Consider the following 72,089-nt stretch of genomic DNA (forward strand, 5'->3'; position numbering starts at 1 on the left):
ACTCCAGTCTCAGTTGTATTAAGACAAAAGGTTACAAAATGTTTGAAAATGAACTAGTTGGAATTTTATAACATCATAGCATCTACAATTTGAATCATTGAAATGCATTTATTGTTCTGTAGATATATTTCTCTCCGCCAGAGGGCACAAATATAAATGAGATCATCACCAAACAGCACAGAAGACCGCACAGGACACGTGAGGCTATTTTCTGATAAAATTGAATCAGTTTCGTAGGGGGGACTCCGTGTGTGTTGGATTCCAAACTTCAAACCGACAAAATGATCATCTACAAGGACATCATCACTGGTATGAACGAATATATCGAATGCCAATGAATGTCTTTCCTTGAAATGATGCTGTATCATGGTATCTGTATTCAGAATTAACTGACGGGGTCTTTCATGGTTCCCAGTGCTGTGAAACCAAAGGCAAAGGCCTTGCACAGTCCCACACGTAACCTCAGTTGTGTATGATTTTACCATAACCTATTTTACACTAATACACAAGCTGACTACAGGAAAAGGAGTGCCGAGGGGCTGTAGTGGAGCAGGTTGAGAGCTTCAAGTTCCATCAGCGAAATGTCGTGGTCCAAACACACTAGAGAGAGCACGACAACGCCTATTCTCCCTCAGGAGACTGAAAAGATTTGCCATTGGTCCTCAGATCCTCAAAAAGTTATACAGCTGCACCAGAGAGCATCCTGACTGGTTGCATCACCGCCTGGTATGGCAACTGCTCGGCCTCCGACCGCAAGGCACTACTTAGTGCGTACGGCCCAGTACATCCCTGGGGCCAAGCTTCCTACCATCCAGGACCTCTATACTAGGCGGTGTCAGAGGAAGGCCCTAAAAATTGTCAAAGACTCCAGCCACCCTAGTCATAGACTGTTCTCTCTGCTACTGCACGGCAAGCGGTACCGGAGCGCCAAGTCTAAGTCCAAAAGGCTTCTTAACAGCTTTACCCCCAAGCCATAAGGCTCCTGAACAACTAACCAAATGGCTACCCGTACTATTTGCATTGTCCCCACCCCACCCCCCATTTTTACACTGCTGCTACTCTCTGTTTATTATCTATGCATAGTCACTTTACCTCTACCTACATGTACATATTCAGTGGTGTAAAGTACTACTTTAGTTTTTTGGGGTGTCTGTACTTTACTATTTATATTTGACAACTTATACTTCACTACATTCCTAAAGAAAATATTGTACCTTTACTCCATATATTTTTCTTGACACCAAAAGTACTCGTTACATTTTGAATGTTTAGCAGAACAGGAAAATTGTCCAATTGACGCACTAATCAAGATAACACTCAGTCATCCCCACTGCTTCTGGGCTAGCTGACTCACTATACACAAATGCATCTTTTGTAAATATTGTCAGTGTTGGAGTGTGCCCCTGGCTAGCCGTACATTTCTTAAACAAGAAAATGGGCCCGTCCGCTTTGCTTAATATAAGGAATTTTAAACGATTAATACTTTTACTTTTGATACTTAAGTATATTTTAGCAATCACATTTAGTTTTGATACTTAAGTATATTTAAAACGAAATACTTTTCCTCAAGTAGAATTTTAATGGGTGACTCACTTTTGTGAGTAACTTTCTATTAAGGTATCTATACTTTTACTCAAGTATGACAATTGGGTACTTTTTCCACCACTGTACATATTACCTCAATTACCTCGACCAACCTTTGCCCCCGCACATTGACTCTGTACCGGTACACCATGTATATAGCCTCGTTACTGTTATTTTATTGTTGCTCTTTAGTTATTTTACATTTTTCTATTTTATTTTTTTCATTTTTATTTATTTATTCATTCATCAAAAAGATGACTAATTCACACTTTTATCAAAGAGCACCTTCTGTCTCCCAAAATCTACTATTGTGTACCTTAGCAGCGCTTCCCTTCCTCCTTTTTCTACAAGTTGATTTATTTGTTTACATCAGTTTATTTAGTAAATACATTAACACTTATTTTTTCTTAACTGCATTGTTGGTTAAGGGTTTGTAAGTAAGCATTTCACTGTAAGGTCTACACTTTTAATAAAGGGGACCCATTTGGTTTGGTAATGTAACAACAGGTGAATATTTACTTATTGTGAAGGCTATGAGCTAGGTTGTGCACGTCCTATAATAAACTAAACAGGTGCAGCTAACGGTACAAGGCATACCGGTATGTGGATATTAGCTTGTTCAGTAGCCAGTCTGCAGCTGCTTTCCATGTGCACGCTGTCAAAAGGCACTGTCAACTAACACCAAAACACTCAATCACTGTACAGTCGACTTTCCACCCACAGGTCATTTGCACACATACTATTAGTTTAATGGTATGCTTCTAATCCAGTTATGTTAGCTTTGTAAATCTAGCAGCTCTTGCTAGTACCACAGCAGCATCTGTAGCCTGTCTGTCAGCAATCTAACAAATAGTGAGCAAGCTCAGCTATGTTAGCCAGCGGCAGCAGGGCTTGGCCCTAGCCTGGGGAAAGTTTGTACAGGGTCTGAGGCAAACCAAATGTAACTTTGAACTATTAATGTGGTTTCAATTATTTCTGTTTTTATTGCAGGGGATGAAATGTTCAGACATTTACAAGATCAAAGAATCACCAAATGGGACCTTATTCGAAGTTCAGGGAAAGGATGTGTCTAAATGCAGGTATCTGCTCTATGAGTTTTGGGGCTGACAGATGAGGTGTATCAGGATTTGGAGCCAGTAATTAAGTTGGGTATCGTCTCATAGCTTTGCACTAAAACAGAGTTTATGAAGACTAGTCCTATCAGATGGTCTTGAAGTATAATAAGGTGTTTTATTATTATACTTTTTCTCCCCAATTTCGTGGTATCCAATTGGTAGTTACAGTCTTGTCTCATCGCTGCAACTCCCGTACGGACTCGGGAGAGGTGACGGTCGAGAGCCATGCGCCCTCCGAAACACGACCCTACCAAGCCGCACTGCTTCTTGACACAATGCCCGCTTAACCCAAAAGTCAGCCACACCAATGTGTTGGAGGAAACACTGTACACCTGGCGACCATGTCAGGGTGCATGCGCCCGGCCCGCCACAGGAGTCGCTAGAGTGAGATGGAACAAGGACATCCTTGTCGGCCAAACCCTCCTCTAGCCTGGACGACGCTGGGCCAATTGTACGCCGCCCCATGGGTCGCGGCCGGCTGCGAGAGACCCTGGACTCAAACCAGGATCTCTAGTGGCACAGCTAGCAACTAGACCTTAGACCACTGTGCCACTCGGGAGGCCACAATAAGGTGTTTGACAGTATTGAGACCCAACCACTGAGTGACTCAGCACTCACTCTCCTCCCTTCCCTCACCCCCTATCTTCCTCCGGTCCTCCCTGTCCTCCCTTCAGATGGTCAGTAGAACATTGATGACTCTTTGCTGGGGGCGAATGCGTCGGCAGAAGTGCAGGCTGACGTCTGTGAGTCCAGCACGGTCAGTGGAGTGGACATCGTCCTCAACCACAAACTGCAAGAGACATCCTTCCCCAAGGACTCATACAAGGGATATATCAAGGACTACATGAAGGTGTGAGTGTGTTAGTAAGGGGTGTATGTGTGATGTTAGGTTAGCCCTATCAGTCCCCCTTTGCACCCTGCAAAGCTGTAATTGTACATTTTTAGAAGTCACTATTTGAAATGAAATAAAGTTTAAGGTGTGTGTGTGTGCACATGATCAAGGCTAAGCTGGAGGAGAACAACCCAGATGGAGTGAAGCCCTTCATGACTGGAGCTCAGGAGGAGATCAAGATGATCATGGGCAAGATGAAGAACTACCAGGTAACCAACTACATCTACTACTGCCTAATAGCCCAGTCAATTACACATGTTCTAACCGAGCTTGCTGGGTATTCCTAGACTTGAGGAGAACCTGGGGTGTATTCATTACGCCGATTCTCTTTCACACATGTGTTTATCTTCTTGTTTCTGTTTCCCCAATCTCTCCACCCCTCACTCTACCCTCCTGCTCCCACCTCACTCTCCACCCCTCACTCTAGCCTCCTGCTCCCACCTCACTCTCCACCCCTCACTCTACCCTCCTGCTCCCACCTCACTCTCCACCCCTCACTCTACCCTCCTGCTCCCACCTCACTCTCCCCTCCTGCTCCCACCTCACTCTCCACCCCTCACTCTACCCTCCTGCTCCCACCTCACTCTTCACCCCTCACTCTACCCTCCTGCTCCCACCTCACTCTACCCTCCTGCTCCCACCTCACTCTCCATCCTCCCTCCCACTGTAGTTTTTTATTTTACAGGTGAGTCTATGAACCCAGATTGTATGGTTGGTCTGCTGGACATCCGTAAGGACGGCATCACTCCCTTCAAAGATGGCCTGGAGATGGAGAAATGCGCGAGACCCTTTAGGTCAGTCTACTAGTGTAATAATAACACTTGTTATAACCAGTCTACTTGTGTTATAACCACTGTCCTTCTTCCTCTCTTTCATAGTAATACTCAGGTCTCAGAACTTTGTTTCTATTAGCTGCTGCATCTCACCTGACCCACGACCAGGGACCAACCAGACGACAACCCTGCATTACGTTTGGAATGGAAGTATTGTATGATGCCCAAACCAAGTCATGTCTATGGGGTTGACAGAAGGGGTACTGTGACAGTGTTACGGTATTGAACTTATTGATTATGGTGTTCAACTTTGAGTATTGCAGTGTTCTGTTAACAGGTACTTCCTGAATATACCAATCAGAACATTCAGATAGAAATGTATAGAGTAGAGCAGATATGCCTCTGTCATGCAGAATACACAATATGTTACATTTCTATCTGGGACATTCTATATGTCACACAGTTTGCTGCGGGATGATTTTTTAAACTTTGCGAAGACAATGTTTCAGTCCACTTATTGGTTATTCATTAATTAGTTATTATTGTTGATTAACTCTCAGGCCTCCATTTGCTTGGTTTACAGTTACATTAGATGTGACACCCTTACTAAAAGTAGTGGGATAGCTTAGGACTTCCTGATTTGAGTTGTAAAAAATAAAACACTGGATAAAACCTACACAAATGTAGTGTTATTTTGTCAGAAAATGTAGATGCAACAGTCATTAGATTCATCAAATATCTTTTGATGTTACACCATTGGCCTTTTTCTTGAATAAATACACTACATGACCAAAAAATGTGGACACCTGCTCGTTGAACATCTCATTCCAAAATCATGGGCATTAATAAAGAGTTGGTCCCCCTTTGCTGCTATAACAGACCCCACTCTTCTGGGAAGGCTTTCCACTAGATGTTGGAACATTGCTGTAGGGACTTGCTTCCATTCAGCCACAAGCATTATTGCAGCCAGGCACTGATGTTGGGCAAATAGGCCTGACTCGCAGTCAGCGTTCCAATTCATCCTAAAGGTGTTCAATGGGGTTGAGGTCAGAGCTCTGTGCAGGCCAGTCAAGTTCTTCCACACCAATCTCGACAAACCATTTCTGTATGGACCTCGCTTTGTGCACATAAGGCATTGTCATGCTGAAACAGGAAAGGGCCTTCCCCAAACTGTTGCCACAAAGTTGGAAGCAGAGAATCGTATAGAATGTCATTGTATACTATAGCGTTAAGATTTCCCTTCACTGGAACTAAGGGACCTAGTCCAAACCATGAAAAACAGCCCCAGACCATTATTCCTCCTCCACCAAACTTTACAGTTGGCACTATGCACTGGGGCAGGTAGCGTTCTAGCATCCACCAAACCCAGATTCGTCCGTCGGACTGCCAGATGGTGAAGCGTGATTCATCACTCCAGAGAACGCATTTCCACTGCTCCAGAGTCCAATGGCGGCTAGCTTTACACCAGTCCAGCCGACGCTTGGTATTCCGCATGGTGATCTTAGGCTTGTGTGCAGCTGCTTGGCCATGGAAGCCCATTTCATGAAGCTCTCGATGAACAGTTCTTGAGCTGAAGTTGCTTCCAGAGGCAGTATGGAACTCTGTAGTGAGCGTTGCAACCGAGGACAGACGATTTTTACGCGTTGCACACTTCAGCACTCAGCAGTCCTGTTCTGTGAGCTTATGTGACCTATCACTTCGCGGCTAAGCCGTTGCTGCTCCTAGATGTATCCACTTCGCAATAACAGTACTTAACAATTGACTGGGTCCGCTCTAGCAGGGCAGAAATTGGACAAACTGACTTGTTGGAAAGGTGGCATCCTATGACGGTGCCACGTTAAAAAAAAGTCAGAGCTCTTCAATAAGGCCATTCTACTGTCAATGTTTGTCAGTGGAGATTGTATGGAGATTGTGTGTTCCACTTCATACACCTGTCAGCAACGGGTGTGGCTGAAATGTCCAAATCCACTCATTTGTATGCATGTATCTGTGTGTAGTTTCCCTCAAAAGCTTGTTCTGTCACATTCATTGAAAGAAAATGTCAAATATTCCGAAACCGGTAGTTACATTATTTTATAAATGATTTACAAATGATAGTGCAAAGTTTCAGCGTCTGTAAGTAGTGAAGAAAAAAAATATTACAATTTCTATAAGCTGCACCAAACGACATAGAAAAGAACCCATCCAAAAGAGTGTTGCTTTAAGGCAAGTGTTTCACACAGTCTGGTTCATAGTGCAAGATCCCCACACACCATCCTACCAACAGCTGATAAAGGCTAGACCCTTTGTGATCATGTAGTTTTGGGTAGCAGTTTTATATGAAGTGAAAGACAAAAGAACAAAGACTTCCGTGATGGTAGGCCCCCAGGTCAATGTCTGTATCCCAGACAGGGTGCTCTGTTCTGGGCTAGTCACTCTTTATCTCCTCCTCTCCTCCCTGGTAGTGGCGGTACTCTGGCTTCAGTTCCCATGTACTCTTGTGCGTCCCTTTAGCGTTGTACACTCCTATCTCCCTCAGAATCTCCTTCAAGTAGGTCTACAGGAAACACACAGACAAACATCTCTCAGAATCTCCTTTATATATGTCTATAGGAGAGAGGCTCTTTCTACAGTACCCATTTTCACACAGCTACAGCCTGCACCCTTACTCTGAAAACTAGAAGCATCTACCAGTGAGGCAAGTCTACCTGTTATTCTTAGTGTCAAAAGCCATTTGTTGTAGTTGATAATGTCCACCAGATGTCAATAGTGGGTAATGGTTGACATTCCTCCAGATACAGGTCTACAGTATGTGTTCTGATTCTGTTCAACTTATTACGGTATGACTAATCAGGCCTCAGGTTACTATAGTTCACTCTGACATGCTGTTCTCCCTGGAGAAGGTTACAGTGGTGGAGCGTAATCGATCCTGGAGAGAGAGGGTTACAGTGGTGGAGCGTAATCGATCCTGGAGAGAGAGGGTTACAGTGGTGGAGCGTAATCGATCCTGGAGAGAGAGGGTTACAGTGGTGGAGCGTAATCGATCTTGGAGAGAGAGGGTTACAGTGGTGGAGCGTAATCGATCCTGGAGAGAGAGGGTTACAGTGGTGGAGCGTAATCGATCCTGGAGAGAGAGGGTTACAGTGGTGGAGCGTAATCGATCCTGGAGAGAGAGGGTTACAGTGGTGGAGCGTAATCGATCCTGGAGAGAGAGGGTTACAGTGGTGGAGCGTAATCGATCCTGGAGAGAGAGGGTTACAGTGGTGGAGCGTAATCGATCCTGGAGAGAGAGGGTTACAGTGGTGGAGCGTAATCGATCCTGGAGAGAGAGGGTTACAGTGGTGGAGCGTAATCGATCTTGGAGGGAGAGGGTTACAGTGGTGGAGCGTAATCGATCTTGGAGGGAGAGGGTTACAGTGGTGGAGCGTAATCGATCCTGGAGGGAGAGGGTTACAGTGGTGGAGCGTAATCTATCCTGGAGAGAGAGGGTTACAGTGGTGGAGCGTAATCGATCTTGGAGAGAGAGGGTTACAGTGGTGGAGCGTAATCGATCCTGGAGAGAGAGGGTTACAGTGGTGGAGCGTAATCGATCCTGGAGAGAGAGGGTTACAGTGGTGGAGCGTAATCGATCCTGGAGAGAGAGGGTTACAGTGGTGGAGCGTAATCGATCCTGGAGAGAGAGGGTTACAGTGGTGGAGCGTAATCGATCCTGGAGAGAGAGGGTTACAGTGGTGGAGCGTAATCGATCCTGGAGAGAGAGGGTTACAGTGGTGGAGCGTAATCGATCCTGGAGAGAGAGGGTTACAGTGGTGGAGCGTAATCGATCCTGGAGAGAGAGGGTTACAGTGGTGGAGCGTAATCGATCCTGGAGAGAGAGGGTTACAGTGGTGGAGCGTAATCGATCCTGGAGAGAGAGGGTTACAGTGGTGGAGCGTAATCGATCCTGGAGAGAGAGGGTTACAGTGGTGGAGCGTAATCGATCCTGGAGAGAGAGGGTTACAGTGGTGGAGCGTAATCGATCCTGGAGAGAGAGGGTTACAGTGGTGGAGCGTAATCGATCCTGGAGAGAGATGGTTACAGTGGTGGAGCGTAATCGATCCTGGAGAGAGAGGGTTACAGTGGTGGAGCGTAATCGATCCTGGAGAGAGAGGGTTACAGTGGTGGAGCGTAATCGATCCTGGAGAGAGAGGGTTACAGTGGTGGAGCGTAATCGATCCTGGAGAGAGAGGGTTACAGTGGTGGAGCGTAATCGATCCTGGAGAGAGAGGGTTACAGTGGTGGAGCGTAATCGATCCTGGAGAGAGAGGGTTACAGTGGTGGAGCGTAATCGATCCTGGAGAGAGAGGGTTACAGTGGTGGAGCTTAATCGATCCTGGAGAGAGAGGGTTACAGTGGTGGAGCGTAATCGATCCTGGAGAGAGAGGGTTACAGTGGTGGAGCGTAATCGATCCTGGAGAGAGAGGGTTACAGTGGTGGAGCGTAATCGATCTTGGAGAGAGAGGGTTAAAGTGGTGGAGCGTAATCGATCCTGGAGAGAGAGGGTTACAGTGGTGGAGCGTAATCGATCCTGGAGAGAGAGGGTTACAGTGGTGGAGCGTAATCTATCCTGGAGAGAGAGGGTTACAGTGGTGGAGCGTAATCGATCTTGGAGAGAGAGGGTTACAGTGGTGGAGCGTAATCGATCTTGGAGAGAGAGGGTTACAGTGGTGGAGCGTAATCGATCCTGGAGAGAGAGGGTTACAGTGGTGGAGCGTAATCGATCCTGGAGAGAGAGGGTTACAGTGGTGGAGCGTAATCGATCCTGGAGAGAGAGGGTTACAGTGGTGGAGCGTAATCGATCCTGGAGAGAGAGGGTTACAGTGGTGGAGCGTAATCGATCCTGGAGAGAGAGGGTTACAGTAGTGGAGTCTAATCTATCTTGGAAGGCTGAGCAGAACCGCTCGCAGCGCATACTCACTTATGGTAATGAAATCAGGCAGGACAGTGAACAGGTTGCTGTTTGTGTGTGACTAACCACAGGTTGCTTGGTGACCTCCACCAGGTCTTTGATGTTGTAGTACTGGTGTTTCTCAAAGGCGGAGAAGAGCATGTCCATCACCTGCTGTCTGTCTGCCCTCACCATCCTACCTTCAGCCTTCTTCTTCTTCTCATACTCCACCTACACAAAACAACCCACGGAAAACCCACACAGGGACAAGGAGGGAGCATGGTAGAAGTGCACGTTACAGTTCCAAATGTGTATTGATTAAACACTACAAAGATATGGAACCTTCAGGAGCATGCAAGCAGACACACACTGATTTTAACATGTGATATGGTAGTGTTCTTACGTTAGCAACATGGTTGGCTACAGGCTTGAAGTTGTTGGTGACAGCCCTGTCCATCTGCTCGGTCAGACGCTGGGGCTTGGTAGACACCTCAATCTGTAATCTGAGGAGAGGAGAATACATTCTAGAACACTGTCACAGAACTGTTTGAGAGAACCTGAGAAATGATTAAAATGAATGAAGATATAGGGTCTCATTGAGAGAAGCAACCCAGTGGGCAGAGCAGTGAATAGAACAAAAGGCAGAACAATAGCATCCACTATGCTGTACAATGGTTGAAGAACGCATATAGCCATTTAGTATAATGTACAGTACTGGCACTGCTGTGCACATACAGACACCAAGGCAGACATGCATGTGCTCAAACACACAGGGAGAGGCTCTACCCAAAATTACAATCAACTAATTGCACCATTACCGCAAAAATGGAAGAAGCAAGTTAAAGGGGGAAAAGTAAAGAACTTGTCGGTATATCAGTTTAATATAAAGGAACTATTTTTTTTTTTTTTTTTTTTTACAGCTGTGCCATATAGATGGCAAAATAGTTAGGACGAGATTTTTGATGTACCAATTCCATGCCACATGGTTTATGAACTGATACGCAAAATGACACTGATCTCAAAAAGTAGAATATTTCAATTTAAATGATTATAAAAAATTCTTGCAACCAATAGAATGTATATACAGTTGATGTCGGAAGTTTACATACACCTTAGCAAAATACATTTAAACTCAATTTCACAATTCCTGACCTTTAATCCTAGTAAAAATTCCCTGTCTTAGGTCAGTTAGGGTCACCACTTTATTTTAAGAATGTGAAATGTCAGAATAATAGTAGAGAGAATGATTTATTTCAGATTTTATTTCTTTCATCACATTCCCAGTGGGTCAGAAGTTTACATACACTCAATTAGTATTTGGTAGCGTTGCCTTTAAATTCTTTAACTTAGGCCAAAGTTTCGGGTAGCCTTCCACAAGCTTCCCACAATAAGTTGGGTGAATTTTGGCCCATTCCTCCTGACAGAGCTAGTGTAACTGAGTCAGGTTTGTAGGCCTCCTTGCTCGCACACGCTTTTTCAGTTCTGCCCACAAATTTTCTATAGAATTGAGGTCAGGGCTTTGTGATGGCCACTCCAATACCTTGACTTTGTTGTCCTTAAGCCATTTTGCCACAACTTTGGAAGTATGCTTGGGGTCATTGTCCATTTGGAAGACCCATTTGCGTCCAAGCTTTAACTTCCTGACTGATGTCTTGAGATGTTGCTTCAATATATCCACATAATTTTCCTTTCCTCATGATGCCATCTATTTTGTGAAGTGCACCAGTCCCTCCTGTAGCAAAGCACCCCCACAACATGATGCTGAAACCACCATGCTTCACAGTTGGGATGGTGTTCTTCGGCTTGCAAGCCTCCCCCTTTTCCCTCCAAACATAATGGTCATTATGGCCAAACAGTTCTATTTTTGTTTCATCAGACCAGAGGACATTTCTCCAAAAAGTACAATCTTCGTCCCCATGTGCAGTTGCAAACCGTAGTCTGGCTTTTTTATGGCGGTTTTGGAGCAGTGGCTTCTTCCTTGCGGAGCAGCCTTTCAGGTTATGTCGATATAGGACTCGTTTTACTGTGGATATAGATACTTTTGTACCTGTTTCCTCCGGCATCTTCACAAGGTCCTTTGCTGTTGTTCTGGGATTAATTTGCACTTTTCTTCTCTAGGAGACAGACCTTCCTGAGCGGTATGACGGCTGCGTGGTCCCATGGTGTTTATACTTGTGTACTATTGTTTGTACAGATGAACGTGGTACCTTCAGGCGTTTGGAAATTGCTCCCAATGATGAACCAATGTTGTGGATGACTAGAATTTTTTTCTGAGTTCTTGGCTGATTTCTTTTGATTTTCCCATGATGTCAAGCAAAGAGGCACTGAGTTTGAAGTTAGGCCTTGAAATACATCCACAGGTACACCTCCAACTGACTCAAATGATGCCAATTAGCCTACCAGAAGCTTCTAAAGCCATTACATTTTCTGGAATTTTCCAAGCTGTTTAAAGGCACAGTCAACTTAGTGTTTGTCAACTTCTGACCCACTGGAATTGTGATACAGTGCATTATAAATGAAATAATCTGTCTGTAAACAATTGTTGGAAAAATTACTTATGTCATGCACAAAGTAGATGTCCTAACCGACTTGCCAAAACTATAGTTTGTTAACAAGAAATTTGTGGAGTTGAAAAACGAGTTTTAAGGACTCCAACCTAAGTGTATCTAAACTTCCGACTTGAACTGTATATGGGGGATACAACCATCCCAGCTCTGCAGATTTTGCTGCGAAGAGACAATCCTTAAAATAATTTGTTTTGGTGCTGTCCATATGTAGCTTTTTTTTGGTCACAGGTCCAGGAATGGCTGAAGAATTGCAACATTTACCTGGAGCGAACTGCAAATTGCACTGCTGGGTGATTTGAAAAGTCATAGTCAATCGATCAATAATAATAATAATACTCTTAGCAAAAATGTTATCTTTAATTTACAATCTGTAGAAACTATAAGAATAGAAAGGTTCAGAACATTTGTGAAACATCACAGCACAGTTGAAAAATATATGGCAAATAGAAATACAAACTGGATGGTGTTAAGAGATAGATGGGAGGGGTTGAGCTGAAGGGTGGGAATAAAAACAACAAGATAACTATTGTAAAATATACTGTGTCCATAAAATGTATATAGGTTCAGAACTTTTGTGAGACAGCACAGTTAAAAATATATGGCAAATAGAAATCAAACTGGATGGTCTTCGGAGATAGATGGAAGGGGTTGAGGGTAGCTGAAGGATGGTATTAAAAACAAACAAAACATAACTGTAAAATACATTGTGTCTGTAAAATGTATATGGTATGTATAAGCTTAAGAGTTGTTGTCCATTAGTTTACTCCAATTAGGGTAGGGTTAGGGGAAAATAATAAAGGAAAATATATATTTTTATAATAATTTATATATACAGTGCCTTCGGAAAGTAATCAGACCACTTGACTTTTCCCACATTTTGTTACATTAGACTTATTCTAAAATTGATTAAATGTTTCCCCCCCCCTCATCAATCTACACACAATAATCCATAAAACATTTTTTTTTTTTTTTTTTGCTAATTTATAAAAAGTAAAAACCTGAAATAATGCATTTGAGTCCATCAGTTGAGTTGTGACAAGGTAGGCCTGCTATACAGAAGATGGCCCTATTTGGTAAAAAAACAAGTCCATATTATGACAAAAACAGCTCAAATAAGCAAAAATAAACAGTCCATCATTACTTTAAGACATTAAGGTTAGTCAATCCGTAACATTTCAAGAACTTTGAAAGTGTCTTCAAGTGCAGTCGCAAAATCCATCAAGCGCTATGATGAAACTGGCTCTCATGAAGACCGTCACAGGAAAGGAAGACCCAGAGTTACATTAGAGTTACCAGCCTCAGAAATTGCAGCCCAAAATAAATGCTTCACAGAGATCAAGTAACAGACAGATCTCAACATCAACTGTTCAGAGGAGACTGCGTGAATCAGGCCTTCATGGTTGAATTGCTGCAAAGAAACCACTACTAAAGGACACCAATAACAATTAGAGACTTGCTTGGGCCAAGAAACTCTCAGCCATGTACATTAGACCAGTGGAAATCTGTCCTTTGGTCTGATGAGTCCAAATTTGAGATTTTTGGTTCCAATCGTGTGTCTTTGTGAGACGCAGAGTAGGTGAACGGATGATCTCCGCATGTGTGGTTCCTACCGTGAAGCATGGCGGAGGTGGTGTGATGTGTGGGGGTGCTTTAATGGTAATGTAACAGTATAACTTTAAACCGTCCCCTCGCCCCGACACGGGCGCGAACCAGGGACCCTCTGCACACATCAACAACAGTCACCCACGAAGCGTCGTTACCCATCGCTCCACAAAAGCCACGGCCCTTGCAGAGCAAGGTGCAACACTACTTCTAGGTTTCAGAGCAAGTGACGTAACTGATTGAAACGCTAGTAGCGCGTACCCGCTAACTAGCTAGCCATTTCACATCCGTTACAGTAACACCGTCTGTGATTTGTTTAGAATTCAAGGCACACTTAACCAGCATAGTTACCACAGCATTCTGCAGTGATACGCCATCCCATCTGGTTTGCGCTTAGTGGGACTATCATTTGTTTTTCAATAGGACAATGACCCAAAATACCTCCAGGCTGTGTAAGGGCCATTTGACCAAGAAGGAGAGTGATGGATTGCTGCATCAGATGTCCTGGCCTCCACAATCACTCGACCTTAACCCATTTGAGATGGTTTAGGATGAGTTGGACCGTGGAGTGAAGGAAAAGCAGCCAACAAGTGCTCAGCATATGTGGGAAAGACTGTTGGAAAAGCATTCCTCATGAAGCTGGTTGAGAGAATGCCAAGACTGTGCACAGCTGTCATCAAGGCAAAGGGTGGCTACTTTGAAGAATCTCATTTGTTAAACACTTTTTTGGTTACTACATGATTCCATATGTGTTATTTTATAGTTGATGTCTTAACTATTATTCTACAATGTAGAACATCGTGAAAATAAAGAAAAACAATTGAATGAGTAGGTGTCCAAACTTTTGCCTGGTACTGCAAAAATATATATATAAATAAATAACTATTATATATATAAATAAATATGGAGGATTGGAAATGATGCAGACAATTACATTGATGGAAGCTACACTCTATCTGCAATATTAAAGCTGATCTACCCCCTAATACATAAAAAAAAAAAAAAAAAAAAAAAAATTGCACACAGGAGAGAGAATAGTTGCCATAGCACACAAGGAACAGTTGCTATAGCAATCCCTGCCAACCTCTGCTACCATAAAACTGAATTGAGAACGGTTATACACCATTATTAGATATTCTCTTGGAGTTCGCTATGGCTACTGTTTCTCCCACATTTAATCTCACTCAGAAATGAAGCCAGGAGAAATAGCCTATTGGTGATGCTTTATTTTACTGTCACCTAATTACAGTACCAGTCAAAAGTTTGGACACACATTCTCATTCAAGGGTTTTTCTTTATTTTTTTTACTATTTTCTACATTGTAAAACAATAGTGAAGACATAACTATGAAATAACATATATGAAATCATGTAGTAAGCAAAAGTGTTAAACAAATCAAAATGTATTTTATATATTTGAGATTCTTCAAAGTAGCCACCGTTTACCTTGATGACAGCTTTGCACACTCTTGGCATTCTCTCAACCAGCTTCACGTGGAATGCTTTAACAACAGTCTTGAAGGAGTTCCCACATATGCTGAGCACTTGTTCACGGCTTTTCCTTCACTCTGCGGTGCAACTCATCCCAAACCATCTCAAATTGGGTTGACATTGGGTGATTGTGGAGGCCAGGTCAGCTGACGCAGCACTCCATCACTCTCCGGCTTGGTCAAAAAGTCCTTACACAACCTGTAGGTGTGCCTTGAATTCTAAATCAATCACAGACAGTGTCATTAGCAAAGCACCCCTACACCTCCTCCTCCATGCTTCATGGTGGGAACCACACTTGCAGAGATCATCTGTTCACCTACTCTGCATCTCACAAAGACACGGCGGTTGGAACCAAAAATCTCAAATTTGGACTCATCATACCAAAGGACAGATTTCCACCAGTCTAATATCCATTGCTCATGTTTCTTGGCCCAAGCAAGCCTCTTCTTATTGGTGTCCTTTAGTAGTGGTTTCTTTGCAGCAATTCGATCATGAAGGCCTGATTCACGCAGTCTCCTCTGAACAGTTGATGTTGAGATGTGTCTGTTACTTGAACTCTGTGAAGCAATTTCTGAGGCTGGTAACTCTGAGGCTTCTTTTCCTGTGGCGGTCCTCATGAGAGCCAGTTTCATCATAGCGCTTGATGGATTTTGCGACTGCACTTGAAGAAACTTTCAAAGGTCTTGAAATTTTACGGATTGACTGACCTTCATGTCTTAAAGTAATAATGGACTATTGTTTCTCTTTGCTTATTTGAGCTGTTCTTGCCATAATATGTACTTGGTCTTTTACCAAATAGGGCCATCTTCTGTATACCACCCTTACCTTGTCACAACACAACTGATTGGCTCAAATGCATTAAGGAAAGAAATTCCACAAATGAACTTTTAACAAGGCACACCTGTTAATTGAAATGCATTCCAGGTGACTACCTCATGAAGCTGGTTGAGAGAATGCCAAGAGTGTGCAAAGCTGTCATCAAGGCAAAGGGTGCCTACTTTGAAGAATCTCAAAGTAAAAATATTTTTCATTTGTTTTAACACCTTTTTGGTTACTACATGATTCCATGTGTGTTATTTTATAGTTGTTATGTCTTCACTATTATTCTACAATGTAGAAAATAGTACAAATATATAAAAACCCTGAAATGAGTAGATGTGTCCAAACTTTTGACTGGTACTGTATATTGAAATTGTATTGAATTTTGTTTCACTCACTTCTTCAGTTTCATATAGTTTTCATTGACGGCTGGTCTGCACTCCGCTCTCTGTACCACCATGCCCTCCAGACTGATCTTATCTGAAACAAAGACCATACGTTTCCTTTAAGGACCCACACACATCAATAGCAGAATGCTGTTTTAAATCACAGTGTATTCTTTCTTTCAATACAACAGGCCTAAAAGTGTTATTTAATATCCTTCAGCACCGTACTAAACATGCAGCCCAAATTATATTTGACTGAACTGAATCACTTGACTGAATCAGTAGAGAAACAGGTGAAATAGGTGGCACCACCCAAGCTGAGTACTCCACAGCCAACACTACACATCTCCACCAACTGCCACTGGACTGCTCATCAACAGCTTGCCATTTCAAAATGTAGTGATTCATCTATTTGGCGTTTTCTTTGTCATTGTGTGTGTGTGTGTGTGTGTGTGTGTGTGTGTGTGTGTGTAACTATCCTTGTGGGTACCAGAAGTCCTCACAAGGATAGTAAAACAAGGAAAATTCATACAAATAGGGAGGCATAGTTTTAGGGTATGGGGTTAAGGTTAGGCTTAAGGTTACGGTTAGGTTAAGAAAAATTGGATTTAGGATGGGAATCAATTCTTTGGTCCCCACAAGGATAGCAAAACAAAATTGTGTGTCTGTGTGTGTGTGTCTAACAAGGGGGCCGGGATAGGTTCACACAATTGTATGGGACACTGTCATACAGAGATAAATAGTAGACTCTGTCCAGACTGTCCACAAACGCCAAAGAACAACCAACAACCACTGAAGTCCAGTTGGTGTCCGTTTGTGTTTGTTGGCTAATCAGGTTTTGTTCTACTGAGAAAATGTCCAGTTAGCGTTTGTTGGTGCGATTAAAAATCTGTGCACTTTTACCAGGTGGCTCCAGAGAAATCACGTCACAGTCAGTCCAATGTCACAGATCTCACGCGCTCACTAATATCCATTCCTCACCTTTTTCATGCATTATGTGCAATTATTGCACGATAAGGGCTGAAACACTTGTCGGCGCATCTCCATAAACACACTTACACACAAATGCATTTCTCAACTTCAGAGCAGCCTGCCTCCATCTCCCCCTCTAGTCACTCACAGGCCACTGGCTGGGATCATCTGAGTCAGGGCCGTATGAGAGAGAATAGTATACTGTAGATCTCCTCTCGATCTCATTTTCTCCATTCAAGGCTCCCTCTCTCTTCCAGTTCACTTTTTCAACCTATCCCCTACTCTATACCTCTCTCACCAGTCTGCTCATGCCTCTTCTCCTGTAGGGTTGTATAAGACTGGGACTGTTGAGGGTTTATGTCTGTTTAGTGTGGAATGAATTAGGATAAAACTTGCAGGTCCCAAGGGACACTGGTATGTAGGAGAGCAAAGCTGCACATGCAGAGATGGAGAGAGATGGAAGGAAGCAGAAAGAGAAGAGAACAGAATGAGAGGAGGAGGAAGAGGGCACAGTGAGAGGTGGAATGGCCACAGCATTTGTTGCTCAAGGCTGTCGTGCTAAGAGGGAGTGGAACAGGAGGAAAGAGAACGGGAAGAGAGAGAAGAGGAGAAAGAAGGGTGAGAAGGTCAAGCTACCGCCCACTCATCTTCTCCCACCATCTCTAACCTCTTATCTGCTCTAAGGACCCTCCATCTAAAAAGCACACACACTCACCCCCCACTCCCACTGATATTCCCTAGACACCTCCCTCTGTATCTGAATATTCCAGGAGCCTTCAGATTTCTCAAGCCTCTGGTGAATTTCAGATAGACGCTAGACTACCAAAAACCCTCAGATAGAAAATTGGCTATGGGAGGAGGAATGTGTTAGTAAATTGCAGTATTCATCCTTGAGGGGACAGAACAGCGACAAAGTCTGTAAAAAAGAAGAGAGACAGAGAGGAGAGAGAAAGAAAGAAAGGAGAGCGAGAACCTGCGAGGAAACCTGTTGACTAGATCGACTACTACTATCAGCCTGCGTACAGGAATCTTTCAGACCACCACGGTAGTCTCTAACCTTAACCTTACGTCAAAAACAAACACCTTATGAACCTGCTCATTAATGTTGGCCCCATTGCGGTTTTTGTCCTATTGACAATCCACACCACACTTTTACTACACAACACAGCCTTGGAAAAGCAGTCAAACATGTCTCAATAGTGGAGGAGATGTAAGCTGACTGGATGCCCAAAGCCATCTCCCTGTGACTACCAGATCTATAAATGACTTCCCATGTGGAGGGGGGGGGGGGGTGTTAGGGACACTTAGATATGATGAGGATACGTAATATTATAGAACCACTAAACTCTCCACAGCCTGGTAGGGCTTTCAGAAGGGAGAGAGAAGACATCTTTATCAAGAATCTGTTGTGAGGGGTTATTCATTTACTTCATTACCTGTATCAAACCCACCGGAGGACATTTTCAGCACCGTTAGTGGAGATATTTGCTCAAATATAGCCAACATCAAAGTGTTTTGACATAGAGAACGCATGTGACTAATTGGGTTTGAACCCGGGTTGTCTGTACAGCCCTAAACCGTGTTAGCCTGCTGAGCTAAAGGCCAGGCATTAGCTTAGGGAGCCTAATGCAAGGTTACCTAACCACCTCTGCCACACACACAACATCTATGTTCCTCAAGGCTACTGTTGCTATGCCAGCTTCACTGCAGTTTGTGATATAACGTTACAGCTCTGACTTGGCCAGCAGCATTATGAATAACTCAACATCTTTAATGAATAGAGACAGTGATTTTACTGATGGGAATCCCCATTACTGCGCTCATTACTGCTCTCATTAAAAAGAAAAAGAAATCAAACAGATTCCGACATGATGTTGAACAATTATCTCAGGTAATGATGGTGCGATAGGGCTGGGAAGGAGCGCAGGCCACCCACCCACCCACCATCCCCTCTCCGCTGTTCCACTGCCTCATTTGCAATTCTAATGCGGGGATGATTCTATTAATCACATTATGATTAAAAAGCACCACGATACGGTCGAGCCGCCTCGTTGATCGCCGATGTGTCACAGACGTCACCGTGGTGAGCCATCACTCTGGGATCATAGGCTCATTTGCTACGTTCAAGACAACTCGGAACCTCCCAATTAAAATTAAAAAGTTTTTTGCATAACGCTTCCTATTGGTTGATTCTGATACTCTGAGCTAAATCTTTCTTCAACGAGTTTAAGTCGAAAATGTCACCGTTACCGATTTACACACACACACAAACACACACACACACAATTAACTGAATGGAAAGGTTTGTCAGACTGCCACACTGACTGTCCACAGGTACATATATTTAAGGGAGTGAGTGAATGGAAGTTGTGCCTCCACAGCAGAGAGTGGTATTCTATTGGATAGGTTGTCTTTCTGTCGAGAGTGTGTGGGGAATGTTCTACACCTGGATTCTGCGGTGATTGCTTGGTTTAATTTAATTTTGAACACCAGCATACACACACCAGAGCCTTCTGTATAACTACAGCTCCATCAAACAGACTTCACACTGAGAGAAAAGACATCCCCCTTTTTAGATACACACACAACCTGACATCGATGTCACTGTTTACTTCAATTAGACTTCTGCCCCCAAGGGAGAGTGTATGTGTGTGATAGATGAAGAAAGAGAGAAGAGGGGGTCCAGTAACATCACTGTCCGACTGACAGCCCATCACCTGCAAGACACACGCACTCCCTCTGTTTATCTCTCTCACTCTCCTCAGGGACCAAACTGTCAATAAACACCCCCCCCCCCCCCCCCCACTTAGATACCATGAGTGACATGAGTATACATTGTCCAGGCAGTTTGTCACAGTCAGCCCATGTAGAAAGAGACACTGTACTTACTTTTGGTCATGTAGTGTGTAATACAGTATGTGGACACCTGCTCGTTGAAAATCCAAAATCATGGGAATTAATATGGCGTTGGTCCCCCCTTTGCTGCAATAACAGCCTCCACTCTTCTGGGAAGGCTTTCCACTAGATGTTGGAACATTGCTGCGGGGACTTGCTTCCATTCAGCCACAAGAGCATTAGTGAGGTCAGGCACTGATGTTGGGCGATTAGGCCTGGCTCTCAGTCGGCATTCAAACTCATCCCAAAAGGTGTTTGATTGGGTTGAGGTCAGAGCTCTGTGCAGGCCAGTCAAGCTCTTCCACACAGATCTCGACAAACCATTTCTGTATAGACCTTGGTTTGTGCATAGGGCATTGTCATGCTGAAACAGGAAGGTCCTTCCCCAAACTGTTGCTACAAAGTTGGAAGCACAGAAACATCTAGAATGTCATTGCATGCTGTAGCGTTAAGATTTCCCTTCACTGGATCTAAGGGGCCTAGCCCTAACCACGAAAAACAACCCCAGACCTATATTTCTCCACCAAACTTTACAGTTGGCACTATGCATTGGGGCAGGTAGCGTTCTCCTGGCATCCGCCAAACCCATATTCGCTTGCCCGACTGCCAGATGGTGAAGCGTGATTCATCACTCCAGAGAACGCTATCCACTGCTCCAGAGTCCAATGGCGGCAAGCTTTACACCACTCCAGCCGATGCTTGGCATTGCGCATGGTGATCTTAGGCTTGTGTGTTGTCGCTCCTAGACGTTTCCCCTCCACAATAACAGCACTTACAGTTGACCGGGGCAGCTCTAGCAGAGCAGAAATTTGAGAAACTGACTTGTTGGAAAGGTTGCATCCTATGACAGTGCAACGTTAAAAGTCACTGAGCTCTTCAATAAGGCCATCATACTGCCAATGTTTCTCTATGGAGATTGCATGGCGGTGTGCTCAATTTTATACACCTGTCACTAATGGGTAGGGGTGCAAAGGGTCGGAAACTTTCCGGTAAATTTCCCCGGCAATTTTCCATGGGAAGTTAAGCCCGGGAATTTGGGGAATTTTGCTTAAATTCATCCAAAAAGTTAGTTCATAACAGTGAACCTTTTTTTGTGGGATACACAAGGCAATTCTAGGTCTTGTGGCATATTTTGGTTAAACTATCCCCAATTCAATGGAATTGCAACCCTCTGCATGCACAGCGCACTCTTCCATCACATGTACAGTTGATTCTCAAGCTCTTGCACACTAATGAGATGCTATTGAGCCCACACTATTACACTGTCTGAGCCAAGGACTACATGCTTTCTGGTAAGTTTTGATTACAATACTGGGTGGGGTGAATATATTTTATAGGACATATGATTTTTTGTTAACCTGTTTGGGGTGCAGCCCGACACCGGTACACTTATGACAACATCCAGCTCAAGTGCAGGGCGCGAAATTCAAAAGATATATTTTTTTAAATATTTAACTTTCACACATTAACAAGTCCAAGACACCAGATGAAAGGTACACATCTTGTGAATCCAGCCAACATGTCCGATTTTTAAAATGTTTTACAGGGAAGACACAATATGTAAATCTATTAGCTAACCACGTTAGCAAAAGACACCACTTTTCTTACTCCATCAGTTTTTTACTCCATCAGTAGCTATCACAAATTCGTCCAAATAAAGATATAAATAGCCACTAACCAAGAAACAACTTCATCAGATGACAGTCTGATAACATATTTATTGTATAGCATATGTTTTGTTCGAAAAATTTGCATATTTCAGGTATAAATCATAGTTTACATTTCAGCTACAATCAGAAATTGCACCGAAAGCAGCCATAATATTTACAGACACCAACGTCAAATACCTAATTACTCATCATAAAACATTTCTGAAAAATACATAGTGTACAGCAATTGAAAGACAGGCATCTTGTGATTCCAGACAATATTTCCGATTTATTAAATGTTTTACAGCGAAAACAAAATGTAGCGTTATATTAGCGTAGCCACAATAGCCAGAAACACTTGGGCGCCCACGACCAGTTCACATGCACGACAGATATTAGAAATAGCATCATAAAATGTTTCTTACTTTTGGTGATCTTCCGTCAGAATGTTGGACAAGGTGTCCTTTGTCCAGAACAGTCGTTGTTTTGATCTGGAACGGCAAATATCCCTCTTCATTTAGCATGGGCACTTGCCAAGTGGCACGGATCACTCCAACGTCAACAAAGTCAGAGAACGGAACACGGCAAAACTCCCGAAAAAATTTCAATAATCTGATTAAACTATATTGAAAAAACATACGTTACGATGATATGGTCACATGTATCAAATAAAATCTAAGACGGAGATGTTAGTCGTCCATAACGACAGCTAAACAGAAGACAAATTCATGTCCTCTTTCGCGCGCTCCAGAAACAGGAAATGGACGGTCACGTCAAACAAAGAGCTTTAATTCCACCTCAGACCAAGATAAACACGACATTTTTTCTCTCACCGCCTCTTGACAACCAGGGGAAGGTGTATGAAGTGTATGTAGACTCTTACGTATCACGCCCATGTATAGGCATGAAGTTGAACAGAGCATCGATTTCTGACATTCCACTTCCTGGTCAGGAAGTGTGCTGCAGAATGACTTCTGTTTCACTCAGAGAAATAATTCAAACGGTTTTAGAAACTAGAGTGTTTTCTATCCAATAGTAATAATAATATGCATATTGTACGAGCAAAAATTGAGTACGAGGCCGTTTGAAATGGGCACGATTTAACTGGCTACTCAATACTGCCCCTTGCAGCCATAACAGGTTAACTAGTAAATAGTAGCCTACAGCAAAGTGTGTTTAAATAATTTCTAACTTGTTAACAATTTCTGCTAATTAGTTTTTGCTACCATTTGGGTTTTAGCTTGCTTGAGCCTGCTAACTGAGGAGTGTTAATTCACCTGTTTCCATACATGTTTTATTTTAAAACATTTATCTTACAAAGGACTTGTTTAATCTAACTGCTTAGCTATTTATCTGTAAATGGAATTGTATTTGGGGGTTTTTACAATTTTTTTTCTAATCTTTATAGGAAAATTCAACGGGCACTATCTGATATGTGGAGACATTTCACTGCAGCTAATGTAGAAGGAAAAGCTGTGTACATCTGCAAATACTGTGCCAAATCATATGTCAACAATGCAGAATCATCTGGCCAAATGCATAAAGTTCCCTCAGAGCTCACAACAAGCAACATCTGACAAAAGTCCCTCTACTTCTAATTGAGGTGAAAATTATGAATCAGACACCTTATCAATAGCAACAGCTCATGGTTCTCCTGGAATCAGAGTTTTTTTTGACTCAATGGGGAACGTAGTCAGAGAAATGCTGATGAATGTCTTGCTTGAGCTGTGTACGCAACTGGTTCACCTCTGATGCTCACAGGCAATGTGTATTGGAAGAGATTTCTGAATGTTCTTTGCCCAGCATACACCCCTCCAACCAGACATGCTTTATCTACTCATTTGCTGGATGCAGAGTTCAACAGTGTTCAAGTGAAGGTCAAGCAAATCCTATAGAAAGCAGACTGTGTTGCAATCATCTCTGATGGGTGGTCGAATGTTTGTGGGCAGGGAATAATTAACTACATCATCTCCAGCCCTCAACCAGTATTCTACATTGCAGATGAGCTAAAGGCAGTCATCAATGACCTTGGACCACAGAAGGTATTTGCACTGGTGACAGACAATGCTGCAAACATGAAGGCTGCTTGGTCTAAAGTGGGAGTCCTAACCTCACACCACACCCATTGGCTGTGCTGCTCATGCATTGAATCTGTTCCTCAAGGACATCATGGCACTGAAAACAATGGATACACTCTACAAGAGAGCCAAGGAAATGGTTAGGTATGTGAAGGGTCATCACGTTATAGCAGCAATCTACCTCACCAAGCAATGTGAGAAGAATAAAAGCACCACATTGAAGCTGCCCAGCAACACCCATTGGGGTGGTGTTGTCATCATGTTTGACAGTCTCCTGGAGGGAAAGGAGTCTCTCCAAGAAATGGCCATAACACAGTCTGCCGATATGGACAGCCCCATCAAGAGGATCCTCCTGGATGATGTATTTTGGGAGAGAGTGGTAATCAGCCTGAAACCTATAGCAGTAGCCATTGCACAGATTGAGGGAGACAATGCCATCCTGTCTGATGTTCCGATTCTGCTTTCAAATGTAAGAGAAGAAATCCGTACTGCCCTGCCCACTTCACTGTTGCGCCAAGCAGAGGAAACTGCAGTTCTGAAACAGATCAAAAAGTGTTTAGACTTCTGCCTGAAGCCCATACATGCCGCAGCGTACATGTTGGACCCCAAGTATGCTCGCGAGAGCATCCTGTCTGGTGCAGAGCTCAACAAGGCCTATGGTGTCATCACTACCGTATCTCACCACCTTGGCCTGGATGAGCGCAAGGTTCTTGGCAGTCTGGCAAAGTACACTTCCAAGCAAGGGATTTGGGATGGAGATGCAATATGGCAGTCGTGCCAACATATCATCAACCACCTGGTGGAAGGGCCTTTGTGGGTCTGAGGCTCTTTCCCCTGTTGCCTCCATCATCCTCCAAATCCCATCAACATCAGCCGCCTCAGAGCGCAACTGGTCCTTGTTTGGGAACACACACACCAAAGCACGCAACAGGCTGACCAATACAAGGGTTGAAAAATTGGTGGCCATCCGGGCAAATTCTAGCCTTTTTGAGCCTGACAACGAGCCATCCTCAACAAGGTTGTTAAGTGACAGTGAAGATGAGGCCTCAGAGTCTGATGTTCAAGAGGTGGACATTGAGAAGGTCCAGGGAGAAGACATGGAAGCCTGAGAGGAAAACAACCAAAGCTTTAGTTTCTAGACTATCATTTTACAGATGTTGAAAACGTTTTTGGGAAATGCGATGGATCATTGGGGATTATTCAATATTCCCTTTTGTTGTTGTTCAGTGAAATCAACCCATGTGAAGAGTCAACTCAATTAAAGTTTAATTCGTAACTAAATTGTTTTTTAAAATGTATTTATATTGGAAGGATTTAATAATTTGCAATTATGTCTACTTATGATAAGGTAAAAGGTTTATGTTTGTCTCCATATGATAAATATTTCCAATGCAAAAAACATAACATTTAAATGGTATTAATATTAATTTGCATTATTTCCGTTAATTCCCATATATTCCCGTTAATTCCCACAGAAAGTTTCCACCTCTGAATATTCCCCAAAATGTGCGGAGGCTAACACTACAAGTCTATGACCATAATAATAAACAAGCCTCGGTCTTCCTTATAGAGCAGTAACAGAGACCGTTGGCATAGAAACAGAGACATGACACTCGGTTTAGACAATTACCTTCCAGTCAACTGGATACAAGGAAGATGTGGACAAATCAAAGACCCTGCCTGCATTCACCAGTAATTGGGTTGTGCCCACAAAAACACACAGGGAGATCTTAACCAACTGTACGAAATCTTGGAGAGAGAAATCAGGCCATCTGCCCATTTATCCCCATCACACTGCCAGCGAATGTGCCCACCATGCTGCCAGTAATGCCACCCTGAACAAAGCTGTAAACATAGTCTAACATATATCTGACTGCAGTGTCTCTATAACAGAGATACTGCCACCACCCCTCTCTCAGTCTAGGGGTTGGGGAGAGAGGTTTGTTATCCAAGTTCCCAGCCACGACAACGTCCTGTGTGTGTGTTGGTAGGAGGTTGGTGTGTATCTGCAAGCGTATATAGAGCGTGTGTGTTCACGGCCACCTTTGCTCTCACGTGCAGAAGCACAGCTTAGGAACCTTTCCATCAGCGAGAGGAGAGGGCTAATTATGAAGACAGGGAGAGAGAGAGGAGTAGAGAGAGATGGAAGAAAGAGAGAGGGGGGCTGGATGAGAGGTGGGAAGAGGGAAGATGGAGAGAAATAGAAAAAGAGAGAGGGTGGAAGAAAAGATGGGGATGAGAGGAAGGAGAGAGAGGGGAAAGAGAAGACAGGGAGATTTAGAGAGGAAGAGACAGAGGGGCAAGGAGTGCACCTGCCACTCTTTCTACTCTGTTGTTTTCTCTCTCTCTAAAGCACACACACTCTCTCCTCCCACCCTATGATGGAGGATGGCACTGGCACCCTCTCTTCCTCCAACACAGAGAGAGAGAGAGAGAGAGAGAGAGAGAGCGAGAGAGTGAGGGAGGGATGTAAGAGGGAGGAGAGAGAGACAAGTAGAGGCAGACTCATTCTGTTACCAGTGCGCTCTGCACTCCTCTCTATGCCAGTACCTCTCCGTGACGCTCCCATACACTAACACACACACACTTTGTTACTGCACGCTACACACTTATCCTGAGGACACACACACACTGACAAAAAGACTGTGCGGTTGTTGAGCGGGAGCGGCATGGAATGGAACCTCAGAAGGATGGACAGTGAACTGAGACAGATCAACCCAGACCTGCTGCAGCCTAGCAAGAGCATCAAGAAGCCCTCCTCAGGCACCATCACTCTCAACGTGGGGGGCTTTCTCTATGCCGCACACCGCACCACCCTCAGCCGCCACCAGGGGTCAGTGTTGGAGGAGCTGGCCAGCGGCAGGAAGCCCATCCAGCACACTGACTCCATGGGCAACCCCTTCATCGACCGTGACGGCCCCGTGTTCAGACACATCCTCAACTTCCTGCGGACCGGAGACCTGCAGCTGCCCGATGACTTCCGAGAGGTGGGCCTTCTGAGAGGAGAAGCAGAGTTCTACCGCCTCAGTGGATTGGTGGAGGCCATTTCAGAGTGGGAGGGGATGCGGGCGGCGCAACGGGAGCCCGCCTTCCTGGAGGTGACTGACGAGAGGTCGCAGGGCTTCAAGGTGTACTGCAGCGACCCCTCCTTCATCGACAAGATCAAAGGGCGCCTGGTTCAGATCTCAAAGAGCCGTCTGGACGGCTTCCCAGAGGAGTTTGAGGTGTCGTCCAACGTGATCCAGTTCCGCCACTTCATCAAGTCGGACCCTGGCTCCAGGCTGGTGCTGAAACAGGACAGTACCTTCCTGTGTACCCTGGAGTGTCTGAAGCTAGAGACGGTGATGCTGGCCCTGAAGGCTGGCTTCTCTCTAATCAGCTCTCTGGACAGCAGCAAGGGATCTGTGGTGGCCGCAGAGGCTCTGCACTTTGTCAAGTAAGAGAGGGTGGGGAGAGGCAGGGAAGAGGGAAAGATGGGGGAGAGGGATCAGGAAGGGAATGAACAGGGAGGTGGATAGAGAGGGGAAGACTGGGAGAGAGGGGGGCAGGTACAGTAGGTAGTGAGGGAGACGAAGGGATGAGGGAAGGAGAAAGGTGACTGATTCCAGATTGACCCCTAGCCCCTAGATTGAAACTGATGCAGGACAGTCATATCTCTGCACTTTGTCTGGAGTCCAACCTCAGAGAGTCAAGAGAGAGCATCCACCTCCTTGACCACCCTCACTGCTGCAGGACAGAACACAACACAACCTCTCAGAGGATCAGTCTCCTACTGAATTACGCATACATAAGCTGCTTTTTCCATCCAGCTGCTTCCCCTTCAAACTAGCCTTAGTGCACCGTGAGGTATTACAGTGTGTGTTTTCGGTTGCTGTGTTTTGAGTTGAGTTGTGTGACCAAGCCTTTCTCTGGATTCTGAGGGGAGAGGTACAGTTGAACACTGTACTGACTGACTGACTGTTGCTGATCATTGGACAGAAAAACTATTGTTTTATTGCAGCAACTTGTCTGACTAGATGGAAGGGAGGTCAGTGTGAATGCCCTGCAGCAGAGAAGCACAGAGTTTAGACCCAAAGGTTCAAATCTAGCATGACACCAACATTGTGATTGTAAGTGCTGTGAGTGAGTAAGTGACAATGTGTGTTCTTTTGGATATGTGAATGTTTTGTTTCACACAAAATAAAAGTTATGAATATCGGCATGATTATATTATCTAATATTTTCCACAAGTCATGCTGGCATTTGTGTCTACTCTACTATATACAGTACAAGGAGACTTGTATATCATATTTAATTGCATCAACATTATGACAGTTCATTAAGGCATACAGAGCTGACCATAGCGCTTTAATAGAATAGACTGGGAACTAATGTATCAGACGTAGAACTATAATAGAGTTAGCAACTTAGAAAGTCAGCTTAGTGTACTAGAACATGCATCAGTGCCCAACATCCCAACGCAGTAACCTCAAACCAAACCCTCAACAGACATGCAGTGTTTTGACATACAGATGTAGGATCTTAAATTTGATCACCATTGCAGAACTTTCCTTCAATTCAGGAAAAGTAAAACATGCAGTGTATTTGAGGCTTTAAAAAAAGCTTCTGAAGTTTATAATTTCCACTTTGAAATTTCAGACTTGATTTTGATTTAAATGTATCAACCCCTACAAAAATGTAAATGATTTATAATCCATATAATAATTCACATTTCCTGTTTCTGAAGGATTATTTTCCTGCTGTAGCAAACTGGCTCAAATTAAGATCCTACATCTGTAATGTAATAACCTACTGAAAGGAAACTGAAAGTGAAAGTACTACAACTGAAAGGATCATAATCAAATCTGAATTCCTATATTAAATCTCTTTTCCCATTTCGCTACATTTATACTTTTTTTTATTTAACTGGGCAAGTCAGTTAAGAACAAATTCTTATTTACAATGATGGCCTACCCCGGCCAAACCTGGATGACGCTGGGCCAATTGTGCACCCCCCAATGGGACTCCCAATGACGGCTGGACCTGATACAGCCTGGACTCGAACCAGGGACTGTAATGATGCCTCTTGCACTGAGATGCAGTGCTTTAGACCGCTGCGCCACTCGGGAGCACCATGTTATAAGCCAACATTTCATATAGGAAGTGATCACTGGTGAGTGAGGTCAGTGATGGACAGTTGTGCTGGTGTCTTCATCCCAGGGTCTCTGGGACTTATGCTCCCCAGACCGTGGAGACTATTGATATTTTAAGAAGTGGGTCAGGAAGGCAGTTCAATAAACGCTGCTCTCTTCCCTCAAGGTGTACCTCTTTTTACATAAATATCTCAACCTTTTAAATGTGTAGTACTATCCATTTTTTCACTATGCATTTAGGCAATATACTACATTCCACAACAAGACTAAACATATTGAATCAATAATTGTGTAGTTATTTCCCCAAACTCTGCTAAAGGGGTTGTTGTTGAGCAGTGGGTCCAGTATTCCATTAAATGTTTGTACCGAGTACTGGTGGTAGAGTATGATACGGTGCACCTCTGACTAAGCAGACACGTTTCCTTTAGTTTGGTCTTAAACAGAGTTCCCCTGCCTCCCAGTGCTAATTGTTTCACCATCTTGTAATTCATCTCTGACAGAACCCTTCTGACACAAGGCAACAGATGGTGCGAGAACAGAATATTAGGAACTAAAATAACCAAACTCAGTCTATGTTTTAAGTACAGTAGCTGTAGTGTTGACCACATAATACGCCCACCTCGACTTAGCCTGCGTCTCAAACACCCCAGAAACCATCTGTTGTAGCACGCTCCTTCTACAGCCCCCTACTCATGACACACACAGTGAACACTGTCTCTATGTTTCATACTACTGAACACATCCCTTCTGATCCACCACAGCAGACTCAAGCTCCACGCACGCACGCACGCACGCACGCACGCACGCACGCACGCACGCACGCACGCACGCACGCACTCTTCTGGCATTGGAGAACGCGGGGCTCCCGGAGCCAACAGTATGCTGAGGGGGACATCAAACCTAAGAGCTTTTTAATTGCAGCTAAGACCCATCCATATTTGATGAGGTACCACTGTGCCTATTAGCTGTTAGCTCAGATTGGTGAACATCTCAGCCACAGGTGGCAGAGAGAGTGAAAGAGAGATGGAGGAAGAGGGGGAGAGGAAGAAGCAGTGGGAGCAGGGATAGAGGGGTGGGGGTTAATACAGAACTAGAGAAAAACAGAGAGAAAAAGACAGAAATACAGAGAGCACACAGCTTATTAAAAAAAAGAGGCAACCCATTAACTGAATATTATTCAGATTAATATTCACTGTTTGTCTCCACACTGACATTCTTCCCTCTAACACACACACACCGAGCCTGTTCCTTATGGCATTAGGTGTCTCCATGGCTATGCGTAACTAAGGGAAACAACTAACATTCCTAACTATCCTTACCCCTGGAATGATTCTAATGGACGGGTCAACTACAGCCAACCTAGACTGACAAGAGGCCAAGGCTAGAGGGGGAAGCGGGATATAGGGGGAAGAGAAAGAGAGAGGGTAGAGGGAGAAGAGGCAGAGAAAAAGAGGGGGCAGAGAGACAGAGGAGGAAGAGGCAGAGAGGGGAGAGAGGAGTCAGAAAGAGGGTAGAGGAGGAAGAGGCAGAGAGCGGGGTGAGGGGGAAGAGACCAAGAGAGGGAGGTATAGAGAGAGGAGAGAAAGGAGAGAAAGGAGGGAGAGAGAAAAAAGGCAAGGAGAGAGGAGTCAGATATGAATGGCAGAGAAAGAAAGGCAGATGAAAAGAGAAAGAAAGAGATGACAGGGAGAGAAAGAAAGGCAGAGAAAGAGACACACACACACACACAGCTGAATCAATCACTTTGTAGCGGAGCTGAGCCACATGCTGCGGTCTCTCAAATAAATCACCAGCCTTCAGTAAGCACTAAATAACCTCTAAACCTCGATATTCTAAAGAATATCTGTACATTCTAAAGAATATTTTTATGTTTTACACAGGCCCAATATATACACACAACTTGTACATTATCTACGCAATACATACACTCCCCTCCACATGTATTTGGACAGTAAAGCTACATTTTAAAATGTGTCTCTACAAAGCATTTCATATTTTAGAAATAACTGTTCACAATAGGTGACAGTACAGAATGTCCGTTTTTATTTGAGGGTATTTTTATACATATCTGTTTTACCGTTTAGAAATAAAACACTATGTATCTAGTCCCCCAATTTGAAGAAGTCATAAGTAAGCTAATTGGACAAATTCACTTATAGTGTAGGAACATACGCCTCCAGAAATTCCTACGTTTTTCCCTTATAAATTGTTGATTATTTGTGTACTTGTTTGACATTTTACTGCATTGTTAGGAGCTAGTAACATAAGCATTTCTCTGCATCCTCTAACATCTGCTAAACTGTGTGCATGGCCAACAAACTTTGAATGGATTTTGATTTGACCTCCCCTGTTATTGGTAATGGGGAGAGGATAGCATGTTTTGTTGTCGCCTCTGAACGGCATCTCGCTCATCATAATTCATGATTTTTTTATCACGTCATTATCAGGATTCATTTTGAAAGTATTTTCGAAACATCTACTCAGAAAGAAAATTACTCCAGTCATCATTCCCCATTCAGTTACTGTTGAACAAAACATAACCCAAAACACAACCAAAACAAACTTCAAATGCATCTGTAGAGTCACAAGCTTGATATAGATATTTCGTAAAAGTAATATGGGAACAAATACTAAAAACGTTTGACTAATTTGATACACAATAAGTAGATTTGTCCAAATACATATGATTTCTTCCCATTGGGGGGGGGGGGGGGGGGGGGGGGCTAGGTACGGTGCATTCGGAAAGTATTCAGACACCTTCACTTTATCCACATTTTGTTACGTTACAGCCTTATTCTAAAATTGATTTAGCAGTTTTTTTTCCCTCAATCTACACACAGTACCTCATAATAACAAAGCAAAATCAGGGTTTTAGAAATGTTACAAAATGTATTCAGACCCGTTACTCAGTACTTTGTTGAAGCGCCTTTGGCAGCGATAACATCCTCGAGTCTGCTTGGGTATAACACTACAAGCTTGGCACACCTGTATTTGGGGAGTATCTCCCATTCTTCTCTGCAGATCCTCTCAAGCTCTGTCAGGTTGAATTGGGAGCGTCGCTGCACAGCTATTTTCAGGTCTCTCCAGAGATGTTAGATCGGGTTCAAGTCAGGGCTCTGGCTGGGCCACTCAAGGACATTCAGAGACTTGTCCCAAAGCCAATCCTGCATTGTCTTGGCTGTGTGCTTACGGTCGTTGTCCTGTTGGAAGGTGAACCTTCGCCCCAGTCTGAGGTCCTGAGCGCTCTGGAGCAGGTTTTCATCAAGGACCTCTCTGTACTGTGCTCCTTTCATCTTTTCCCTCTATCCTGACTAGTCTCCCAGTCCCTGCCGCTGAAAAACATCCCCACAGCATGATGATGCCACCACCATGCTTCACCGTATGGATGGTGCCAGGTTTCCTCCAGACGTGATGCTTGGCATTCAGGCCAAAGAGTTTAATCTTGGTTTCATCAGACCGGAGAATCTTGTTTTTCATGGTCTGTGTCCTTTAGGTGCCTATTGACAAACTCAAAGCAGGCGGTCATGTGCTGCAGAGATGCTTGTCCTTATGGAAGGTTCTCCCATCTCCACAGAGGAACTCTGAAGCTCTGTCAGAGTGACCATTGGGTTCTTGGTCACCTCCCTGACTGAGGCCCTTCTCCTCCGATTGCACAGTTTGGCCGGGCGGCTAGCTCTGGGAAGAGTCTTGGTGGTTCCAAACTTCTTCCATTTAAGAATGATGGAGGCCACTGCGTTCTAAGGGACCTTCCATGCTGCAGAAATTTTTTGGTACCCTTCCCCAAATCTGTGCCTCGACACAATCCTGTCTCAGAGCTCTACGGACAAATCCTTCAACCTCATGGCTTAGTTTTTGCTCTGACATGTAGTCAAATGTGGGACCTTATATAGACAGGTGTGTTCCTTTCCAAATCCTGTCCAATCAATTGAATCAACCACAAGTGAAATCCAATCAAGTTGTAGAAACATCAAGGATGATCAATGAAAAAAGGATGCACCTGAGCTCAATTTCGAGTCTCATAGCAAAGGGTCTGAATACTTATATAAATAAGGTGTTTTTTATTTGTAATACATTTTCTAAAATCTGTTTTCACTTTGTCATTATGGGGTAGTGAGTGAAGATTGATGAGGATTTTTTAAAACAATTTAATCAATTTTAGAATCAGGCTGTAATGTAACAAAATGTGGAAAAAGAGGAAGAAAAACTCTGGACCACCTATACTCCACACACAGAGACAAATACAAAGCTCTCCCTCACCCTCCATTTGGCAAATCTGACCATAAATCTATCCTCCTGAGTCCTGGTTACAAGCTATAAAGCAGGAGGCACCAGTGACTAGATCAATAAAAAAGTGGTCAGATGAAGGAGATGCTAAACTACGGGACAGTTTTGCTAGCACAGACTGGAATATGTTCCGGGATTCCTCCGATGGTTTTGAGGAGCACACCACATCAGTCATTGGCTTCACCAATAAGTACATTGATGACGTCGTCCCCACAGTGACCGTAAGTACATACCCCAACCAGAAGCCATGGATTACAGGCAACATCCGCACTGAGCTAAAGGCTAGAGCTGCCGCTTTCAAGGAGCGGGACTCTCACCCGGAAGCTTATAAGAAATCCTGCTATTCTCTCCGACAAACAGGCAAAGCGTCAATACAGGACTAAGATCGAATCGTACTACACCGGCTCTGACGCACGTCGGATGTGGCAGGGCTTGCAAACCATTACAGACTACAAAGGGAAGCACAGCCGAGAGCTGCCCAGTGACACAAGCCTGTCAAACAAGCCAAACTACTTCTATGCTCGCTTCGAGGCGAATAACACTGAAACATGCATGAGAGCACCAGTTGTTCCGGGAAGACTGTGTGATCACGCTCGCCGCAGCCGATGCGAGTAAGACCTTTAAACAGGTCAACATTCACAAGGCCGCAGGGCCAGACGGATTACCAGGACGTGTACTGCGAGCATGCGCTGACCAACTGGCAAGTGTCTTCACTGACATTTTCAACCTCTCCAAGTCTGTAATACCAACATGTTTTAAGCAGACAACCATAGCCCCTGTGCCCAAGAACACTAAGGTAACCTGCCTAAATTACTATCGACCTGTAGCACTCACATTTGTAGCCATGAAGTGCTTTGAAAGGCTGGTCATGGCTCACATCAACATCATTATCCCAGAAACCCTAGACCCACTCCAATTTGCATAACGCCCTAACAGATCCACAGATGATGCAATCTCTATTGCACTCAACACCGCCATTTCCCACCTGGACAAAAGGAACACCTATGTGAGAATGCCATTCATTGACTACAGCTCAGCGTTCGACACCATAATGCCCTCAAAGCTCATCAATAAGCTAAGGACCCTGGGACTAAACACCTCCCTCCGCAACTGGATCCTGGATTCCTGACGGGCCACCCCCAGGTGGTAAGGGTAGGAAACAACAAATCCGCCACGTTGATCCTCAACACAGGGGCCCCTCGGGGGTGCGTGCTTAGTCCCCTCCTGTACTCCCTGTTCACTCATGACTGCACGGCCAGGCACAACTACAACACCATCATTAAACTTGCCGATGACACAACAGTGGTAGACCTGATCACCGACAACGACGAGACAGCCTATAGGGAGGAGGTCAGAGACCTGGCCGTGTGGTGCCAGGACAACAACCTCTCCCTCAACGTGATCAAGACAAAAGAGATGATTGTGGACTACAGGAAAAAGAGGACCGAGCACGCCCCCATTCTCATCAATGGGGCTTTAGTGGAGCAGGTTGAGAGCTTCAAGTTCCTTGGTGTCCACATCCCCAACAAAGTACCACGGTCAAAGCACACAAAGACAGTCGTGAAGAGGGCACGACAAAGCTTATTTCCCTTCAGGAGACTTGGCATGGGTCCTCAGATCCTCAAAAGGTTCTACAGCTGCACCATTGAGAGCATCCTGACTGGTTGCATCACTGCCTGGTATGGAACTGCGCGGCCTCCGACCGCAAGGCACTACAGAGGGTAGTGCGAACGGCCAGGTACATCACTGCGGCCAAGCTTCCTGCCATCCAGGACCTCTATACCATGTGGTGTCAGAGGAAGGCCCTAAAAATTGCCAAAGACTCCAGCCACCCTAGTCATAGACTGTTCTCTCTGCTACCACACGGCAAGCGGTACCGAAGCGCCAAGTCCAGGTCCAAGAGGCTTCTAAACATCTAATCAAATGGCTACCCAGACTATTTGCATTGCCCCCCCCCCCCCCCCCCCCCCTTTTACACCGCTGCTACTCTGTTGTTATCATCTATGCAGTCACTTCTCTACCAACATGTACAAATTACCTCCATTACCTTGACTAACTGGTGCCCCCGCACATTGACTCTGTACCGGTACACCCCTGTATATAGTCTTGTTATTGTTATTTTACTGCTGCTCTTTAATTACTTGTTACTTTTATTTCTTATTCGTATTTTTTTTAAACTGCATTGTTGGTTAGTAAGTAAGCATTTCACTGTAAGGTCTACACCTGTTGTATTTGGTGCATGTGACAAATACAATTTGATATAGGTGGATATACTGTACCTGCTCTTTACATGACAGACTGACCAGGTGAATCCAGGTGAAAGCTATGATCCCTTATTGATGTCATCTGTTAAATCCACTTCAATCAGTGTAGATGAATGAACGGAGACAGGTTGAAGAAGGATTTTTGAGTGTGTGGATTGCGTGTGTGTGCTATTCAGAGGGTGAATGGGCAAGACAAAAGATTTAAGTCCTCCCTTTGAACGGGGTATGGTAGTAGGTGCAAGGCGCACCGGTTTGAGTGTGTCAAGAACTGCAACGCTGCTGGGTTTTTCACACTCAACAGTTTCCCGTTTGTATCAAGAATGGTCCACCACCCAAAACACATCCAGCCAACTTGACACAACTGTGGGAAGCATTGGAGTCAACATGGAATATTTGAAGCCTTGTAGTCCATGACCTGGCGACTTGAGGCTGTTCTAAGGGAAAAAGAGGATGCAATTCAATATTAGGAAGTTGTTCCTAATGTTTTGTACACTCAGTGTATATCAACGCAGACAGCGCTAATTGCGTCCATTAATGATGTCATTCCTACAGAAGCCATGCGCGGAATGTCAGTAGTAGTTGGTTCATGTAATTTTATGTCTTTAAGTGTTTTATTTTTTTCTGCGTTCTGCACAGCTCTGGCATGCAGCAGGTATTAAGAGGTTGCTTAGCAACAGGCTACAGAAGCTGGCAGTGAATAGGCTTAGCTGTATGTACTGTTAGAAAGCCATTCCTCCCTCTTGCTCTTTCTCTCACCCCCCCAACCAGCTCTTTTTTTCTCTTTCTCTCCCCCTCTCTCCTCTCTCTTTCATCCCTCCCGCTCTCTCCCTCGCTCTTCGTCTCTCTCCCACTCCTACAGGTTGTGGTTTTCTCAGTAAGTTTTTAATTGCAATTGGTCAGGGGTGAAACTACTTCCATCTAATGTTCCAGTAGTTTCAGAAGCTATGGTAAACAGAGCAGCCAGGTCTGGTGAGCAGATCATAGATATTCTCCCTGTAGAGAGAGACAGATCATTTTTAAATAACACTCTGTACTCTGCTATTACTGCAGACACGCAGTCAGCCAAGACCCCTTTGACTCTGTCTGGAGATAATCATACTGCATTACACACAGCAGAAAGAGCCCACCTGTTGTGGAGTGGACGAGTGATGCTGATATACAGTACACAAATCCAGGCTGTCTCCTGAGTGCATCTAATTGCTTTGAGCAAAATTCCCTGCTGTCATGTCCTTTGTCGGTTTGTCTGTCTTCGCTGCCTCCATCTCTTGTAGGATCAGATGCAGCTTGTAAGAAATGTAGCAGTCTGAATCCGAGGCAGTGAGTACGTGAGTACGTTTGGGCCATCAGAGAGGTTACATGGCACGATAGAAAAATCTTAAGCTAATTTCCTGCAATTATACACCTTTCTCCATGGAGCTGAGATTTTATTTAGCAGTTTTAAAGCAAATTGCCTACAATTCTATACATTTTGCCATGTAGCTGAGGAAATTTTGCAGTTTAAAAAAAAGAAATCCCTGATAAAGTGATACCATTTCAAGCCCAAAGCTTCATGTATTCATTTTGGACCGGATTCATCACCGTGCCTGTTGTGTACAGTAGCCTACAGTATTCTAGGAATAGGTCTTACCTAGCCCCATTCACCAGAAGTTCTGCAGTCAACACATTTATATTAACTACAAAGATCAAAGAGCCAAACCCCCTCAGACCTGCTCAGACCTCTTTCCAGTCTCTCTACTGGAGCTGTCATGTGATTCTTGCCAGGCAGAGAACTGAGCTCCTGTCTCTCTGTCTGTTCTGTCCTTGTCTGTAATGAGAGTAGAAGCCAAGTCCAGAGTGGGAGGGATGGCAGACAGTTTCCCTGCCCTCTCCTACTGGACATGTCTCTACTCTCCAGCTCAGCTCTAGATAGAAGACCTCATTCAATTCATCAAGCAAGGGCTGTTGCTGGAATAGAACAAATATGCAGTGTCTGATGGGCTGAGAAGCTGGGTGGATGTGCCGAGGTTGGTGTGAAAACTACCAGCCCAGGTCCAGATGGACATCATCCAGCCAGAAGTGGCAGCAGCGTATTGTTTAGGCAGGAAAAGTAATTGTTTCTCAGAGAGACGTTGTCGCCTTTTGCTCTCTCAAAGGAGTCACGTGTTGCCAGGAATAATCAGCAGGAAATGTTCACACACAGACAGTCAGCTGACTGAATAACTGCCTGCCTACTGTTCCACTATGCCCTCGATGGAATGTGCACCATCTTTAGCATATACAGGGAATTCGTAAAATATTCAGACCCCTTCACTTTTCGAATCAAATTTTATTAGTCACATGCGCCGAATACAACAGGTGTAGACACAGTGAAATGCTTACTTATGAGCAACCAACCAACAATGCAGTTTCAAAAAATACTGACAAGAATAAGAGATAAAAGTAACTAGTAATTAAAGAGCAGCAGTTAAACAACAATAGCGAGACTATATACAGGGGTGTAACCAGTACAGAGTCAATGTGCGGGGGCACCGGTTAGTTGAGGTAGTATGTACATGTAGGTAGAGTTTGAAGTGACTACGCATAGATGACAACAACAGAGAGTAGCAGCGGTGTAAAGAGGGGTGGCAATGCTAATAGTCTGGGTAGCCATTTGATTAGATGTTCAGGAGTCTTATGGCTTGGGGGTAGAAGCTGTTTAGAAGCCTCTTGGACCTAGACTTGGCTCTTCGGTACTGCTTACCATGCGGTAGCAGAGAGAAAAATCTATGACTAGGGTGGCTGGAGTCTGACAATTTGGTAGGCTCGTGTGGTAGGCTCGTGTCACTGGGGAGCTCTCGGCTGTGCTTCACTTTGTAGTCTGTAATGGTTTGCAAGCCCTGCTACATCCGACGAGCATCAGAGCTGGTGTAGTACTATTAAATCTTAGTCTTGTATTGACGCTTTGCCTGTTTGATGGTTCGTCAGAGGGAATAGCGGGATTTCTTATAAGCTTCTGGGTGAGAGTCCCACTCCTTGAAAGTGGCAGCTCTAGCCTTTAGCTCAGTGCAGATGTTGCATGTAATCCATGGCTTCTGGTTGGGGTATGTACGTACGGTCACTGTGGGGATGACGTCAGTGATGCACTTATTGATGAAGCCAGTGACTGATGTGGTGTGCTCCTCAATGCCATCGGAAAAATCCCGGAACATATTCCAGTCTGTGCTAGCAAAACTGTCCTGTTGCTTAGCATCTGCTTCATTCGACCACTTTTTTGTTGACTGAGTCACTGGTGCTTCCTGCTTAAATATTTGCTTGTAAGCAGGAATCAGGAGGATAGAATTACGGTCAGATTTGCCAAATGAAGGGTGAGGGAGAGCTTTGTATGCGTCTCTGTGTGTGGAATAAAGGTGGTCTAGAGTTTTTTTCCCCTCTGGTTGAACATTTAACATGCTGATAGAAATTTGGTAAGACGGATTTAAGTTTCCCTGCTTTAAAATCCCCGGCCACTAGGAGCGCAGCCTCTGGGTGATTGTTTTCCTGTTTGCTTATGGCGGAATACAGCTCATTGAGTGCGGTCTTAGTGCCAGCATCGGTCTGTGGTGGTATGTAGACAGCTATGAAAAATACAGATGAAAACTATCTAGGTAGATAGTGTGGTCTACAGCTTATCATGAGATACTCTACCTCAGGCAAGCAAAACCTCAAGACTTCCTTAGATATCATGCCCCAGATGTTATTTACAAAAATACATAGTCCGCCGCCCCATGTCTTACCAGATGCCGCTGTTCTATCCTGCCGATACAGCGTATAACCAGCTAGCTGTATGTTGATAATGTCTTCGTTCAGCCACGACTTCGTGAAGCATAAGATATTACCATTTTTATTGTCCCGTTGGTAGTTTAATCTTCCGCGTAGGTCATCAATTTTATTTTCTTAAGATCGCACGTTTGCTAGCAGAACGGAAGGCAGTGGAGGTTTATTCGATCGCCTACAAATTCTTAGAAGACAGCTTGACCTCCGGCCCCTTTTTCTCCACCTTCTCTTCACGCAAATGAGGAGGATTTGGGCCTGTTCCCGGGAAAGCAGTATGTCATTCACGTCGGGCTCGTCGGACTCGTTAAAGGAAAAAAAGGATTCTGCCAGTTCGTGGTGAGTAATCACTGTTCTGATGTCCAGAAGTTATTTTCAGTCATAAGAAACAGCAGCAACATTATGTACAAAATAAGTACACAAATAAGTTACAAACAATGCAAAGAAACAAAAAAACACAATTGGTGAGGAACACCGGCGCCATCTTATATCGACCCGTGGATGTGCCCTCTCTGTGTTCTTTGAGAATCATCCAATAGATCATTAATACATGGGTGTGTGTGCTGATACTGTGTATGCACATGAGAAGGCGTTAAGTGCCACAGTAGGCTAAACGAAGATAGGTGATCAAATCAGAAATTGCCCATATTGATTCTGTGGGGGGAAAAAATCCCTTTTGAGAACAAATTGAAACAGGATGTTGACAGAACTGCATTTTGAGACATAAGAACTCTGTTCATTTTAATTTGCCAAGCATAGAGAGACATAAAAGTTGTATCTACTTGACTTTGGTAGAAAAAAGGCCTCATTGCCAAGATCCAAAAGTATCCCTTTAAATGCCGTTACAAAAAAAAAAAAAAAAAAAAGTGTTTGAGAACAGGAATAAAAGGAGAGAACAGGAATAAAAAGTGTAGAGAGGTAATCTCACTAAATAAAACATTCAACCATTAAATGGCTTTCTGAGAATCACAGTACTGACAAAGGAGGGGTTGTTATTGTATAAGAGAGGGACAAATACTGTATGAGCAGGAAGGCTAAAGACAGTACAACAATATTGACTATTACCTGCCTTTGTCTTCTAGCCCTTTGGAGAATATGAAACAAGAGTTTAGTGATACAATGCATTCTGGAAGTATTCAGACCCCTTCTCCACATTTTGTTATGTTACAGCCTTATTCAAAATGTATTTTCTTCAAGCTACACAAATTAACCCATAATGACAAAGCGAAAACAGGTTTTTAGAATTCTTTGCAAAATGTATTATCAATAAAAAAACAGAAATACCTTATTTACATAAGTATTCAGACCCTTTGCTATGAGACTCGAAACTGAGCTCAGGTTCATCCTGTTTCCATTGGTCATCCTTGAGATGTTTCTACAACTTGATTGGAGTCCACCTGTGGTAAATTCAGTTGATTGGACAGGATTTGGAAAGGCACACACCTGTCTATATATGGTCCCACAGTTGACAGTGCATGTCAGAGCAAAAACAAAGTAATGAGGTTGAAGGAATTGTCCGTAGAGCTCCGAGACAGGATTGTGTGGAGGCACTTCCCTTCTGGGGAAGGGTACCAAAAAATGTCAGCAGAATGGAAGGTCCCCAAGAACACAGTGGCCTCCATCATTCTTAAATGGAAGAAGTTAGGAACCATCAAGACTCTTCCTAGAGCTGGCTGCAGGGCCAAACTGAGCAAACGGGGGAAAAGGGCTTTGGTCAGGGAGGTGACCAAAAACCTGATGGTCACTCTGACAGAGCTCTAAAGTTCCACTGTGGAGGTAGGAGAACCTTCCAGAAGGACAACCATCTCTGCAGCGCTCCACCAATCAAGACTTTATGGTAGAGTGGCCAGACAGAAGCCACTCCTCAGTAAAAGGCACAACAGCCCGCTTGGAGTTTGCCAAAAGGCACCTAAAAGGACTCTGACCATGAGAAACAAGATTCTCTGGTATGATGAAACCAATATTGAACTCTTTGGCCTGAATGCCAAGCGTCACATTTGGAGGAAACCTGGCACCATCCCTATGGTGAAGCATGGTAGTGGCAGCATCATGCTGTGGGGATGTTTTTCAGCAGCGGGGACTGGAAGACTAGTCATAATAGAGGGAAAGATGAACGGAGCAAAGTACAGAGAGATCCTTGATGAAAACCTGCTCCAGAGCGCTCAGGACCTCAGACTGGGACGAAGGTTTACCTTCCAACAGGACAACGACCCTACGCACACAGCCAAGACAAACGCAGAAGTGGCTTCGGGACAAGTCTCTGAATGTCCTTGAGTGGCCCAGCCAGAGTCCAGACTTGAACCCGATCAAACATCTCTATGTAGCGTCATACCCAAGAAGACTCCAGGCTGTAAATCGCTGGCAAAGGTGCTTCAACAAAGTACAGGGTAAAGGGTCTGAATACTTATGTAAATAGAATTTCATTTTTTTTAAAACTTTTTTGTTATAGATTTGATCATTTAAATGATTTAAAAAAAAGTCCCTGCCCACCCTAGGTTAACGTGCAGTGGATGTTTACCAATAAGTGGATGTTACCAATAAGTCCACAAGGATCCTCATAAACCTCCTGGAAGGCCCATCAGCAACAATGACACTACATCAGAGCCTGCCTCCAAGTATATTGATTTCTACATTAAGCCTTTTGTGCCAAACTTCCCTCTTTCCTTCAAGATACCACTCATACTCTTAACAAGCTATCTGAGCTCAAAGATGTTGGATCTTCCGACTTGGTAACAATGAATGTTGAATCCCTTTACACCAATATTGTACACAACGAAGGTCTGGAGGCTTCAAAGCATTCTCAAACATAGGCCATAGGAAAATATGCTCCCTGCTGACTTTCTTCAATTAACAGAGTGGAACTAAACAAGAGAAGGAGACTGCTATGAGGGCTTGCTTTGAACTACCCAAACTTATTATGGGGACTTTGGGAAGAGAAGTTTATTCTCTGTTCTGCTAAGAGAGTGAACCTTATTTATATTAAAAGGTTACATGGAGAAAATCGGACTTCTCTGAAATGAAAAATTATATTTTACCTAAACCCTCCATGAACGCTTAAAAAAAAACAAGTTAACCTCCCCTATACCTAAAATAATAATTAAAACAAAGTAGATAGCAGAGAACATGTCTACCGCTTAAGCTCACTTCTTGCACAGACCTGAGCCTTAGATATGCAGTTTTACAAACTGTTCTTCGTCCTGTAAGCATTACATGGCAACACAGGAATTTTGATAGCACACAGGGCTGCAGGTCTGGAAGGTTGTGGAATCGCAGACCACTGTGGACAAGAGTAGGGATGGAGAGATCTCCTTTATAGTAAAAGCATTGCATGAATCTATCATCCTATTTGCAGGTCTGAGGAAAAATATTGCCTTCTTTAAAAATTTCAAGCAATTCTACGTCATTTTATGTAGATTTAGCAGAATATTTTTTAGTATCACACAAATTACTGAAATTACAGGCCAAGAATTTAATCATATTTCTCCAATGCCAAATCAATTTGTCTTGTTTGCCCACGAAACTGTCCCGGTTTGCAAATAATTTAAATCGGCGATGTCATTAGGAATCTGAACATGGCACTTTCAAAAGTTATGCCTACCTTTCCCCCCCAGACAGAGTAGGCCTACCGACACAGAACACTGTAAGCTTTAGCTGCTGGCTACTCTTCTTCCGTGGCTTAACCCAACAAGAGAAGGTCACAAGTGATCCCCGTAAAGCTGTCGGGGTTTAAACATCCACTGTACAGAAAGTAAATAGTTTAATCAATTGATAGTGACAGATTTCTTCAAAATCTTAAGCTAACAAGGAGTAGGCCTGTGCTTTTTGCCATTTTCTTTCAGAAAAGGCAGGCCTATGGCATACCCTTGCATACCCCCTCAGTTCTAGTCTTTGGTTTTAACTTAACAGCCCTTCACTGACACGGAGGTAGGCTATTTAAAAAGTGCATCGTGGGTGGAGGAGTTGACCAACAGATCTATGGATATAGTAGCCTATAGCCTAATTTAGTCTGTCAAACAGGTAGGCCGATCTCATTTCTTAAATAGGAAGAAACTGGCTCTAACACAAAGCCCTCTTGTTGTTAGTAAAGTCTAATTAAAATAAAGACTGTTGAAATGAATTATGCCTACTCGAATTTGCCTACTTTCAGCACCATGAGCACAGCCATCGATTAGGCAGCACATAAAAAAGTTTGATCAACAAGAGCAAAGCAAGACAGGGCTCAGGGTTGGAATATCCATTGCAGTGTGTAATGCAGCCTAGTTTAATTTACACCAGCCCAGCAGCTAACTTATAAATATAACTTTGATCTATGCTTCTCTGAGCATGTACTTCGTAGGCTATAGCCTATAGATCATTTGATTGAGACCACACTAAATAGCCTATAGGCGCACTTGATATTGCGCGCCCAGCAAAGAATCACAGATGAGGTGCGGCATCGGGCACACATCAATAAATAGCCAAATAAGCAACTAATTCTAAAACACTGACAAATATTAAACATTTCATCAATTACATGACCCTCCGCTGGACTAGATAAAAAAATAAAAAATAAACCCTCCATTGAATGAAATTGAAAAAGCATGACCCTCCCCCATTTCCTACAGGTAACCATTCTGTAAATATTGATCCATCCCCAACCCTTTTTTAATTGTATGGTATGGCAGATACATTGATGACATCCTTTTAGTGCTCTCTAGATCAGAAAATTAATTGTTAGAATTCAAATCCGTCAATTCCCTCAATGAGAATTTGAAGGCGAGTTTAGAATACAGTCAAACGCAAATTAACTTTCTGGACTTGAAAATCTTAACTCAGAATGGCTCACGCCACGTCACCATTTACAGGAAACGTACGGGCCGAAATATCCTCAGGGTGGACAGTTTTCACCCTGCAACGCCATATTTGTGACAGGAAGGAGGATTTTGAGGAAAAAGCTGTGAAAATGTATTCTAGGTCTCAGCAATGGGGATACAAGCCAAGAATGCTAAACCAGTCTCTCACCAAAGCAAAATCTCTGGAAAGAGAAAGTCTTCTCAAAACACACCCACAGGCCTAAAAAACCCAAGCAAATCTACTTTGTGACCCAACACAGCCAAGAGGTGGACAGGGTTAAAGGGCAATTCCTCCACTTTTCAACCTCATATTCATTATCTCTAGAATCATACCAGTGTCTACATACAGTGTCTTCGGAAAGTATTCAGATCAATTGACTTACTCCACATTTTGTTACAGCCTTATTCTAAAGTTGATTAAATAGTATTTTTTTTCTTTATCAATCTACACACAATACCCCATAATGACAAAGCAAAAACAGGTTATACATTTATGCTAATTAATTTTTTTAAAGTATCACATTTACATAAATATTCAGACCTGTTACTCGGTACTTTGTTGAAGAACCTTTGGTAGCGATTACAGCATAGAGTCTGCTTGGGTATGACACTACAAGCTTGGCACATCTGTACTTGGGTGTTTCTCCCATTCTTCTCTGCAGATCCTCTCAAGCTCTGTCAGGTTGGATGGGAGCATTGCTGCACAGCTATTTTCAGGTCTCTACAGAGATGTTTGATCGGGTTCAGTCCGAGCTCTGGCTGGGCCACTCAAGGACATTCAGAGACTTGTCCCGAAGCCACTCCTGCATTGTCTTGGCTGTGTGCTTAGGGTCGTTGTCCTGTTGGAAGTTGAACCTTCGACTCAGTCTGAGGTCCTGAGCACTCTGGAGCAGGTTTTCATCAAGGATCTCTCTGTACTTTGCTCCGTTCATCTTTGCCTCGATCCTGACTAATCTCCCAGTACCTGAAAAACATCCCCACAGCATGATGCTTCCACCACCATACTTTACAGTAGGGATGGTGCCAGGTTTCCTCCAGACATGACGCTTGGCATTCAGTCAAAAGAGTTCAATCTTGGATTCATCAGACCAGAGAATACTGTTTCTCATGGTCTTAGAGTCTTTAGGTGCCTTTTGGCAAAATGAAAGCGGGCTGTCATCTTCCTTTTATTGAGGAGTGGCTTGTGTCTGGCCACTCTACCATAAAGACATGATTGGTGGAGCGCTGCAGAGACGGTTGTCCTTCTGGAAGGTTCTCCCATCTCCACAGAGGAAATCTAGAGCTCTGCCAGAGGGACCATCGGGTTCTTGGTCACCTTCCTGACCAAGGCCCTTCTCCCCCAAATGCTCAGTTTGGCCAGCTCTAGGAAGAGTCTTGGTGGTTCCAAACTTCTTCCATTTAGAATGATGGAGGCCACTGTGTTCTTGGGGACCTTCAATGCTGCAGAAATGTTTTGGTACTCTTCCCCAGATGTGTGCCTTGACACAATCCTGTCTCAGAGCTCTACGGACAATTCCTTTGACCTCTTGGCTTGGTTTTGCTCAGACATGCACTGTCAACTGTGGGACCTTATATAGGCAGGTGGTTGCCTTTCCAAATCATGTCCAATCAATTGAATTTACCACAGGTGGATGCCAATCAAGTTGTAGAAACATCTCAAGGATGATCAATGGAAACAGGATGCATCTCATAGCAAAGGGTCTGAATACGCATGTAAATAAGGTATTTCAGTTTTTTATATATTTGCAAAAAAATTCTAAAAACCCATTTTCGTTTTGTCATTATGGGGTATTCTGTGTAGATTGCTGAGGAGTTTTATTTTATTTAATACATTTTAGAAGGGTGTAATATAAGGGATCTGAATACTTCCTGAAGGCACTATGTGAAAACAGTGTGTTTCTATGATCGGTGGTTAAAAAGATAAGAAAAGTCCTAAAAAGAATGTGTCTCTGACATCACAGGGTAGGATTCAGAATTTAAAAAATGTAATAAAAAAAAAACGTTTTAACTTTTGATGATGTCATTGGGTAGAACTTTTTAACACAATTTATTTTCTTCTACAAAACGTAGAAATGCGCCTTTTTACATACAGTACCAGTCAAAAGTTTGGTGTGAGTTGGTATATACACACCTGTTTTTCCACCACTACTCTTTGTCACCCTGATGAAGGCCGTTGTAGCCGTAACGCATTGGTGCGTTTTTTTATTCTTGCATAAGCAGCAAACAAAGGCTTTCACATTTTTTCACTACATTGTTTACTATCCAGCTGATAAAGGCCGTTGTAGCCGCAACGCATCAGTGCACCACAAGCCTATGGCTCATGAGGGCAGCAGGTGGCCTAGCAATTAGAGGCGAGCCAGCAACCGAAGGGTTGCCAGTTCAAATCTCGGGTCTGACTGGAAAAATCTGTCGGGAAGTGAGTTGGCAGGCGGAAGGGTTGATGATATCAAATCCTATATACCACTACCTGTTGTTGTGCCCTTGAGCAAACCCCACACAACAACAGCCCACTGGGAGCCCAGTGTGGCAGCCCCCTGCACCTTTACAAAAACACAGATCTGTGTCTTTGAGGGGTTAAAAGTGGAAGTCAAATTTCGGTTTGATCTTAATCAATTTATTTTTGTTCTATATTATTTCATCCAATGATCAAAGAGAACCTCATGGATTAACTATAAACCAAAGAAGCAGTCCTCTCCTGTGTCTCTACAGTAGACTGTTTAAAATAAAGTTGGGAATATCTATTTGATGAGAATTGTTTAATATAACATTTTAAAGGGTTAGAGTAATCGTAATAACTCTGTCTACAATAGAGCCAGGCAAAATCAGGAGTATAAAATAGTTTGTCGACATTTCAGCTTCAGCTTTTAAGACAAGTCAACTAAAATAGGCCAAACGAGAAGTCTTGATGATGAATCTCTCCATTGCTTGAGCATGACGACCCAAATCTAATCTGTTTAATCTCAAGGAGTCTCATCTCTTGAATATTTATGATTCACCAACTCAAAAGGCACCATATACCGTCAACTCAAAATGAAACATATCTCCATGGTGTTTTACCAGTACTAGAGCAGAGCAGGGCAGTAGTCTGTTACCTGCAGAGGTCTCAGTGAACACAGCCAGGGTCTGCCCCCCCACACTATGCATGGTGAATGGGTGGTCCCGGGGAGCTCGTACAGACGCTGCCTTCTCCCCCAGGGCAGACAGGCTGGTTAGGTCCTCATTCAGGGTGAACGACACCTAAAGGAAACACCACAGACCTTTGGATCCGCTAACATCCCAGCATGGATGCAGGCTTTTGTTCAAACCAAGCAGTAAAACCTCTGATTCAACTAATCATAGTCTATGAATCTATAAACATGACTTCCAATAATGAAAATGATGTTCTCATAATACAGCTACTGTTTTCTAGAACGCTTCCAAAAGTTTGAGGTATTACTGAGGACAAGGAACAGTGTATGGGTTTACAGTGACACCTTGTGGCAACAATTAACATACTTACATCTGCTTTTCCTTGTTTCCTATGAAGGGGGGAAATGCATTTACTTTCAGTTAACTACAACATAGGCTACACTAATTGTCTCATTAGACAGCTGATTCCTTTAGAACCATGTTACTGAATTTCAGACCATTTATAACTAGCATCACCAACTACAAAATTGAGCATGATGTCCACTGCAAAAGTCAACATTTCTATGTCTGGTAGTGTTGAACCCCTCTGAAAAGCAGTCATATGTTATCAGTAATGAACAGATGTGGAGTTATAGCTAATGGTCAGTGTTTACTTTACAATCTTGAGCTTTCCAATTTCTCCTTTTCCGGATGCTTTGGCCCACTGCTGGGCCAAGTACTTGGGAACCTGATCAGGTCAAACAAAAGTTAAAAAGAGACCGGAGGTGGTAATTTAGCTAGCTAAATGCTAGGCTATTCCTCAACAAAACCGTCAGGTGTGACCAATATGTGTATGGATATGACTTACCGTTTAATTAGATTTTAGGCAACATACCTTTACTAGCCATACACCGGTGTTTTGCTTAGCTCCGGTTAAATCAACCTCCGTTTTTTCAGACATAGCGGCAGATCCTTTGATGAGGTTCTTCACGACACGTGAAGTTGCTAACAATGGAGTCACAGACAGGTTACAGGAAATACAACGCATGAGAAACCTCACTTCGATCAATGAAGAGCACACTACACAGCGGTGATGGATAATACAATTTGAATAACATTGTGCAAGTATGAAATGATTTTATGGTGAATTTGGTCAATTTTATTTATTAGCCTATTGATAAGGTTGTAACTATACGTGGACCAGAATATTTGATCCCACTGGAATTCACAAATGTTTTATAAAAATACAGTATAAATCAGAGGTGGCACCAAGTCACTATTATTCGAGTCACATGCAAATCTCAAGTGACAAGGCCCGAGTCTCAAGTCGAGTCCCAAGTAGAACGGGTCAAAACTCAAGTCAAGTCGAAGTCGTGCATTCTAAGAGTCCAGTCACAAGTTTTCAAGTCAGGTCTCCAGTCAAGTTTTAAAAAATCTATACATGCAACAACTTGTTCAACTACAAAGCATTGTCATCTATTTATTGAGGCTACCAGACAGCCCTTTTCATTATTTTGTCTACAACACATTTTGATTTGCCTATGTAATTGTAAAATAGGGACCTTGTGGCAGTTGTAAGGGCATGACATCAGCAGAAGGCAAGGCAGGTTGACATACTCAGTGTAGATTTATCTACAGGTCTTGGTGATCCAATGATGAAAGCGTGTTATATTTAATTAAGCAATAAGGCCCGAGGGGGTGTGCAATATGGCCCAAATACAATAACTGTTCTTAATTACGACGCAACGTGGAGTGCCTGAACACAGCCCTTAGCCATGGTATATTGGCCATGTACCACAAACCCCCGAGGTGCCTTATTGCTATTACAAACTGGTTACCAATGTAATTAGAGCAGTAAAAATGGTCATACCCGTGGAATACGGTCTGATATACCACAGCTGCCAGCCAATCAACATTCAGGGCTCGAACCACCCACTTTACAATACAAAATATACACGTAGATTTACCAAATATACAGAGCCAATAGACCAAAAGAAATAGCCTCTGTATCAGGCTTAACCTGTTATATCTGAGCAGACACAAGTAGAGGGCAAGACTGTAACCTCCCATTGAAAAACCAAATCGAATCCGGCAAACAGGTAGGCCTAAATAATATAAGCTCGTGGCCCCCAGGACCATACAATTACCCAATTGGCAATTACAACCAATAACCTGGTACTACAATGTAAAAGGAAATTTCCACATCCATTGTTACATTCGTCTTATTCAGACTTAATGATTATTAATGATATTTCAACACCATGCATACATGGAACAATCATTTCCTCTTATTCAACGTTCTGACTCCAAAGCGTGGAGCGCAGGCCACGTAGCCTATTTCTCTGTGCCCTGAGGCGCGCGCGCTCCTATTACGCACAACCAGAATGACAGAGACATAGGACAAATGACACGTTCAAAACAACTGGAAACCAGAAACGGGTAATTCGGACATTTTCGACTTCCGACTTCAGTGCGTTCAAAACAACTGGAAACTCTGAAAAAAACAAGCTCCGACTGGGAAAAATCATTTGCAACGGTCATCCAACTCGGGAACTCGGGCCTCTTTCTAGAGCTCCGACTTTCCGACCTGAAGATCAATGACGTCATGATTTGATTTCGTATTTTTCCGAGTTCCCAGTTGTTTTGAACGTGGCAACGGAACTCCGAAATAACCTGTGAAATATGAACAAAGCAGTGGTGGTGTTGCCATTTAAGATGTGGGAGGATGATCATTCCCAAGATGTGGGAGGATGATCATGAGCATGGCCTTATTTCTATTACAGCATACTGGATGACTGTCATTCATATTCCATTGACCCAGGTTAACATTAACATCGATAGGTTTAAGGTACTACATGATACTCAAATTTTCCCTATACCTATCATGAGGTTGCTAGCTACAACTTAGCCTATGAATGGAAGTTTACAACGTAGGTTGATAGAAATTTGAGTAATCAAGATGACAGACATTGACACATTCAATACCGCCTTGCACACTCTTGCCAGCATATAGCTGATCTAGGGTGTAATCATTAGTCCAACAGTTGGAAACAAGAGTTTCTACTGGACAAATTCAGGTAAGTTTATCCCCGTTTCGTTACGTTTGCTTCTATTTCAAAATCGTTAGCACAATCGGCGGAATGAATACACGCCTGTTCACATGCAAACACAGTTCACTTTCATAGCAGCCACATACAAACAGCATGAATGATCCCTTTGATCGTTGTATTCCTTCTCTCCTCCTCTCATCAGATCAACGCAAACTTTATTTGTCACATGCGCTGAATACAACAACTGTAGACCTTACCGTGAAATGCTTACTTATAAGCCTTTAGCCAACAGTGCAATTCAAGAAACAGTTAAGAAAATATTTACCAATATTTTACCACAATAAAATAACAATAACGAGGCTATATACAGGGGGTACTGGTACCGAGTCAATGTGAGGGGGTGCAGATTAGTCGAGGTAATTTGTACATGTAGTTAGGGGTGAAGTGACTATGCAAAGATAATAAACAGTGAGTAGCAGCACTGTACATAACAAATGGGGGGATTTCTGACAATTTCTGGGGATTTCCTCTGACACCGCCTAGTATATAGGTCCTGGATGGCAAGAAGCTCGGCCCCAGTGATGTACTGGGCCGTACGCACTACCCTCTGTAGCGCCTTATGGTCAGTTGCCGAGCAGTTGCCATACCAGGTGGTGATTCAACCGGTCAGCATACTCTCGATGGTGCAGCTGTAGAACTTTTTGAGGATCTGGTGACCCCTGCCAAATCTTTTCAGTCTCCTGAGGGGGAAAAGGTGTTGCCATGCCCTCTTCATGACTGTCTTGGTGTGTTTGGACAACGATAGTTCGTTGGTGATGTGGACACCAAGGAACTTGAAACTCTCGACCCGCTCCACTGCAGCCCCGTCGATGCTAACGGGGGCCTGTTCAGCCTGCCTTTTTCTGTAATACACGATCGGCTCCTTTGTCTTGCTCACATTGAGGGAGAGGTTGTTGTCCTGGCACCACACTGCCAGGTCTCTGACCTCCTCCCTATAGGCTGTCTCATCGTTGTCGGTGATAAGTTCTACCACTGTTGTGTTGTCAGCAAACTTAATGATGGTGTTGGAGTCGTGTTTGGCCATGCAGTCGTAGGTGAGTAGGGAGTACAGGAGGGGACTAAGTACACACCCCTGAGGGGACCCAGTATTGAGGATCAGCGTGGCAGATGTGTTGTTGCCTACCCTTACCATCTGGGGGCAGCACATCAGGAAGTCCAGGATCCAGTTGTAGAGAGAGGTGTTTAGTCCCAGGGTCCTTAGCTTAGTGATGAGCTTCATGGGCACTATGATGTTGAACGCTGAGCTGTAGTCAATTAATAGCATTCTCTCAAAGGTGTTCCTTTTGTCCAGGTGGGAAAGGGCAGTGTGGAGTGCAATTGAGATTGTGTCATCTGTGGATCTGTTGGAGCGGTATGCGAATTGGAGTAGTCTAGGGTATCCGGGAGGATGCTGTTGATGTGAGCCATGACCAGCCTTTCAAAGCACTTCATGGCTACCAACGTGAGTGCCACGGGGTGGTAATCATTTAGGCAGGTTACCTTCGCTTCCTTGGGCACAAGGACTATGGTGGTCTGCTTGAAACTGTAGGTATTACAGACTCGGTCATTGAAGACACTTGCCAATTGGTCCGCGCATGCTTTGAGTACACGTCCTGGTAATTCGTCTGGCCCCGCGGCTTTGTGAATATTGACCTGTTTAAAGTTCTTGCTCAAAGAGAGCGTTGTCAGACAGTCGTCCAGAACAGCTGGTGCTCTCGTGCATGCTTCAGTGTTGCTTGCCTCGAAGCGAGCAAAAAAGGTATTTAGCTCGTCTGGTAGGCTCGCGTCACTGGGTAGCCCGCGTCTGGGTTTCCCTTTGTAGTCCGTAATCGTTTTCAAGCCCTGCCACATCCGACGAGCTTCAGAGCCGGTGCAGTAGGATTCAATCTTAATTCTTTATTGACGCTTTGTTCGTTTGATGGTTCGTCTGAGGGCATAGCGGGATTTCTTATAAGCGTCCCGCTCCTTGAAAGCGGCAGGTCTAGCCTTTAGCTCGATGCGGATGTTGCCTGTAATCCATGGCTTCTTGTTCGGGATATGTACGTACGGTCACTGTGTGGACTACGTCGTCGATACACTTATTGATAAAGCCGATGCCTGAGGTGGTATACTCCTCAGTGCCATTGGATGAATCCCGGAACATATTCCAGTCTGTGCTAGCAAAACTGTCCTGTAGCGTAGCATCCGCGTCATCTGACCACTTCCGTATTGAGCGAGTCACTGGCACTCCCTGCTTTAGTTTTTGCTTGTAAGGAGAAATCAAGAGGATAGAATAAAGGTCAGATTTGCCAAATGGAGGGCGGGGGAGAGCTTTGTATGCATCTTTGTGTGTGGAGTAAAGATGGTCTAGAGTTTTTTTCCCCTCTGGTTGCGAATGTGACATACTGTTAGAAATGAGGTAAAATGGATTTAAGTAAGCCTGCATTGAAGTCCCCGGCCACTAGGTACGCCGCTTCTGGATGAGCATTTTCTTTTTTGCTTATGGCCTTATAGAGTTGGTTGAGTGCGGTCTTAGTGCCAGCATCGGTTTGTGGTGGTAAATAGACGGCTACGAACAATATAGATGAGAAGTCTCTTGGTAGATAGTGTGGTCTACAGCTTATCATAAGGTACTCTACCTCAGGCGAGCAATATACCTCAAGACTTCTTTTCCCTTCGCTTGTGGATAGCTTTCTGTGACCAGGCGAAAAATTGCTTTCCAAGCCAAACCTTCATATCATAACCACTAACCGCTACACACAGCTTACATCATCCTACATCGTTGTCACCATATTAACATCGTAGTCAACATAACTACTAGAACTAACGCTTAAACCCGCTACAATCAGTACAGTGTACAGTCAGCAGCAAGCAGTTTAGCAGTTACACCGGCAGGTCCCGGTGGCAATAAATTATTCACAGAGGAGGGTGGTCCTCCCCTTCCTCCTCTGAGGAACCTCCACTGGAACAAAGGAAACCATACATTGAATTTAATAAACAGAAATTCTACCTCATGTTTCTTGTGAATATTCATGAGCACAATAAAAAAAGCACTCTCCACTGGCGGGAGTTTGTAGAGGGCAGGTGAGAAGCCGCACCTGTGGTGCATCTTTGCCACAGTAATAATTCATTTTAAACAAATTCCAAATGCATTAAATTATCAATTTCAAGCAGTTGTAACATACCAAAATACCAGTAGACTTATGCTAGTAATTGTTGCCCTATTGCTGATGAGCTTGCAAAGTATTCTTGATCACCAAACAGTTTTTTAGCGCTGCATATTCATTTATTATGGCAATCCTCTCTTCCTATAATTTGAAGTCTGCGCTGCACCCGATCCTATATCGGTACAGCAAATCGGCAATCTGTTTGCTAGTTTACCACCCTACCTGTGTTGATTGACAGTTTATTGCTCCAATCAGAGTGCCGAGTGTAAGTTTCACTAGCCAATCTGTTTCAGTTTTTTTGCAAGGGCGTTGCTGCGGCTACTGTCTTTAGCAGCATGTAGAGTAATCCACGTAGACTCTGTGCAACAAAATGAGTGATAAAACATTACAAAACCTGGACAAATAAATTAAAGTAATCAGTCTCATGTCAAAGTTGAGTCCCAAATCTTGAGGCTCCAAGTCCAAATCAAGTCTCAAGTTATGTTACTGTCTATCAAGTCCAGTCTCGTCATAAAATTCGTGACTGGAGTGATTCAAGTCCACAACTCTGGTATAAATATATAGCTCAACTCTAGATGTTCACTCTATGATTTAATGACATTAGCTAATTTACCACTAGATGGAGCTGTTCCACATGACTAGATTAAGGGAAGGGAGCAACTGCAATCACAATTGGGGTGCTGAGGCAGATATGTAGGCCTACATGTAGGGTATTTATGTGGATAACCTGAACAGTGGAGTTCTCAACTATAACTATTTTGAGCTTAGACCACCAGGTCAACACTGTCACCTGTTGCTCCTCATGTTGTTGACTAGGCACATTTCCTCTGTTCCTCAGAGATCTCTCAACACATTGTGACCCAGTAGCACCATGTCCTGGTCCACACAAACCTCTGACTGCTAAAGGACTGATCTCAGAGCCTCTCGCCTGCCTACCTTTCACCACCTTAACATTTACCTCAGAACCCTTCACCACATCAGGGCACTTCACCCACAGACTTCCCTCAGCCTGGCAGGTCTTATCTTCGTTATGGGAGTGTGTCGAAAGGCTATAAACAAGGACAGAGGCCAACAGATGATGCAGTTACTGTACAGTAGCATCCACACAGGCACACACTCAAGCTCGAGCACATACACATGAATATATGCACAAACATGCATACATACAGTACAATTGCAAGATACACGCTTTCCAGTCGGGCTATCCACTCGGGCTGATACAACATAGTGTGATTGGCAGTACTATGGAGAATACCTGGTGTTCCTACTCAGAGTTCCTACTCAGTAGATTCTCCACACCTTTTTCTCAGGGCTCAGATTTCACTCTGGCTGTCTCTGTGGTTTTTCTTCAGACCTGAGAGAAGTGTTGACAGACCTCCTCTAACCCTAAATGAACACTGCCATGGTCATGACTCAGGGCTTTGATTCCCCTGTCAGGGTCAACATTACTTGAGGTTTGCATTTATGTAATTGCGAGAGAGAGCGAGAGGATTTTGCTTCATTCACCACTCTATTGTTGCTTCGGTTCATAAACTCTCTATTTTCCTATCACTCACTGCAGGATGAGAAGGATGGACCATTCATAAACATTATTAGATTCAGTTAGCTAGGCAGCGTAACTACATGATGCAATACTTCCCAGACTCATAAATCTATATATGAGGGGCCAAATGAAATCATGCTATGGTCACTTAACTTACTGTTAAGTTTTCAAAGAAAGAGAGCAATGTTGTTTTACACAGAACTAAATATTTGTGTAAAGTACGCTGCTTGGCACTGTATACTGTAATAGTCTTGTTAATTTGAAAGACTATCAGTCAGATATTTTTTTATTTTTCCTTGCTGTCAAGTCAGTGATATCTGTGAAATGTATGAGTGCTACTCTGTCAGCTGTAACTGAGATGTGTGTTTATGAAGTGGCGCCATGGAGGAGCTTGAACAGGTTGTTTCAGGTGTGTTTAACTTACCTCTGTTGATGGATCATCTAACAGAGATGTAATATGTCCCTGTCTCTGTCACTCGGATCAGCCTCTGCCCTCCTTTCTCCTCTGGACTAGAAAGACAGGTCCAAGGAGCAGGATCAGAGCAGTATGTCTAACTAACTGGTCACGTACTGGTCATCACTGTGGGGACAATAGACTCCACAATAACATATGCATTGGTTGAAACTCAATGTTGAATTCAAATCTCCCTACCATCATAGCTAAGCCAATATGACAACAATGTCGATGAACATTTGCAAATAAACTAGACTGGAGGTACACAACACACCCGCCTCTCGCCATAAGCCATCCGGCCGTTACCGAGAACCACATACCAGATTATTGAACAGGATTTTGAACAGGGTCGTTAGCCTTAGCAAAAAATGACAATTTCTTGCCCGACCTAGCTCAATATCTAGGCGACCTAGCTCAATATCTAAACGTCCGATAAGGACACTACAGCATCCGGTGACTACAGTGACCGTGGAAACATGAACGAATACAAACAGTGTAGCTATTCCCTCCGCAAGGCAATCAAACAAGCTAAGCGTCAGTATAGAGACAAAGTAGAGTCGCAATTCAACGGCTCAGACACGAGAGGTATGTGGCAGGGTCTACAGTCAATCACGGACTACAAAAGGAAAACCAGCCCCGTCGCGGACCACGATGTCTTGCTCCCAGACAAACTAAACAACTTCTTTGCTCGCTTTGAGGACAATACAGTGCCACTGACACGGCCCGCTACCAAAACCCCTCGGGCTCTCTTTCACTGCAGCTAACGTGAGTAAAACATTTAAACGTGTTAACCCTCGCAAGGCAGCCGACCCAGACGGCATCCCCAGCCGCGTCCTCAGAGCATGCGCAGACCAGCTGGCTGGTGTGTTTAAGGACATATTCAATCAATCCTCATCCCAGTCTGCTGTTCCCACATGCTTCAAGAGGGCCACCATTGTTCCTGTTCCCAAGAAAGCTAAGGTAACTGAGCTAAATTACTATCGCCCCGTAGCACTCACTTCCGTCATCATGAAGTGCTATGAGAGACTAGTCAAGGACAATATCACCTCCACCCTACCTGACACCCTAGACCCACTCCAATTTGCTTACCTCCCCGATAGGTCCACAGACAACGCAATCACACTGCACACTGCCCTAACCCATCTGGACAAGAGGAATATCTATGTAAGAATGCTGTTCATCGACTACAGCTCAGCATTTAACACCATAGTACCCTCCAAACTCGTCATTAAGCTCGAGACCCTGGGTCTCGACCCCGCCCTGTGCAACTGGGTCCTGGACTTCCTGACGGGCCGCCCCCAGGTGGTGAGGGTAGGAAACAACATCTCCACCCCGCTGATCCTCAACACTGGGGCCCCACAAGGGTGCGTTCTCAGCCCTCTCTTGTACTCCCTGTTCACCCATGACTGCGTGGCCATGCACGCCTCCAACTCAATCATCAAGTTTGCAGACGACACTACAGTGGTAGGCTTGATTACCAACAACAACGAGACGGCCTACAGGGAGGAGGTGAGGGCCCTCGGAGTGTGGTGTCAGGAAAATAACCTCACACTCAATGTCAACAAAACAAAGGAGATGATCGTGGACTTCAGGAAACAGCAGAGGGAGCAGGCCCCTATCCACATCGACGGGACAGTAGTGGAGAAGGTGGAAAGTTTTAAGTTCCTCGGCGTACACATCACGGACAAACTGAAATGGTCCACCCACACAGACAGCGTGGTGAAGAAGGCGCAGTAGCGCCTCTTCAACCTCAGGAGGCTGAAGAAATTTGGCTTGTCACCAAAAACACTCACAAACTTTTACAGATGCACAATCAAGAGCATCCTGTCGGGCTGTATCACCGCCTGGTATGGCAACTGCTCCGCCCACAACCGTAAGGCTTTCCAGAGCGTAGTGAGGTCTGCACAATGCATCACCGGGGGAAAACTACCTGCCCTCCAGGACACCTACACCACCCGATGTCACAGGAAGGCCAAAAAGTTCATCAAGGACACCAACTACCCGAGCCACTACCTGTTCACCCCGCTATCATCCAGAAGGCGAGGTCAGTACAGGTGCATCAAAGCGGGGACCGAGAGACTGGAAAAACAACTTCTATCTCAAGGCCATCAGACTGTTAAACAGCCATCACTAACTTTGAGTGGCTGCTGCCAACATACTGACTCATCTCTAGCCACTTTAATAATGGAAAATGTATGTAATAAATGTATCACTAGCCACTTTATATAATGTTGACATACCCATTACTCATCTCATATGTATATACTGTACTCTATACCATCTTGCCTATGCCGTTCAGCCATCGCTCATTCATTAATCTTTATGTACATATTCTTATTAATTCCTTTACACTTGGGTGTATAAGGTAGTTGTTGTGAAATTGTTAGATTACTTGTTAGATATTACTGCATGGTCGAAACTAGAAGCGCAAGCATTTCGCTACACTCACATTAACATCTGCTAACCATGTGTATGTGACAAATAAAATTTGATTTGATTTGATACGTCATCTATAATCATTTGTCTGCTCTAAAATATTTTGACCAGCAGGTGCCACTAGTATACACTGTGTTGATCAAATCCTCAAGCAATACACTTATTTTTGACCCAATTGGATGTAAAACCTCAAGAAGCTTTGTTTCCCCATCACTACCAATTAGCTAGCCAATTAACATTAGCCAGTAACCTTAGCTAGCTAGCTACAAGCCAAAAAGGCTGTAACATTAGCTGTATGAACAGATTGTGATGCACCAGCACATCTCAATGTTTACAATATCTCCCACATTCTTCCACAAAGCACAGCTAGCTAGCTAAGTAAAGTTCATAGTCAACACCAAACTATGGGAAACTGCCACACTGCTAATGTGTAATACATGCAATGGGCATTGCTCATTTAACGTTAACTAACGTTACGCCTGGATTGCTTAGCAATGTAAACTGAACAAAAATATAAACACAACATGTAAAGTGTTCGTCCCATGTTTCATAAGCTGAAGTAAAAAATTGAAAAATGAATCCAAAAGGCTCGGGGTTCAGGGATACATCACGTACAATACTCACATCTAGTAGTTAATGTCCCATTACTGAGCCTCAAACCATATCCACCGCCCCTTGATAAAACCATCTTCATGCTAGTGTGACACTTTTGATATTCTGGATTTTCCTTGATTGTCTATGCGATTAAAATGTGGGTCAAAAGAAAAGGGAAATTAAAATACTGTCTGAGTTTTCGGGGGAAAACTACACTGTCTACCAGTGTCCTAGTGTCCCACCTGCTGTGTACCAGAGTTCTCCTCTCTAGCTAGCTACCTAACTAACTGGCTAGCTAACTAGCTAGCACATGGTGTCCTTCACTCCTGCATGCTAAACACCTGCCCTCGCCGTTGTTAACAGAACTGCGAGAAAGCAGTGCCCGACAGGCAGGAGCTAAGGACACTGTCTACCGGTGTCCTAGCTATCGTTAGCTAGCTAACTACCTATCCCGCCTGCTGTGTACCGGAGTCCTAGTTATCTAGCTAACTGGCTAGCACCCAGTGTCCTTCGCTAATGCCTGCCGAACACCTGTCCCCACCATCGTTAACAGAACTGTGGGAAAACAGTGCCGACAGGTGAGGGTGAAGCACACTGTCTACCATTGTACCTAGCTAGCTACCGGCATTGTCGCCCCCACCTCTTCTTCTGTAGGGTTTATCGGCGGTGGCATCCAATACTATGGTGCATTACTGCTACCTACTGTACTGGAGCGATCCGGCCTGTGTACCGGAGACCTACCTTAAAAATGTACCAAAATAAGTATAAAGAGGGGTTCCTGCAGATGCTGGAATGCCCACATACAGGAACGCCCCAAATTGTGGGATGCAATTGCACCCTTCTCCATCTTGTTACTACGGAGAGAACGGTGGAGACTGGAGAGACCAACACTCAACTGTCAAGGAATACGTTGTGCCCTTATCCGTCAGATGCCCTCCCGCCCTAAGGTACACCCCAGGGACACACTGCTTAATAACTGCAGGGTGGCAGATTGTGTTTCCTGAAATGCGTACACCCGTTCGATTGACTAAACCAGTTGATTTTTCAGTTGACTCTGGAAAATCAGCTGTTAATATTAAATAAATACTAATAACTACATTATTTTAGTTGCCATTGCCATTATTGTGTATTTTTACTTTACTTGTATTGCTATGTTAAGTTATGCTGTATTATATATGTTGTATAATAATGTTGCATAATCACCTTCCGGTGTAAAAAACATGGAAATTAAAAGCAAAAAACTATGTTTTAAGTGAGAAGCCATAAAAAAGGAAATTCACATGAGCACCACAATGCCTACTCCACCCATGCTCTACCAAGGTTTTCCAGCACACAGCTTTGACCTACTACAGTAGCTATGTTGGTCTATTACTTAAAAAAATGTGTATGCAGGTTGCTTAGGATTCAAACCTTCTCAAACAGTCTAATTCATAACTCTTCAGTGGAATAATGGACTTTACAGTGTCCTGCTATTAAGCTTGTGACTCTACAAATTTGTTGGATGCATTTGCTGTTTGTTTTGGTTGTGTTTCAGATTATTTTGTGCCCAGTATAAATTAATGGTAAATAATGTATTGTGTCAGTTTGGAGTCACTTTTATTGTAAATAAGAATGGAATATGTTTCTAAACACTTCTACATTAATGTGGATGTTACTTAATACTTAATAATGATGAGTGAGAAAGTTATAGACGCATAAATATCATCCTAACCTCTCACCGTTACAATAACTGGGAAGGTTAGCATTTTTGGAGGGTTATGATATTTGTGCATCTATAACTAGGCCCCTCAAGTGAAGGGAAATCTTAACACTACAGCATACAATGACATTCTAGACAATTCTGTGCTTCCAAATCTGTGGCAACAGTTTGGGGAAGGCCCTTTCTGGTTTCAGCGTGACAATGCCCCCGTGCACAAAGCGACGTCCATACAGAAATGGTTTGTCTAGATTGGTGTGGAAGAACTTGACTGGCCTGCACAGAGCCCTGACCTCAACCCCATTCAAACACATTTGGGATGAATTAGAACGCCGACTGCGAGCCAGTCCTAATCACCCAACATCAGTGCCCGACCTCACTAATGCTTTTGAGGCTGAATGGAAGCAAGTCCCCGCAGCAATATTCCAACATCAAGTGGAAATCCTTCCCAGAAGAGTGGAGACTGTTATAGCAGCAAAGGGGGGACCAACTCCATATTAATGCCCAATATTTTTGAATGAGATGTTCAACGAGCAGGTGTCCACACACTTTTGGCCATACAGTGTATCTGTATCTATTCATTATCATCAATCATGTATCCCAGGTCTTCCTCACATTTTTGTTTTACATGTTTTCTGTCATCGGGGAAATTGGAAATCAACTTTAGAGGTTTGTCGGACTCTTAAAATAGTTTCAATCTTTGAAGCTTCTTGCTTGTCCTGTGTTTGCTGCATAGAGAGAATAAAGTGTTGCATCTACAAAAGTTCACCTTAGCACCACTACGGACTGGTCTTCCCTGGTTGCCTGAACCTGCTGAGACCCCTGTCATCATCTGATCCTGCTAAGATGAGGCATGGCAAAGAATTACCTTGGTGTTCATTTATACATTGATTCTATTCTTGGATAATATAATGGTTCAATAATTGAAATGACCATTATTCCCAGATCCCAGACTGTAGCTTTAAGCTTTGTCATGTAGCTACTGTAGGTCTACCCATCACCTCAAGATGGAACTTTCTTATCATTCACTGATTGATATAATATACTGAAAAATTCACCTGAGCTCCGTAGGCGGGTCTTCCCTGGCTGTCTGACCCTGCTGGGACACCTGTCACCATCTGATCCTGCTAAGGCATGATGAGCATAGTGTTGTGTAGTGTGTACTGACTGTGCACCATGACAGTGAAGCCTGTAGAGCTGTTTATGCCGTGTCAGTGTGAAAAGTAGGGAATTAGCTAGTGAAACTGACAAATCAATGACATTACATTGCTACTGTATACTGACTCTAATATCATCGTTTGATTCAGGTCTAGTGTGATTGAGGAAATTTTTTAATTGTGAGCTAGCGAGCTAACGTTAGCCAACTTTTGGCTAGCTCTAATGGTACATCATCTGGCGAAAACTAGCCAAGTTAATTTACTTTTGTTGAAACGGGACAAAACAAAGGCTACAAAACATTTCCATACACACAACAGCTGTTAGATACTGCTACCTGACAAATACGGAGATAGCTAGAGGGTAAAGCTGAACTGGCCATGGTGGCGAAGTAATTACAATATACCAATTAGACACTGGAGTGATAGATGTGCAGAAGATGAGTGTGCAAGTAGAGATACTGGGGTGCAAAGGAGCAAGATAAATAAATAAATACAGTATGGGGATGAGGTAGTTGGATGGGCTGTTTGCAGATGGGCTATGTACAGGTGCAGTGATCTGTGAGCTGCTCTGACAGCTGGTGCTTACTTAAAGCTACTGAGAGAGATATGAGTCTCCAGCTTCAGTGATTTTTGCAGTTCGTTCCAGTCATTGGCAGCAGAGAACTGGAAGGAAAGGCGGCCAAAGGAGGAATTGGCTTTGGGGGTGACTAGTGGGATATACCTGCTGGAGCGCATGCTACGGGTGGGTGTTGCTATGGTGACCAGTGAGCTGAGATAAGGCGGGGCTTTACCTAGCAGAGACTTGTAGATGACCTGGAGCCAGTGGGTTTGGCGACGAGTATGAAGTGAGGGCCAGCCAACGAGAGCATACAGGTCGCAGTGGTGGGTAGTATATGGGGCTTTGGTGACAAAACGGATGGCACTGTGATAGACTGCATCCAATTTGCTGAGTAGAGTGTTGGAGGCTATTTTGTAAATGACATCGCCGAAGTCAAGAATCGGTAGAATAATCAGTTTTACGAGGGTATGTTTGGCAGCATGAGTGAAGGATGCTTTGTTGCGAAATTGGAAGCTGATTACAGATTTAATTTTGGATTGGAGATGCTTAATGTGAGTCTGGAAGGAGAGTTTACAGTCTAACCAGACACCTAGGTATTTGTAGTTGTCCACATATTCTAAGTCAGAACCGTCCAGAGTAGTGATGCTGGATGGGCAGGCAGGTGTGGGCAGCGATCTAAGTGTCACGTGATCTGTCACATGATCTCAGTATATATACACCTGTTCTGAAAGGCCCCTGAGTCTGCAACAACACTAAGCAAGGGGCACCACCAAACAAGCGGCACCATGAAGACCAAGGAGCTCTCCAAACAGGTCAGGGACAAAGTTGTGGAGAAGTACGGATCAGGGTTGGGTTATAAAAAAATATCAGAAACTTTGAACATCCCACAGAGCACCATTAAATCCATTATTAAAAAATGGAAAGAATATGGCACCACAACAAACCTGCCAAGAGAGGGCCGCCCATCAAGACTCACAGACCAGGCAAGGAGGGCATTAATCAGAGAGGCAACAAAGAGACCAAAGATAACCCTGAAGGAGCTGCAAAGCTCCACAGCGGAGATTGGAGTATCTGTCCATAGGACCACTTTAAGCCGTACACTCCACAGAGCTGGGCTTTACGGAAGAGTGGCCAGAAAAAATCCATTGCTTTTGGTGCTCGCCAAAAGGCATGTGGGAGACTCCCCAAAAATATGGAAGAAGGTGCTCTGGTCAGATGAGACTAAAATTGAGGTTTTTGGCCAAAAAGGAAAACGCTATGTCTGGCGCAAACCCAACACCTCTCATCACCCTGAGAACACCATCCCCACAGTGAAGCATGGTGGTGGCAGCATCATGCTGTGGGGATGTTTTTCATCAGCAGGGACTGGGAAACTGGTCAGAATTGAAGGAATGATGGATGGTGCTAAATACAGGGATATTCTTGAGGGAAACCTGTTTCAGTCTTCCAGAGATTTGAGACTGGGATGGAGTTTCACCTTCCAGCAGGACAATGACCCTAAGCATACTGCTAAAGCAACACTCGAGTGGTTTAAGGGGAAACATTTAAAGGTCTTGGAATGGCCTAGTCAAAGCCCAGAACTCAATCCAATTGAGAATCTGTGGTGTGACTTAAAGATTGTAGTACACCAGCGGAACCCATCCAACTGGAGCAGCTTTGCCTTGAAGAATGGGCAAAACTAGGCAAGTTAACTAGGCAAGTCAGTTATGATCAAATTCTTATTTTCAATGACAGCCTAACAACAGTGGGTTAACTTCCTTGTTCAGGGGCAGAACAACAGATTTTTACCTTGTCAGCTCGGGGATTCAATCTTGCAACCTTTTGGTTACTAGTCCAGCGCTCTATCCACTAGGCTACCTGCCGCCCCAAGAGACATATCCCAAGAGACTTGCAGCTATAATTGCTGCAAAAGGTGGCTCTACAAAGTATTGACTTTGGGGGGGAGTGAATAGTTATGCACGCTCAAGTTTTCTGTTTTTTTGTCTTATTTCTTGTTTGTTTCACAATAAAAAAATATTTTGCATTTTCAAAGTGGTAGGCGTGTTGTGTAAATCAAATGATACAAAGTCCCCAAAAATACATCCATTTTTATTTATTTAAAATACCTAGTACAACATACACATTTTCTGGTAGGAGGACTGTCCAACAAAAATAAGCCATTGGTTCCCATTAGGAGCGGGGAAACACATACACACAGGGGGCTGAGTGGACAAAAGGCCCAGATAGAGGGCCTGGGACCGGCACAGACACTCCACCCCACATCCCTGTGCATGGCCCTCTCCTCTACTGGCCCTAAGCTCCTGTTGTTTCAGTAATTCCTGCTCTGTTGAACTGTCACCAGCATGCTGCACGGAACTACATTTACATCAGCCTCCTTAATGTCAAGAGCTGTGAAATAAAGTAAGGCCTATTGGTTTGCTTTTGAGTTAAGTTTTTATTATGGTATACACCGTCCAATGAATTGCTTACTTGCAGGTTCCTTCTCGACAATGCAACAACAATAAGAAAATAGTGCTGAAGCAGCAATGCCGGTGTTCAGCTGTGGGACCACTGTGTCACCCTAAGACAAATTGGACACATCGCCCTATGACGAGCTACTTCTGTACTGTTTACCACTCTTGCCAAATATCAGAACTCAAAATCAAACTGATCATGCAATATATTTTTTATGTATTTTGAACAATTTGTAATGATACTTTAAACAGCATCTCCAGAACCACTGGACAGATCGGCACCAAAATGCAATATTTTCCAGCTTGCATTAATGTTTTTTCCTGTCCAATATCACCACCATGTGGCCAAAACTGAACCATACTTTCAGGATAGCTAGACTCATGTTCCTGAGCATGTGTGCCAAATTTGTGTCAAACAGATCAAAAGATACAAACATGTGCCCATTATAGCGCCACCGTGTGGTCGATCTGAGTCTTCACAGTGTTTGGAAAACGTATAACAAGTTGTTACAATTCGAATATCCGTGACTGATTTCTATGTATTTATGTGCCAGATCACGCCCATGTGAATGCATATTGATCAATAGCGGCCATGTTGTTTTAGTTACAAGTCTGGAAAATATTGGGTTGGGAGAACTTTGTCCATAGATGCTACATATCACATTTTGTAGCAGATCGGTCATTCAGTGCCAGAAGAGTAGCGTTTTAAGTGATCTTCACAAAATTCAAAATGGCAAAAAATCCATCATGAGGGGCATGACCTTTCAAAGCTTGCATTTTCAATCGCTTTGCTATAGCGCCACCATCTGGCCAATTGTCATGGCATTGCATGAGAGGGTGTGGCCCTTGGCCCTTTACCGTTATGGAAGTTGCACCTTACACGGAACCCAAACCGGCTGAGCGCATGCGCCATCGTGCGCTATCATGCATAAATGTATTTTGCCCCCCCACACCAAACGCGATCACGACACGCAGGTTAAAATATCAAAACAAACTCTGAACCAATGACATTAATTTGGGGACAGGTCGAAAAGCATTAAACATGTATGGCAATTTAGCTAGTTAGCTTACACTTGCTAGCTAACGTTAATTTGTCCTATTTAGCTAGCTTGCTGTTGCTAGCTAATTTGTTCTGGGATATAAACATTGAGTTGTTATTTCACCTGAAATGCACAAGGATCTCTACTCCGACAATTAATCCACACATAAAACGGCCAACCGAATCGTTTCTAGTCATCTCTCCTCCTTCCAGGCTTTTTCATCGTTTAAATTATATGGTGATCGCATCTAAACTTTCATTGTATTACCACGACTACCGGCAAAACAGTTCATCTTTCAATCACCCACGTGGGTATAACCAATGAGGAGATGGCACGTGGGTACCTGCTTCTATAAACCAATGAGGAGATGGCATGTGGGTACCTGCTTCTATAAACCAATGAGAAGATGGGAGAGGCAGGACTTGCAGCGCGATCTGCGTCAGAAATAGGAATGAGTTCTATTTTAGCTCTTGGCGTCGCAGACGCTCGTTGGCGCGCGCGAGCAGTGTGGGTGCAATAATTGAGTAACATGGATTTCTACACTTATTTTGCAACGCTCGCGCACGCGACGTGCCCGGTCTGGTCAGCATGTTACTAAGCATTTCCATTTCATGGGAATTTGCATGTGAATGTGCCATTACGGAAGAAGAGGAATAATAATCAACGGCAACAAATACAATAATACAATAATAATAAAATATAAGAATACGAACATAAAGTAAATGGCTCAGTAGAATAGAGTAAAAATTTGGGCATAAATACACTGAACAAAAATATAAACACAACATGTAACGTTGTACGGAGAAGCAGGATGCAGGTGCAGTCGGTGAGTTTAATAGGAACGAACATGGAGTGAATACAAAAACAGGAGAAGTGTCAGGCTTCCAGAGTGGCACATCGGCAGTGCTTGATGCGTCACTACAAACCCGGGTTCAATCCCAGGCTGTGTCGCAGCCGGCCATGCCCAGGAGACCCATGAGGCGGCGCACAATAGGCCCAGCGTTAGGGGAGGATTTGGCCGGCTGGGACGTCCTTATCCCATGTTTCATAAGCTGAAATAAAAGATCCCAGAAATGTTCCATACGCACAAAATGCTTATTTCTCTAACATTTTGTGCACAAATCTGTTTACATCCCTGTCAGTGAGCATTTCTCCTTTGCCAAGATAATATGACAGGTGTGGCAAATCAAGAAGCTGATTTGGGTGATTGTCCCCAGGACCTGTGTAAATAAAAGGCCACTCTAAAATGTGCAGTTTTGTCACACAACACACTGCCACAGATGTCAACATTTTTGAGGGAGCGAGCAATTGGCATGCTGACTGCAAGAATGTCCACCAGAGCTGTTGTAAGAGAATTGAATGTTCATTTCTCTAACATAAGCCGCCTCCAATGTCGTTTTGAAGAATTTGGCAGTACGTCCAACTGGCCTCACAACCGCAGACCACGTGTAACCACGCCAGCCCAGGACCTCCACATCTGTCTTATTCACCTGTGGGATCGTCTGAGACCAGCCACCCCAGACAATTTATGAAACTGTCAGTTTTCAGAACCAAATAATGTATGCAAAAACTGTCAGAAACCATCTCAGGGAAGTCTTGACCTGACTGCAGTTCCGTCATGATACACTAGCACAGGATACCACGCGGTGAAACATCGCTTCCCATTCATTTCAATGGAAGGAAAGTGGTGAGAAGTGGAGAGGGCGGGGGACCTTTGGGCGGTGCGAAGGTGGCGTGGGAGGCGGTGAAAAATATAAACTTTTGACAACTTTATGCAAATCACCAGCGGCGACCGTTGGGCGATGACCAGTCACATCGAGTGGTTCCCATGACGAATTTGACGCTATGCGACCCAAGGCTGGAGACTTTCTTCAGCAAAGATGGCTCACAAAAATACTAGGATAGAAGCAAATGTAAGTGATTATAACGTCATAATGAATCATTCAAAAAATTTACAGTTGACAGGAATATGTTAGTTAATGTAGAGACAAACGATTAAGCATATTTTTTTTATCATAAAGTTAATTTACAAAAATCGCGATTTAGCAAGCTAGCTTACTAGCTAACATTAGCCAGCTAGCTTTGTGGGTGTGTGACATGAGTATGAAATTGTAATTCTGGTTGTTTCATGTTTTAGGGACTCCTGAAACAACCGGCAAACCAGGCTGTCGTCTTGTAAAACAGTGGATGTAAAGAATCTAGCTAGCTAAAGCATTTATTGCAAATTGAATGTACAATTTTGTAAGCTTGCATTGCTGATATTTGCCATGCAATGCAGATAGATGAAATAACGGAGCTAGCTATGTTCTTTCTTATGGTGCAGTGGAGGATAAAAATACCTGTATGCCTATGGATGTGTAGCTAGCTATCTAGCCGATCTGGGTATGGACCCAAGCATTTGGTATACATATTAGTTCAGAACTTAGCTATGAACCTCAGCTATCATAGCCAGTTGTATCAACTTCAGAGCAGTCTGAATGACATTAATGATGTCTATGGATTGAGTAGAATATAATATAACTTTGTGCCAACAATGCAAGACGTATATACATGTAGTTATTACCATGCATGAGATCCCCACATTGTAGTCCGTACATTGAATATATTCACTGATCATGTACTCTACCTTGGCAAATAAAGGTGCAGTTCAGGTATGAATGTCTTTGAGATTATTTTTCAGTCATATCCAATACCAGGAGTATCAATTTCCAGTCTTTGAATGATGCTGTGTCTGCATGTATGTATTACAATTATACACTTCAACAGTGTTTACCAATCTTGGTCCTGGGACATCAATGGTTACACATTGTAACCAATAGACTAGAAACACGATTTAACTAGTTAAAGGCTGATTTGTAATTCATATAAACAGTACACTACACTTCCTATGCATCAAGTAAATACTCTAAAACCGGTTCATCTCAATATCTAATGCCCTTCATCTGCATTGATCTGATAAACACAGGATAGCTTTAATGCACATCTGTTGTGCATTATAAAAACAGAGGAAGAAAGAGGTGGCGGTGAGATAAGGTGTAAAAGACAGAAAGGGAAAGAGGTAAGAACAGGAGCAGGGAAGGCAGCATATGATTAATGAATCAGTGCTACCCAAATATTCTCTCAGTTCATCACAACTACATAATAGTGTCTCTAGTCGGCCCGAAGGTTATCTTAAAAGCGGGTGAGGTGGCGAGGATGGGACTGGGGGTTGGCATCCTCTCACATCAAAACATATCTGCAGACGAGAGAGAGAGAGAGCATGTTTAAGCCTTGTTTTTATTTTTTATTCTAACATTGTTAGTCATCATAATAATCAGGAGGAGAAATGCAAAACTGACCTTGGATCATTAACTATCATTAACTATTGCATCTATATCTGTATTTCAATGTAAAGACTCTCTTTAATAATACTTCCTGTTGATCTGACCAAGTGACCTCTCTTCTCTGATCACGCTGTGCCCTCTATGTAGCCAGTTCAGATGTGGGAGGGGTTCACCGACACAGCTGATATAACCTAGAGGATTTAGGGAGAAGAGGAGATAGGGATGAAGTGAAGGAGAGAGACTGTTATTGAGAAAATAAGGTAGTTAAAGTGACAGTGTTCAACAGGAATCTGTGTGTGTGGCCTCACCTGGTGTCCACACCACACTAAGTGGCTGCAGAGTACTTTATGCCGAAAAACATGAACGGACACATGAGGACAAACAATATAGCGTAGTTATAGAAATAATGAAGTGTCTTACTATTCTCCATGGTTGGCCCTCTTGCCTATTCTTTGAAGGTGGAAGGAGCCAGTTTTACACCTGAGCCTGCTTATTGCACAACACAATCCATCAATCAGATTGATATATGAGTGTGTAGAGGTGTGGGTTATAGGGTGTCTAATTGTTCTTTTTTTTCTTCAATATGGGTGATTGAAAATAGCCTGTTTTGTTTTTGTACAGACATCACACCCTTACCTAAACAGCGCCCTCACCTGAGAAGTAGAAATCAAAGGGAGAGAAACTGGAAATTGAATAACTGCAGTTGACATTGCTAAGTAAATGGAAGTGTACTCTTACTGCAATGTAAATGGCTCTTAAAAGAGCCTTTGGTTGTGCATAGTGTAGTCTATGTTGCCAGGGAACAGCACATATCTGCATGTGTAGCATGTGACAAGAACAGGATCATATCAAGGATAGCATCACAAACGAATAAATAAATACCACTTGAAGCTTGATGATGAGTTGATCATTTGAATCAGCTGTGCAGTGCTAAGGCAAAAAAAAAAAGTGCACCCCTTTGAGTCCCCAGGACCAGGACTGATAACCACTGCTCTTCATTGGGACCTCTTCATATGTAGACAGGCTTTAATAGCCCTCTTTATCTGAGGACAGAAAACCTCACAAGACATTCTACTCAAATTACACTGCACTGAATATTGTGTTACAATTATCTCCATCCTCACTTCTAGGGACAGGAACTACACAAAAGTACCAGCCCTATCCAGAATAGCCTACTCTCACTTTGACAGATGGGGTGGCTTTCCTTTCACCCTCCTCCATGGCTGTTAGTTAGCTACCTACAAATGCATTTGGAGTTTGCTAGCTAATATGAAGTTAGGTAGCTGGTGATATTTAATTCACTTAGCTAGCTATCTATACAGTATGTGAAGTTGGCTAGATAGCTAGCTAGCCAACTAGCAAGCTCATTTTGCAGCTCATTTGAGTTAGCCTGCACTGTAGCTCGTTAGCTAATAATACATAGTTTTTTTTTTTTACATTTTCTAAATGTATTTACTTACTTGAATAGGTCCTCTCAGTCATGTGGACAACTGGAAACAGGGCAGCAAAGTTTGTTTGTTACCAGAGCGTTTTAGAGGATATTACTTTTGAACTACAGTTGAAGTCGGAAGACTACATAGACTTAGGTTGGAGTCATTGAAACTAGTTTTTCAACCACTCCACACATTGCTTGTTAACAAACTATAGTTTTGGCGAGTCGGTTAGGACATCTACTTTGTGCATGACACATGTAATTTTTCCAACAATTGCTTACAGACAGATTATTTAACTTATAATTTACTGTATCACAATTCCAGTGGGTCAGACGTTTACATACACTAAGTTGACTGTGCCTTTAAACAACTTGGACAATTCCAGAAAATGATGTCATGGCTTTAGAAGCTTCTGATAGGCTAATTGACATAATTTAAGTCAATTGGAGGTGTACCTGTGGATGTATTTCAAGGCCTACCTTCAAACTCAGTGCCTCTTTGCTTGACATCATGGGAAAATCAAAAGAAATCAGCCAAGACCTCAGAAAACAAATGGTAGACATCCACAAGTCTGGTTCATCCTTGGGAGCAATTTCCAAACGCCTGAAGGTACCACGTTCATATGTACAAACAATAGTACGCAAGTATAAACACCATTGGACCACGCAGCCGTCATACCGCTCAGGAAGGAGATGCGTTCTGTCTCTTAGAGAGGAACATACTTTGGTGCGAAAAGGGCAAATCAATCCCAGAACAACAGCAAATGACCTTGTGAAGATGCTGGAGGAAACAGGTACAAAAGTATCTATATCCACAGTAAAAAGAGACCTATATCGACATAACCTGAAAGGCCGATCAGCAAGGAAGAAGCCACTGCTCCAAAACCGCCATAAAAATGCCAGACTACGGTTTGCAACTACGGTTGCACATGGGGACAAAGATCGTACTTTTTGGAGAAATGTCCTCTGGTCTGATGAGCCAGACCTGCTGTTTTCAACTCTCTAGAGACCGCAGGAGCGGTAGAGATACTCTTAATGATCGGCTATGAAAAGCCAACTGACATTTACTCCTGAGGTGCTGACTTGCTGCACCCTCGACAACTACTGTGATTATTATTATTTGACCATGCTGGTCATTTATGAACATTTGAACATCTTGGCCATGTTCTGTTATAATCTCCACCCGGCACAGCCAGAAGAGGACTGGCCACCCCTCATAGCCTGGTTCCTCTCTAGGTTTCTTCCTAGGTTTTGGCCTTTCTAGGGAGTTTTTCCTAGCCACCGTGCTTCTACACCTGCATTGCTTGCTGTTTGGGGTTTTAGGCTGGGTTTCTGTACAGCACTTTGAGATATCAGCTGATGTACGAAGGGCTATATAAATACATTTGATTTGATTTGTTGTGTGACAAACTGCACATTTTAGTGACCTTTTATTGTCCCCAGCACAAGTTGCACCTGTATAATGATCATGCTGTTTAATCAGCTTCTTGATATGCCACACCTGTCAGGTGGATGGATTATCTTGACAAAGGCCAAAATGCTCACTAACAGGGATGTAAACAAATTTCTGCACACAATTTGAGAGAAATAGTATTTTTGTGCATATGGAACATTTCTGGGATCTTTTATTTCAGGTCATGAAACATGGGACCAACACTTTACATGTTGCGTTTATATTTTTGTTCAGTGTAGATAATGACTTGGTGGCCAATAGCAACACCCCAAAATAAAAGGCTTTAGATGTGCCAGGTGCACCTGCAACCACAACAATTCAATAACACTTGACATAAGATCTTCCCTAAGCATTACAGGGGTAAGGCTCTGAATATGTACAGCAACATCTCCCGTGTAAGCATTCCTATCCTATAGATGTTATGTCCTTGTATTGCTACTGCTGTATCATCAAATTAATTATCTAAGTGAGTCTCAGAAATGTATAATACACTGCTCAAAAAAATAAAGGGAACACTTAAACAACACAATGTAACTCCAAGTCAATCACACTTCTGTGAAATCAAACTGTCCACTTAGGAAGCAACACTGATTGACAA

At 43.5% G+C, this 72,089-nt stretch overlaps 2 protein-coding genes and 1 pseudogene across 3 annotated transcripts; 2 read left to right on the forward strand and 1 right to left on the reverse strand.

Moving 5' to 3' along the window:
• Window positions 1–281: 281 nt before the first annotated feature.
• On the forward strand, window positions 282–4,398 carry LOC120058075 (annotated as a pseudogene).
• Window positions 4,399–6,668: 2,270 nt separating this feature from the next.
• Window positions 6,669–48,077, reverse strand: LOC120057944 (general transcription factor IIF subunit 2-like). Of its 2 annotated transcripts, XM_039006424.1 has the most exons (9): window positions 48,012–48,077; window positions 47,791–47,864; window positions 47,508–47,526; window positions 47,072–47,245; window positions 46,470–46,488; window positions 16,147–16,228; window positions 9,674–9,773; window positions 9,358–9,501; window positions 6,669–6,900 (listed from the first exon to the last, which is right to left on the reverse strand). In XM_039006424.1, the coding sequence occupies exons 1-9, from the start codon at window positions 48,075–48,077 to the stop codon at window positions 6,772–6,774; spliced, it is 807 nt and encodes a 268-aa protein (XP_038862352.1). In that variant the 3' UTR covers window positions 6,669–6,771. The 2 variants fall into 2 exon arrangements, with proteins under 2 accessions (XP_038862352.1, XP_038862354.1); XM_039006426.1 differs by lacking the exon at window positions 46,470–46,488 and having other exon boundaries at window positions 47,101–47,245.
• Window positions 26,398–27,168, forward strand: LOC120057945 (BTB/POZ domain-containing protein KCTD4-like). The gene has a single exon (XM_039006427.1). It carries the CDS (start codon window positions 26,398–26,400, stop codon window positions 27,166–27,168), a length of 771 nt encoding a protein of 256 aa, XP_038862355.1.
• Window positions 48,078–72,089: the final 24,012 nt, after the last annotated feature.

Source organism: Salvelinus namaycush, chromosome 13 (genome assembly GCF_016432855.1).
Source record: "Salvelinus namaycush isolate Seneca chromosome 13, SaNama_1.0, whole genome shotgun sequence".
Lineage (NCBI taxonomy): Eukaryota > Metazoa > Chordata > Actinopteri > Salmoniformes > Salmonidae > Salvelinus > Salvelinus namaycush.

Excerpts from the sequence above, each read along its gene's own strand:
- LOC120057945 (XM_039006427.1), top strand. The coding sequence starts at position 26,398 with ATGGAATGGAACCTCAGAAGGATGGACAGTGAACTGAGACAGATCAAC.
- LOC120057944 (XM_039006424.1), bottom strand. The coding sequence starts at position 48,077 with ATGTCTGAAAAAACGGAGGTTGATTTAACCGGAGCTAAGCAAAACACC. Across the intron at positions 9,502-9,673 it reads TAGCCAACCATGTTGCTAAC|GTGGAGTATGAGAAGAAGAA; the intron begins GTAAGAACACTA and ends TGTTTTGTGTAG. Across the intron at positions 6,901-9,357 it reads AGGTCACCAAGCAACCTGTG|ACCTACTTGAAGGAGATTCT; the intron begins GTTAGTCACACA and ends TGTTTCCTGTAG.